At 54.3% G+C, this 66466-nt stretch overlaps 6 protein-coding genes and 1 non-coding gene across 8 annotated transcripts in view; 4 read left to right on the top strand and 3 right to left on the bottom strand.

Annotated features, from left to right (window-relative positions):
• CCNF (cyclin F) overlaps window positions 1–4652 on the top strand; it is a 12161-nt gene extending 7509 nt beyond the window's left edge. The window contains exons 10-17 of the mRNA XM_057408022.1: window positions 1–94; window positions 751–874; window positions 1223–1403; window positions 1823–1910; window positions 2458–2557; window positions 2857–2987; window positions 3167–3336; window positions 4176–4652. The exon at window positions 1–94 is cut by the window's left edge and continues 71 nt beyond it. Coding sequence (XP_057264005.1) covers window positions 1–94; window positions 751–874; window positions 1223–1403; window positions 1823–1910; window positions 2458–2557; window positions 2857–2987; window positions 3167–3336; window positions 4176–4639 — 1352 coding nt within the window. The 3' untranslated portion in view covers window positions 4640–4652. The remainder of the gene's footprint in view (window positions 95–750; window positions 875–1222; window positions 1404–1822; window positions 1911–2457; window positions 2558–2856; window positions 2988–3166; window positions 3337–4175) is intronic.
• A 1546-nt stretch (window positions 4653–6198) lies between these two features.
• On the bottom strand, window positions 6199–14968 carry VRK3 (VRK serine/threonine kinase 3). The gene is made up of 12 exons (XM_057408021.1): window positions 14832–14968; window positions 14390–14742; window positions 13031–13083; window positions 10804–10870; window positions 9988–10072; window positions 9426–9528; window positions 8977–9069; window positions 8662–8794; window positions 7838–7958; window positions 7477–7535; window positions 7027–7175; window positions 6199–6339 (listed from the first exon to the last, which is right to left on the bottom strand). Exons 1-11 carry the CDS (start codon window positions 14966–14968, stop codon window positions 7027–7029), a joined length of 1353 nt encoding a protein of 450 aa, XP_057264004.1. The 3' UTR covers window positions 6199–6339.
• Window positions 14969–25724: 10756 nt separating this feature from the next.
• ABCA3 (ATP binding cassette subfamily A member 3) lies at window positions 25725–51511 on the top strand. The gene is made up of 30 exons (XM_057408020.1): window positions 25725–25817; window positions 28785–29049; window positions 29969–30096; window positions 30199–30364; window positions 31889–32148; window positions 32855–32971; window positions 33510–33630; window positions 34191–34364; window positions 35304–35485; window positions 36658–36804; window positions 37199–37328; window positions 37986–38140; window positions 38967–39122; window positions 39459–39669; window positions 39965–40115; window positions 40643–40741; window positions 40958–41150; window positions 41961–42264; window positions 43177–43450; window positions 43988–44192; window positions 44629–44848; window positions 45096–45254; window positions 45751–45923; window positions 46210–46344; window positions 46477–46671; window positions 47602–47789; window positions 47888–48058; window positions 48466–48653; window positions 48760–48833; window positions 49793–51511. The coding sequence occupies exons 1-30, from the start codon at window positions 25764–25766 to the stop codon at window positions 49922–49924; spliced, it is 5127 nt and encodes a 1708-aa protein (XP_057264003.1). The 5' UTR covers window positions 25725–25763; the 3' UTR covers window positions 49925–51511.
• A 1361-nt stretch (window positions 51512–52872) lies between these two features.
• MCRIP2 (MAPK regulated corepressor interacting protein 2) lies at window positions 52873–56202 on the bottom strand. Of its 2 annotated transcripts, XM_057408017.1 has the most exons (5): window positions 56040–56202; window positions 55847–55928; window positions 54196–54323; window positions 53875–53976; window positions 52873–53295 (listed from the first exon to the last, which is right to left on the bottom strand). In XM_057408017.1, the coding sequence occupies exons 1-5, from the start codon at window positions 56089–56091 to the stop codon at window positions 53225–53227; spliced, it is 435 nt and encodes a 144-aa protein (XP_057264000.1). In that variant the 5' UTR covers window positions 56092–56202; the 3' UTR covers window positions 52873–53224. The 2 variants fall into 2 exon arrangements, with proteins under 2 accessions (XP_057264000.1, XP_057264001.1); XM_057408018.1 differs by lacking the exon at window positions 53875–53976.
• A 1727-nt stretch (window positions 56203–57929) lies between these two features.
• Window positions 57930–58000, top strand: TRNAG-CCC (transfer RNA glycine (anticodon CCC)). Its single transcript has one exon. It is a non-coding gene; the product is annotated as a tRNA-Gly (tRNA).
• Window positions 58001–58079: 79 nt separating this feature from the next.
• On the top strand, window positions 58080–60994 carry METTL26 (methyltransferase like 26). The gene is made up of 6 exons (XM_057408014.1): window positions 58080–58335; window positions 59692–59854; window positions 59961–60020; window positions 60406–60473; window positions 60738–60816; window positions 60893–60994. The coding sequence occupies exons 1-6, from the start codon at window positions 58139–58141 to the stop codon at window positions 60938–60940; spliced, it is 615 nt and encodes a 204-aa protein (XP_057263997.1). The 5' UTR covers window positions 58080–58138; the 3' UTR covers window positions 60941–60994.
• A 618-nt stretch (window positions 60995–61612) lies between these two features.
• Window positions 61613–64166, bottom strand: WFIKKN1 (WAP, follistatin/kazal, immunoglobulin, kunitz and netrin domain containing 1). The gene is made up of 2 exons (XM_057408011.1): window positions 63937–64166; window positions 61613–63097 (listed from the first exon to the last, which is right to left on the bottom strand). Exons 1-2 carry the CDS (start codon window positions 64114–64116, stop codon window positions 61613–61615), a joined length of 1665 nt encoding a protein of 554 aa, XP_057263994.1. The 5' UTR covers window positions 64117–64166.
• Between the last annotated feature and the right edge of the window lie 2300 nt (window positions 64167–66466).

The following is a 66466-nucleotide window of genomic DNA, read 5'->3' as shown; positions in this document are numbered from 1 at the left end:
CAGTGGGATGTGTGGATCGTTACTTGAAGATGAGACCTGTACCTCGGGCTCGACTCCAGCTTTTGGGAATAGCCTGCATGGTCATTTGCACACGGTAGGGTTCTGACTGGTGAACAGAGGCTCTTATTGTGATAATTCAAATTCATTTCTGCAGCTCAAACTTCCTCTCCCCTACTAATAATAGTGCTAGAAAGAATCTTTGTCTTTCTTCTACATTGACTGCTGCTTGAGCTGTGTTCACATACAAACACAATCACTGCAAATGAGGCACAATGTAACTCCTTGAACATGTTTTTAAATATGAAAAACTCCATAGTGGTGGAATTTTTCATATTTAAAAATATGGTCTAAATGCATTCAGTCAGCAACTGAAGTCTTTCATGCCACATTAGTATGAGTGGGTTACTCATAAGGAACAACTGCAGCAGCGATGTTGCATAGTTTAGTCTGTTGTGTTGAGATGAACCACATGTTGTAGTGTAAAATTATTCTTCTGTGATTGTTTCCTTAATATCTTGCATCTTAACCTAGAGAATGTTTCATAAATGAGGAATTCTGAACATTGTAGTAGGTGGTTCCAGCTTAAAGGTGAAATAAATTAAGAGCTGCTGTTCTTTCTTTCCTGGGAAAGTAGCTTACAAAGTTGTTTAACCCTTTGGTCATCTTGGGTGCATTTATCTGCCACAAAAAAAAATCAGTGCACAGGTTTGCACATTCACTTTCTTCTGGGGCTGACTGTTCCTACTGCAGTTTCATCAGCAAAGAGATCCTGACAATCCGGGAAGCTGTGTGGCTCACAGACAACACCTACAAATATGAAGACTTGGTCCGAATGATGGGCGAGATCATTTCTGCCCTAGAAGGAAAGATAAGGGTGAGTTTGGAAAGTGGACGGAGTATTTCACCCCCTGGGCTGCTGGTGAAGTCAGGCTATTGCAATTAGCCCTTCTCCTTATCTAAGAGGTTGGTTTTATGTGAGTGTTCTCTAACAACTGTGGAGACCATCTGTATTTCAGAGCATGCAGATACAAAACCCTCTGCCTTTCTGTAGAGATTAAAACTTAAGCCATTTATTCTTTCACTGGAGAATGTTTCAATGTCAGTGTAGTAGTTAGAAAAACAAAGTCATGATGTAATGAGAACAGCATCTCCTATAAACAACTGTTCTAAATACTCAGTGCTTGTCTTATATTCCCAACCTCTGTTCTCCTCTCTGCACTAGATACCTACCATTGTGGACTACAAAGATGTATTGTCAAACATTGTCTCACTCGAGAGAAGAACTCTTCACCTTTACAGCTTCATTTGCGAACTGTCACTCTTAAACACAAGCCTTTGTGTGTATTCTCCAGCTCAGGTGGCAGCTGCAGCGCTGCTGCTGGCTAAGATACTACACAGGCAAGGTAACAAACCTAGCCTTAAGTGGAGCTCAGCATGGAATGTCAGCCTGCTTTGTCTCTTTAGGAAGCCTTTAGGGTTTTGGGGGTTGCTTAGTCTTTAGACAATATGTCCCAATCACTTGGCTGGGGGAGGAGACCGGGTATAAGATTTCAGAATGAAGAGCTGAATTTAGTCCTGGTTTACCTCTTAATAGCTATAATGAACAAGAGTCAGACTACGCAAACTTTGTGTTTAAATGAGACTGAAGATTTCTATACTTAGGTATAACTTCAGTTTGGCAGGTAAACCTACCCTTGAAGCTAATTATGAACTATGTACAGGGATAAGCTTGTAAAGATCATGATCTTTGTCACTTAAAAACATGTCTCTGGTTACAAAACTGCTAAGCTCTGTGCAATTGTAATGTGTGTTCTCTTCCCAGCACGCCCCTGGACCAGCCAGCTGTCTGAGTGCACTGGTTTCTCCCTTGAAGACCTCCTGCCCTGTGTCCTAAGCCTCTACCAAAAGTGGTAATAATTTTGGAACTCTTTGGGAGGGCACATTTGTACTTGGATTCCAGCTCTCGTAGACATGCTGCGCCAATAGGGTCAGCCCTTCCCAGTGGCAGAGATGGCTTTGGCAAACTGCCGTGTTTCCCCTGACACAAGGCACAAAGGGGAAACGGGCCAGTTCAGGGACAGCTCTTCTATTTCTCCCATCTGGTAGTGGCTCTGGGTTTTATGCTCCTCAAGGCTTCACAGGTTTCAGCTTGCCAAACAGCTCATTTTCAGAAGACTGAAACTGGCTTATTGGGGAGCTTCAGAAGGAGTTCCAGGAGCACAAGTAGCTCGTTTTACAAGAGTACAAGGCAAATATTTTGATTATTCTCAGGAACAGAAAATGAATTAGATTCTCCTATGCTTAGAAACCAAGTGTCCTATCTAGCTGCCTAGTAGCTCTGCTGAAACACCAACTTCGTTAGCACAGAGTTGAGATGGACAGAGGGAGCTGGGAGCACTTGTTAATATTGTTTCATATAATCCATTCTAAGATTAGGGCTTTAATATTTCTTTCCAGCTTCCACGATGATGTCCCAAAGGATTATAGGCAGGTGTCCTTAACTGCAGTGAAACAACGATTTGAGGATGAGCGTTATGAAGAGATAGGCAAGGAGAAGGTGAGTGAGCTCTTGGTCTGTCTTTGCTGATGTCTGATACCCAGAGCAAAGCTACCATACAGCAGGATGTGATAAGCTGTAAATAATGGGAAGTGGGTTCTAACTTCAGACTTTTGGAGAAGATATCTAAAGTGGTAGCTTTAACCTTGATCTGTGGGACGTTAACTGCTCTGTTTGAGTACATGTGGGAAGAACTCACTGGGATAGATTTCTCTTGGAAAATAAATAGCCTCCTCCTGGCTGTTTATTCTTCATGGGAATCTCATGGTCTAATTCTTACTGGCTCTTCAATTTTTCAGATGATGAGTTACAGCCAGCTCTGTTCAGTGCTGGGTGTGAAACAGGAGGACCCAGAGCCCAATCCCTTGCATACAAATGTGGTGGAAATTCAGACTTTCCTAAGCTCTCCCTCTGGCAAGAGAACTAAAAGGCCAGTATAACTCCTCACTGTAAATGTTGCTGAAGATCAGCATGAGCTTTTCCTCCTCTGGTATCCTGAGGTTTCATTCTTAAATATGATAAATCTTTCTGCAATTACCTTATCATACTTGTGAAAAGAGACAAAAGACTTGGATTTTAATGTGTGACTTGTGGATTTCCTTGCTACAGGAGGAGGGAAGACAGCATTCAGGATGACAGAGGCAGCTTTGTGACTACACCCACAGCAGAGCTATCCACCCAGGAGGAAAGTCTTCTAGATAACTTCCTAGACTGGAGTTTAGATTCCTGCTCTGGTTATGAAGGTGATCAGGAAAGTGAAGGCGAGAGAGATGGAGATGGTGAGGGGTTTGTTCTCCTTTATAAAAGCAGATGAGAATTAAAACTGTCTTTTTATCTTTGCTTAAAACTGTTTCTCAGGCAACAGAAGCCTGAACTTTCAGCTGAAGACCAGTTGGAAAAACTCTCCCCCTTCCCCCGTGGTTATAACTGTTGAACTATTTTAGAGGTATATATCTGTTCTCTTTCTCTAGACTGCTTCAGAGTGTGATGAAGCATCTGTAGCTGCTCAGCATTTCAAAGGGAGCCTGTTTGCAGGTCCTGCTGATAGTGGACAAAATGTGATGTCCCACTGAGTTAGACATGCTGTATTATCAATCTTGCTGACTTTAGGACTGGCTGTTCATTTTCTAAACAGCTCTTGGTAGCTATCCAAACAGTCAGGAGGGGGGGGGGGAAGATTCTGTTTTAACTGGAAAGGGACTTTTCACAAGGGCAGGTAGTGATAAGACAAGGAGGAATGGCTTTAACATGAAACGAGAGAGTGAGATATGGCACTAGGAAGTTCTTCCCTCTGAGGGTGGTGAGGCACTGGCACAGGTTGCCTGGAGAAACTGTGGCTGTCCCATCCCTGGCAGTGTTTAGGGCCAGGTTGGACAGGTCTTGAAGCAACCTGGTCTATTGGAAGGTGTCCCTCACCATGGCAGAGCATTGGCACTGGATGAGCTTTAAGGTCTCTTCCAACCAAAACCATTCCATGAAATGAGGGTGAATTTAGTGCTCTACCCTCCCATGTGTAGGTAGACATTAAATTTCCACTCTCGGTTGATTGTTTTCTGCTTGAATGCCTGCTTGGTGTTGCCCAAATCAAAACTAATTTTTTTCTTTCACCATCCTGCAGTGACAAGTCCCAGTGGGATCCTGGACATGACAGTGGTTTACATGGATCCTGCAGAGCACTGCTGTCAGGACTCCAGCGATGAGGACAACCTAACTGTGGAGTGGGGTGGGCACACAGTGCCCCTGGGGGAGGCAAACCTGCTGGATGACACTCACAGCCTTTCAGCATATCTCACACCAAGAAATTCTAACCTGGAAGGGAGCTCAGGCTACTCTTCTGTCAACAGTGCCAGTCCTATGTCTTCTTTAGAAGGCAGCCTTGGAGTACCTCTGAAACCTACCTCAGCACTGTCTGCTGGCAGTGCCAGGAGCAAGGAGCCATACCTGCCTCACTACCTGGAACCATGTTTACAGTCAGCCTGTGCTAGGCCTGGCACAGGCAAGCGTGACAGAAGGCAAGTTAAGAGGAAAAATGTGGCAGAACACAGTGAAGAAAGGGTCAACTTGGGCTTCTTCAGCCTCTGATTTCCTCATGCTCTTTTCTGGAATCAGTGTTTCTGTTGTAGCCATACAGGGATGATAGTGAATAATTGTCAGTACCTCCAAAAAGAGCCCTTCCCCTCAACTTTGCTTATGTCTCTTTTGTAACCTGTAGCTCACTTCTGGGCCACTTCCTTCCTTGATAACTGCCTTTAAAGTATTCCCTGTTGTCTGATCCTCTGCAAACTAAGATCCTTCTCCACATAGGAAATGTTAAAGCTCACTTCTGTCATACCTCAACAGTTATTCCTTGGTGATAGGAATGAACTTGTCGTGTCCTTGCTTCGCTGTGAGGCCTGGTACCATAAATGAAAGGACTGGACTTTGGTTCTCAAATTATTTGCTGGAACACTATGTTTGAATTCTTCCACTTGAAAAACCTTTTTGAGGATGTGCTGCCTTTTCCTTCTGGCCAGGTACTGTCTCACTTAGCTGGTGCTTCCCTCTTCTATGTATATATCATTTGCTGCACTGATACAAGGTTTTTATGGATACAGTCAAGGTAAATGAAGGCTCACTGCAGGTCTGAGCTTCTGTTTTACCTACCTCTCCATTGCCTCTGGCTCTAGCTGCCATGTTTTCCTCCCCTAAAAAATCCTCCTTTTGTGCCTTAACGCTTTACTGCCGAGTGCTCCAGTAACGTGATCTCTGTGAACTGTTAGTCTCTGCTGCAACTGTGGTTGAACTGCTTCCTCCAGCTGCTGCCTTCCACTTCACTTTGTGTCTTGCACAGTCTTCCTTGCTGTTTCCATTAACATGTCCTCAAGGAAAGCACAACTCGCTTGAACACTAGACCCAGGCAGCAACACAGGAAGGGCAGTCAGTCTCTTACTGAAAGCCTTAATTTAGGGCTTCCTACTGGCACCTTAGCTGCAAGGGCAGCATCTGCTTCTCTTGCCAATGATAAAATCTGTGCTGGCCACCTCCACTGACCTCAGCTCAGCAAGCCTGGGCTACATCTCCTTCAGCCTGTGAACATGAGAACATCTTCCCTTGACAAACACCACTGAAATACCAAGGTACAAGACGTGCAGGAGACATCACTGAATTGAACACTGGAACTGGACTCTGCCTTTTCCTCTGGTTAGAAGTTACTGTGGCAGTCGGCAGCAGTTCAGATACACACAGTGTAGCAATTTTTTTTTTTTATAAAAAACTTTTTTAATACAGGTGGCTCCATGTCTTACTTCAGTGAGTTGTGTCACACTGCCCTGGGCCTGTGAGAACATGGGATGGGGGAAGTTGAGGTCAGAGTCTAGTTCTTGGAATTAATATCTTGCATTAAATATCATGAGCAGCTGGGAGAACACCCTGCTGCAACCACCCTCACAGCTACAGCAGCTCCAGAAAAGCCTTGACTATACCACACAACCAACACAGAGCAGCTCTGAGTGCTTGGCCACAAAGTTTATTACAAAACTATGTACTGTCACTAGTTAAAAAAGAGGTCCCTGATTTAGTTTTCTGTGCCACACTTTGCCCTTCTCGTGGCTACATCACAGTTCTTACAACAACCTACCACACAGGGGCATCTTCACATTAACTTCTTACAACAGCAGCTCAAAATTTAGCATTGGCTCACATTAAAACTGTTCTAAAATACGTGGGTAAAAGTTAAATAGCTGTAAGAAAGGCCTCACGCTGCAGAAAGCTTTCAACACTTTTGCTGTGCAATTTCTCTTGATCTGAAAAAAAAAGGAATAAAATATGAACAGCAGTTCAATTCCTTCCCAGAAGAGTAATAGAGGTGATGAGGAGCTAGCTCTGTGTGTTGGGGTTTGGTGCTTAATCTAGTGGCCTTGCTGAGGCTAAAACAAGGCCCATCTCTGTCAAAGCCTCAGTCTTGGAGGTGCCTCCTGGACAGAACAGAGCACCTGTGTCTAGAGCCATCACTTAATGCCACAGGCCTGAGGCAGTAAAACCAGAGCTAAAGCAGCTTTCTGAAAAGGAAAAGCAAAAGCTACAGCTCAGAGCCTTGGTTCTTTAAAGACAGGAATTTTAAAAGGACCAGAGTGCATCAATCTGCATTTTGTTACCACCTCCGCACCCCTGCAGATTGTTCAACCCTGCTTTGTTAACCCTGCCTGGATTCCTCCAAGGACAAGTATTTCTAGACAGAAATGGAGGAAACATGCTGTGACACAGGCGAAGCCTGACTTTTAGCACTGGGATAGGCTCTTTACTGGAAATGGTGAAGGGCCAGCACTCCCTCCACACGTCAGGAAAGAGATCTTGCAGCCTGCTCCATGCTCACCTCCCCAGGCACCCTGGGGCACATGGAGCAGGGCAGCAGCACCAAGCTGCTGCTGTGCTCACAGCAGTGCAGGGGGACAAGTGCTCCATGCTGCTGCCATCCAAACCATGGCACTTACTCAGGGCACCATTTTGATATCCACCGAGTCATAAGCTGAAGCTTTCATCTTTTCCAGTGGCTTCTTAAAGAGCTGCCGCAGGGCCTCATAGTCAGGCTTTGCCTCATACTCCAGCGCCATTACTTGCTGCAGGTAGCTCTGTAGGGCATCTGCAAGGCCAACAGCATCACTTCATGGAGCAGCACAGTAGCCCCAGCTGTCTCTACAGAGCTGCCCATATGTGCCTCTCCAGCAAGGCTCATGGATAGAGACAATAGGTAGCAGTCCTCCTTGTTTTGCTGTAAAAACAAGGGATTTGTCCACAGGAGCTCATCAGTCCGTGCAGTCATTGGTCACCACTGCCAGTGGCAGCCACTGTGGATGAGCACCCCAGCACAGAGAAGGCTCTAACTTCAGGTACCCTCAATCCTCCTTCCCCAAGTCACACTGCCAGAGAGAGCAAGCCTGTACCTGGAATGGATCTCTGCCTGTAGCACAGCTGGAGAAGGCATTTCACATCCTCTCTGTACCTGGAATGATCAGTGTAGAGAGCTGTCAGATTAGGAGCAATGGAGCAGGTGCCTAAGCAGCCTGTCTTGGGCAATAGGGACAGAAAAGAAACAAGGCTGAATTTAGATGGCCACATTCTGAATGGAGCAGAAAACAGGATCCATCAAACACCCTTTGGCCAGGCTCAGCTTCTACAGTGGGAGTTACCCACAGCCCTATAAGCGTCCTGTGCCCAAGTGATTTCTCTTCAAACACAAAACTTCCCTCCCTGCTTTCTGCTGAGCAAGAAAGTAGCAAGGGTGGGTGAGATGATTTCTCCTACTTTTCCTTCTTTTCCATCACAGTTTCTACTTTGTCCAGCTCATCAGACCAAGGCAAGAAGCCACAGATCCATTTCAGAAGACAGTAGCCCAGAGATTCCAAGTCACTTCGGCGAGATGGTCCTGATGGGAAGAAAGATTCACAACAGAGTTTGGGAGACCCAGGCTAGTGCCTCTCCCCCAAAGGACATCAGCATTTTCTGCACAACCCTGGAAGTCCATATTTGACATGCCCCCTCTGTAGGACAGGCAGTCTCCTGAAGTGGCACAAGACTAAAGAGCAGAAGAAATGCAAGAGCTTTGTTAAGATGTGCTCTGGGCTATCAATACTTCTGGAATGCTGCTAACTCACAGTCACCTCTCAGCCTCCGGTGGAAGATTTTCCCAGTCTGCACACTGGGAGAGAACAGTCACATCCCAGCCAGGAGAGGAACTGGCTAATTTAAATATCTTCCCAGCTCTCACTGCTTCAAGGTCAGAGCAGAGCCTGCTGCTAATCTCTTTTGGGCAGGGATCCAACCTGGATTGAATCAGATCCCTGCTAAGCCAGCACAAAGCTGCCCTGTTTTCTATTCCTTGCATGCCTGCAGTAGCCAAGGCTCCAGATGGAGCACCTCTTGCTGCAGTCACTGAGTGACCTGCCAAGTCCCAATGCAGCAGCCCAGAGAGAGGCAACAGTAAACAGCCTAAACAGGAGCTTGGTTCCAGGTGCATGTGAATGCCTGGAAAGCAGGAGTAACAGAAATGCCAGCAGGGAGCCCCAGCTCCAGCCATCACTGCCACAGCAACAGCTCTAGAGCTGAGCTCAGGAGAGAAACCAACTCACCTGCACCCTTGTGGCTGTCCACACTGATGAACTCTATCGTGCCCTCATGAGGGGTCCTGCTGCCCTCGCGCCAAGCCACATGCTTACCTCCTGGGCAATAACGGAAGGCAAAGCAATAGCCTGCGAGGGTCACCTAGAAGACATCAAGAAGTCCGAGTGTGTGCATGGTGTGAATTCTGCTCACAGTCCCACAACCCTGCACCACAGCACCTGCCTGTGCACTGCACAGGCTGCGCTGCACTGCCCAGCCCCAGGAAAACCTGGGTGTTGCTCTATCCTATTTCTCAAGCCCACCTGCACAGCATCGTTCCCTACCTGCATGTGGTCTGCTGGGTTCAAATAGATGTTCTCAGCTGTGATGTCCCCATGCACATACTCATTCTCATGGATGTACTCCAGGCAGTCAAGCTAGGAGCAAACAGAAGAGATGAGCATATCAGAGCTACACAGACTCCCTCAGCACCTTGCCTGTCACTGAGCTGGAGCCTCCCCAGCTTCTTGCAGCTGTGTAGAGAGGCAAACAAAGGTCCATGTCTCTCAGCCTCTAATGTTCAACTGTCAGGTCTCTCTCCTTATCCCAAATTCCTTCAAGGTGACATATCGTCCAAAAGATGCTACTCAAGTTTACTACTAGCTCAAGAGATACTACTGAGAGACCTCAACCAACCCCCCAAGTCAGCTTTACAGCACCTTTGAGAGATCCAGAAGAAAGTTATAGGTACTTTCTGGAAAAGTCTCTTAGGAAGTAGTGGTTCTCTACATACCAGCCGGACTACAATCTGAAAAGCTGCCTTCTCCCTCAGTAGGTGCAAGCCATCATTCAGGACAGACTGAAGAGTTCGCCCTAAGTCAGAGAACACCAAAAACCTACAAAAGACAAGGGTGTAGCACACAGCATCCAATCTGGAAACCCTGCCATAGCCACTTGCCAAGCCATCCCCGCTGAGTAGAGCCCCCTTCAGCTTCAATGGGTCTGGGCAAACATTTCCAAAACTTCTGGTAACAGAAGACTTCTTGAAAAGGGGAGAGAAGCTGATCAAGTGTTGCAGATATAAAGCCTGAGCTTCCCCTTCGGGTTAAACTTAAAAGGCAGGAATAAGGGGAAAGAAGTAGGAAGCAGCAAAAGCAATGACTTCACCAGCAACACAAGGACTGAAGGGAATGGGATAATGGGGCAAACCATTTGTTAATCAATGAGATAGGAGCAGTGCATAGGGTTGGGAGCCCAGGAGACAATGAGAAGAGGAATAGCAGACAGCAAGAAGAGGGAAAGTGCAAGGTGGTGGCAGTTGTGAATCAGCTGTGCCCTTCACAGAGTCAACTCACCTGTAGCTCTCTGCATGCAGTCCAAAGCCAACGCAATTGGGAATTCCCAGCAATGGCACAGAGTGCCCCTTCCTCCACTTCTCCACTAGAATGGGAGAAAGCAGGATAGAGTGCAGCAGATGCTGCCCAGCAGATCCAGCAGGAAGGAGCTCAGTCTGGGATGCCCTTTCTCCGATGGGTGCTCTGCCCTGGGCAGCTACAGCTGGATCCAATCTCACAGTGATTCTGTCCCAGAAATGTCAGCCTTATGTGTTGGGGTATCTGTGTGTCAATGCACAGTGCTGCAGAGCAAGAGTGGGACAGACAGGATGCAGGAATACCAGAGCAGACTAAGGTGTGTAGTTGCTATAGAGCAAGGAAAAATAAGAAAGACAGGAGAGACGGCTAGAGAAGATTTTTATAGTCCTCCCAGAAGTGTGGGTTTGATGTGAACTCCTCCATCACCCCAGCCCATGTTTTGTGGCTCAGGTTTCTGGGTCAATGCAGTAAATACCAGACAGGAGGTGACAGAAATGCCCATGGAAGGGGCACAGAAGAAAGAAGGAACCAAGCAGGTCAGGCTGCAGGGCTGAACAGCTACAGCGAGATCAAGACAGGGGAAGAGAGCTTCAAAATGCGAATACTGCAGTATCCAGGTACACAGGGGCTCCTGGGAGAGCAGGCTCCCAGGACTCAACTTCTCAGCTCTCTGACACAACCCAAACAGTGAATTAGTTCCTTCCAGCCTCGCCATTGGCGAGACCTGCATGACTGATGAGAAAGGGGTGGAAGTTTCCTACAAGCAGCCTCCTCCCCGCCCCTCCAAGAAGCACCAACCTGTGGCTGCCTTCGCAGCTCGCTGGAAGAAATTCTGTTCATTGTAGATCCTTCCACCTTTTACATCCTACAGGGAAGAGGAAGGAGCGTTACTACAGCCACACCCCCCTGCTATATGAGGGGGCAAGATCACTACACATCACAAGATCTTGGGCAAGATCGCTACAGGACCTTCACTACTCATTTTAAAGAGAGCAACAAAACCCCACAAAGAAAGAAATACCAGAGCAACAACAAAGCTCAGGTCTTTTGGGTCACTAATGCTGCACCCAACCACCAGAAACGCTCCGAGATCAGCACAGAACAAGGGAGCAGCCATCTGACATTGGACATTTCAGGCATTACCATTTACAACTGCTTGTGGGTTAGAACCATGTCAACAACATAGAGAGAGCTCCAGCCCCAAAGCTCAAAAAAAGGCGCAGAGGTGACCTTGTTACCCACAGCACAGATGAGGTTATTCTGTAAACAAGCAAGTCTCAGAGAGCTGTAACATTTTATTCTAGTTGCCAGAAAGGGAGAAAGTCCGTAGCTCTAAAGCTGGGCTGCGTGCTGACATCTTACATCCAGCTTTTTAAATCAGCAAGAAGTACTGCACTTTCACTACTGCTGTTACTGAGTGAACTGAAATGCGTATAGTTTACAGTCAGTATCAAAGAATCCCAGACTGGCCTGGGTTGGAAGGAACCTTAAAGCTCATCCAGTTCCAAACCCCTGCCACTGGAGGGACACCTTCCACTAGACCAGGTCGCTTCAAGCCCCGTCCAGCCTGGCCTTGAACACTGCCAGGGATGGGGCAGCCACAGCTTCTCTGGGCACCCTGTGCCAGCACCTCAGCACCCTCACAGGGAAGAGCTTCTGCCTAAGAGCTCATCTCAGTCTCCCCTCTGTCAGGTTAAAGCCATTCCCCCTTGTCCTGTCCCTACAGACCCTTGTCCAAAGCCTCTCTCCAGGTTTCTTGCAGCCCCTTTAGGCACTGGAAGGATGTGTATGTGTTTGCCTATGCACACATGTATGTATATCCAGCACACTGCAAACTAACTTAAGACAGATGCCATCACACAGGGGAGGAAGCAGCAGTTTCATATGCTAGCTGGTTTGACCCCAAATGCCCTACCCACAACCAGCTGAGGTAGCTGGATGATCAGCAGGCCCCAGACAACACAAACACCCATGTTCCAGAGGGTATTTTATTCAGCACCTTGCCTGGTGAGCAGATCTGAGCCACCAAAGCCAGGAGGCCAACTGCTCTTGTGTGCATTATCAGACTGTACATTCCTCACCAGGCAAGAGCTGGGCTGGGCCAGCAGAAGGCTACCAAGCAAAACACCGAAAGATGCCAAAGGTGCAAAACAGGGTCGTTGGGAGTTTTGTGTACGCAAGTTTCCTTCTGTAAAGCTTCACACCCACTGTTTCTTGTTTTGTGGCACTTGGCTGTCTTTTCTCATTAGCACTATTCTTTCTTCAGCTGCTAAATGTCTCAAAAGGGACGGTGACTTTTCACCAGGTCCCCCCAGAGCTGTCAGCACTCGTCCTCCCACAGACAAGCAACCCCAGGTGCCACGGCAGACAAGAAAATAGCCTCTCTGCTCTGGTTTGTGAGTTACTGAATATCAATCAATTGGATTCCACTGCAGAGCAGCCATTACTGGAAACAGCACATTTCTGGAGAGCCCAGGTTATTGGCAAGTGCCTGGAAAGCTGGCTCAGAACTCCAATTAGAATTACTGTTTGATTTGAAAACATGCTCTGGCCTTACAGAGCCTCTCAGTGCTGGTGCATCACACTACTTCAGCACAGCCAACCAATTCTAACCTCCCCATTTCCCCAGACTTCAGCAGGGCACATACACACTTGCCACAGAGGAAAAAAGTAGATCTGACATTAGTGAATTGAGAGCTCCACCTTACACCACCAGATCCAGTTTTGGAGGTTACTGAGCCTGGCAGATCAAAGAGGCAAACCTTCTCTAATTAGGGCTTGTGGGGGGTTTAATCCTCATATCTATTTTCTTCACACCTTTAGTGGAAGAGCCAAATTCTACTGAAATCCAAGCATGACACTCTCAGGAAGTTACATCCATCTCCTAAGCAAGGTGGGGCCTCTGTGTTCACCTTCTCTGAGTTCCTGGGACATTCCTCTCAGCCCTGCAGGGCAGATATGCCAGGCCCTGGACACAACACACTATGCACTTCACTATTCCTTACCCAGATGGATCAAAACTCACAAGTTTGAGGGAGTATCTTTGCTTTTGAGGACAGGCTCCAGATGCTGACTGCGCTGTGGAAGGATGGAACAGATGTGGTTACAAGAGCACAGGAAAGAGGCAGTGCAGCATCAGCTGCACCATTAAACACAGCCTGTGCAGCTGCTTCTACTTATCCTCTGCTTCTTTCACTTGGTCTTTGCAGGAGCATCCTCTGTGACAAGGTCTTCCCAGATCACTACAAGATAATCCTTACCTTGCTCCAGAAGCACAGCACCCTGACATGCTGCAAGTGCAGTTCTGCTTAAGCCACAGAAGCATCTCAGCATGGCTACAGTAGAGGGGTGCTTTGAAGATGGCATGTAAAGAACAAATCATTAGTAGAACCTCAAAGGCACCTCCAGATTCGTTTGTTGAGTATTCCCTCCAGCTCAGTTCGCGGTTTGTCAAAGATCTGCAAGAGACGCCAAAGTCTCTTCTGCTCTGCTAATCTGTTAAGACTAATATGTGGCCTTCCTCCACCAAAAGGACTTGGCACTCACTACGTGCCCTTGGGATACCTCCTCTGCTCCTGCTCTTAGACCAGGTTCTATACAGAGGTTACCTACTGCATCACCTAAAAGCTGTTTCTATAAAACCACTGTAACAGCAACAATATTTTCTCTTTTTCCAGCCTCACATCTTTATAAAGCCGTAAGTGGATGCCCAGACTTTGTTATGCAACAAGCATAAGTAATGAAAAAAAAAAATAAAGCCAAGTGTCAGGCAAAACTTACTAATGGAGAAAATCCCTCCAAGAGCAGTTTCCAACAAAGAATAAGATTGAAACCTTTCCTTTAGAAGTTTACAAGCAGACTGGAAAAAAAAAAGATCAGCGGTCACTAAGCAGCTGAGAAGCAGTCCATATGATTTAGCTGGCTTTTGGCAGCCAAAACAGGCCAAGAATCCAGAACTGGCATTTGGTCAATATTCATAGAATCCCAGGCAGGTTTGGGTTGGAAGGGACCCTGAAGTCCATCCAGTTCCAACCCTCTGCCACAGGAGGGACACCTTCCACTAGACCAGGTTGCTCCAAGCCCCATCCAGCCCGGCCTTGAACACTGCCAGGGATGGGGCAGCCACAGCTTCTCTGGGCAACCTGTGCCAGCGCCTCAGCACCCTCACAGGGAAGAACTTCTGCCTAAGAGCTCATCTCAGTCTCCCATCTTGCAGGTTAAAGCCACCCCCCCACCTCCCTTTGGCCTCTGCCTACATCATACACCAGTGCTGGCAGCAGTTCAGGTTTGAGCCTAAAAACCAGAAAGGTGAAGCAAGGCAGCAGCCGCGAGTTGCTGCGGACAGCCAGGAACCAGCCCCCCGCCCACCCCGGGCCCACAGCACCTTCGTACACCAGCCCGCAGCCGCCCCGCTCCAGGAGCCGGACTAGCTTCCACCGCCGGCCGCCCTGGTCCGTCAGGACTACATTCACTGGCAGGGGCTCCGCCGGGCCGCGCCGCAGCTTGTGGGGCGAGCGGGAGCCGGGCCAGGCCGGGGACCGTGCTGGTGCCGTCCCCGGGGAGCCCGCGGGACTCGTGGACGGCTGCGGCGGCGGCGGGGGCGATGCCGGCTCCTTCTCCTCCTCCTGCTGCTGCTGCTGCTGCTGCAGCGGCGCGTGCAGCCTCCCACCACAGGCCGGGCAGAAGCGGAACGTGGGCTCCACGCCGAACCCGCACTGCGGGCAGAACCGGCTCACCCTGCGGGACACCGGAGACAACCGTCAGCGCGCGCGCCCGCCCCGGAGGACCACCCTGTCCCCGACTCCCCCCGCCGCCGCCGCCACCACCTCACAGAGCCGCCAGCCGCCTCGCTCTGCGGCTGCCCCGACTGCGGCCTCGGCCGGCCACGGCCACGGCCACGGCCCCGACGCCCGCGGCCCGACATAACCCCACCGACTGCCGCCCAACCCGCGCTGCCGCGCATGCGCCGCTATGTGGCAGCTGCCGCGCCTGCGCCCGAGCCCGCCCAAGGGCGCTGCCCGAGGGTGTGAGCGGCTGGGGTCGATGGGGTTCAGTGAGCTGAGGGAGCCGGGCCCGGGGTTGGCAGCGGGGCCTCCTCAGGCAGGGGCTTCCGCCTGGGGTCTGACAGATTGTTCATCGCTTCAGCTACGCCCTGAAAAACAACCTTGGGAGCACCAAACTGGTTCTCAGAAGCTGATGGGTGCTGGTCAGTGGTGTAGGGCTAGGAGGAGTCACTCGGTGTTCAGCGTTTGTGTGTGTAAACTATCCCTTCTGTGCATTGTGCACCTATAAACCTCAAGCGGATGCTAAGGTATTGCCATACAGCAAGTGTCGGTGGATTTGACCTTGGCCTTCTGGTGGGTGAGACCCAGGGTTGCTTGGGGAAGGCTCCCGGATCCCATGGAGAGGGACAGAAGGGCAGCTGAGGTGTGCACAGTGGGGACCATGACTTTGTACAAGGGACAGGATAAGGGGGAATGGCTTTATCCTGACAGAAGGGAGATTGAGATGAGCTCTTAGGCAGAAGTTCTTCCATGTGAGGGTGCTGGGGCACTGGCAGAGGGTGCCCAGAGAAGCTGAAGCACAGAATCAGACTCTACAACTCAGTTATAAAGCAGGTATGCTTATTATGGTGCCGGGTGCAAGGGGGATCGCTCCTCCTAACTTGTACCCTGAGGGTTAAACAAGCAGATATTTATTACACACAAACATGAATATTCATTAGGTTCTGGAGAGTCCAACAGGGATATTACAATTAGTTTAGATACTCATTATCATAAGTCTCCTCCCTTTTGGTGCTTGCACATTGCCCTCCGATGGTCATGGGCAGGGGTCTTCAAGATGAAGCAGTCTTCCTCAGGGTGCACTTTTCACCTTTGGCACAGTTGGATGCCCTAGCAATCACAAATTAGCTGAAACCAACTGTATCTGCAAGCTTTTGATAGCTGGCAAAGATTTAGAACAATGTGACCTTTGTACAAAATTTATTGCAAGCAGAACAGGATGGGCAGACAAGGAGTATCCTAAGATAGCAGATGTTTGGGAGTCACTGTCTCCAAACTAACTGATAATTAGAAGGATGGTAAGAAATAATTCACTCATTAGAAGGATGGAAAGAAATAATTCACTCGTTAGTAAGACTACTAAATTCTGTTATCACACCACACGCTTACAACACAAACATTGTTCTCTATCTTAGACCTAAGTTAAGTTAAAAGTATTTTAACCCTATGTTTTCCAGGCGCTTGCTTTCCTTATATCAAAGCTGTGGCTGCCCCATCCCTGGCAGTGCTCAAGGCCAGGTTGGACAGGGCTTGGAGCAACCTGGTCTAGTGGAAGGTGTCCCTCCAGTGGCAGGGGGTTGGAAGTGATTGAGCTTTAAGGTCCCTTCTAACCCAAAAAAAGTCCAGGATTGTATGTTTCCATGTTCTCATGCCATTTTTTCTTCCCTCTTTCAACACATTTGCCTGGTACCAAAGCCAGGTTTAAGTTCCCAGTGTTTCCTAGACCTCTTAAAATGAGCCTGGCATTTGCCAGCTCCCTCTGGGAGCAGGGAAGTCAGGAATCTGCTTCATCCGTCCTGTCCTAACCTGTGTCAGGCAAGGCCCCACCAGCCGCGGAGGTCTCCAGCACACTTCCTGCTTCTGTTGGGGTTTCAAAATATGCTGTTGTTTATTTTTGGGGTAAGTAAATTACACTCAAAATGCATTTTCATCCGTGTGAGGGTGTTTGTGTATCGTGATGTTTTCCTGGTTTGAAACGGCAAGTGCCAGTTTTTTAAGAATTTGGGAGTCAATCATCTGAATTTTACTGTTTATCTGTGTTTTGGGTACCTCGCTCTGCTGTTAAAACACTCTCCTACAGGTTCCCCGGGGTACTGCATCAGGATCTCTCTGCTTAGAGCCTCGCGTCCACACTGGCTTCACCGTACCCCCTTGTTCTTTGCAAGTATCTTCCTCTGTATTCGATTTTCACTTCTTCCAACCAGTTTGTTTTATATAGTTCCTTCTGGCCTGCAGAGGTTTTTCACCCCTGTCTACACCAGTTTATGGCTCAGGGGATGCCTCTGCTTGTGGATCTCTAACTGGGAGCTCCAGGTGCAGCTGTTTGGGATGGTTTTGCTGTGATGCTTTCCCTCTGCCCCAGCAGCGGTTTTGTGCTCTCACAGCCAAAATGCTAAGGGAGGAGACAGCACTTTGGGGGGATTGTCCCCATCCTCTCTGGGTGGTTTACAGCAAACCCTAATGCTGTCCTCTGTTCATCCTCTTTGTTCATCCTCTTTGTTGCATGGCCCGCTCCCTGCAGATTCATGCAGTTTCCTGATGCACATATCCCCTTTACTCAGTCGAGCTGATGCCTTCCCTCCCCCTGCTCACACACCAGCCCTCCACCCGCTTCTTATTGACTCTCATCCCTGGGCTGTCCCCATCTCTGGACCCCGGGGCTTCCCAATGCCTTATCCCCATCTAAAGCAGGCTGTTTTCCTCTCCCACAGCCATCACACAGCATTTTTTTCTTGTCCTGGCAGCCCACTTTTTTAATGTCTTTTTTTTCTGACTGTTCTCCTTCCTTCATTGAAGGAACAGTTACAAGTTTACCTCTGGATGATTCCCTGCCCCACTGCTCACTCATCTCACCCACTGTCCTCAATTTAAACCCCCTCCTATGATGGTTTTCATGTAAGGGCTCTGTTTCCTTTTGCCAGGGCTCACCTTTTCTGGAGATGTTCCTTCTACCAGAGAATTTTCTCTAGTTCTTTTCTAAGCTGAAATCCAGCCCACATAGCCAGTAATCTGCCCACCCTCACTGAGCCAGCAGCACTGCCTGTCCTGGATCCAGCTCCCTCTAATGCAGTGGCTTAGGTGAGCTTTTAACTCTCCCTTGGTCTGGGAAGAGGGAAATGGCTAAACTTTTAGGACAAGATCTGTCTCCCCGTGGACTTTGTGTTCTGAGGATGTTCCATGCTGTTCTGGCAGTGGGGAATATGCAGGCAGCCGGCAATAGATCCTTATCTCCTCCCTCAGGGATTTCCTTGGTGTCAGTTATGCCTCCCTTATCTCATCCCACGCTTCCCAGCTGCCAGCAGCAAAACTTAGCAGATTTACATGCTGGCAGAGATCTATGAGCTTGACGGAGTGCCCAAAGCTGCCAGACCGTAAATATCTTAATGAATTGAGGCTCTTCCTTTGCATTTACACAACTCTTTGATCCTGAAGTGATGCTGCTTACAGGGGTGCTACAGTCCCAGGAGAGGCCTCCAACTGCAGGTTCTGTCTGTCCCTCTGCTGCTGTTGCTAGGGTGGCTCCAGTGGCTGCTCTCTGAGAACAACCCCAGAGAGATGTAGGGGTGACACCAGGGAAGGTGCTGGAGTACAGGCAGTGATCTCAGGGACAAAAGCCACACACAGGTCACAGGAGTGGAGGTGGCAGGTTTGCCCTGCCAGCACAGGGGTGATTCCTCCTTTCAGACCCTGATGAGAGAGTGGCAGGAGATCTCACAGAGAGCCCCAGTGAGCCCCCTGCCTTGCAGCCTCATACCCTGCTGCCCTTTTCTGGCATCATCCCTAGTGTCCCTGCTCCATCCTCCACCACGTCCTCTGCACACTCCCCTTCCAAGTGCCAGCTGAGCCACTGCCATGCAACTGCACCTCGTTGCAACATCTCCCATCCTCTGTTCCCAGCCATGAGGAGACTGTAAATACTTTTGACTTTTGTTGTGATCTAATTGCTGAGCTTCCTTCGGAGGCAGGCATAGAGAGGAACTGCATGAGGCAACAGGGAAGGTCACAAGGAGAACTGAGGCGGCTGCAACTGGGGAGGATCAAACCTGGGTGTGAGCAGGGGTGTGGATGGTGGCTCAGCCTGGGCTGAGATGAGGCTCTGGTGTGACACCATGGGCACCAACTGTTCCAGATCTTCCCAAGGCCCAGTCACCTGTGACTGTGCCACTGGCTGCAGGCATCATCCAAGACAGGGCCCCATGATGAGTGTTGGTACACAGATGCAGAATGAGACCTTCATCACCTCACAGCTGCAGCAGCATGCTGGTGACAGGCAAAGACGAAAAAGTGACAAGTCCAGAGCCAGACAACACTTGGTGGAAAGGCACATGCCATCCCCACACCCCATTACTCACAATCTCAGGGGCATGTGCAGCTCTGCTGATCTGGGCTGACTCCTTCATGCCTCTAAGCTCTGTAATGAGCTCTGCTGTGGTGCTGCTAAATAGATGAGTGTGAGCACGACAGCTCTGTTGTGGGCTGGTGGCTGCTCCTTGTCCCTGGCAGATGGACTTCAATGTTGAACGAGCCAGGGGAGCACAGGGACGCAGCTCCTGGCTGCAGCTCTGCAGATGGGTGCTGGGTCTGTGCATCTCACAATACAGCCTGTGGGAGATGGGACCCACATGCAGCCCAGCAAGTGGAGGCACTGCTGCATCCACCCCATCCAGAATAACAGCAGCTCCCTCCAAGCAGAGCACAGCCAATTGGGACAGACCCAGTGTGTGACTGTTACAGGACCCCGTAAGTCACCCTCTGAAGCCAAACCTCAGCTTTTGCCAGTGACAGGAGCAAAGTCAACCATGGTGGTGAACAGGGTCTCTCCTTCCCTCTCTCCCATTGACAGCAGCCCTGAGGAGAAGGACTTGGGGGTGAGGAGAAGCTCCCCATGACCCAGCAATGTGCAGTTGAGCTCAGAAACACACTCCCCCATGTGCTGGGCTGCATCCCCAGGGCATGAGCAGCAGGTTGATGGGTGGATTCTCCCCATCTGCTGCACTCTGGGGAGACCCCCCTTGCAGTCCTGCATCCAGCTCTGGGGCAACAAAACAAGAGGGACGTGGAGCTGTTGGAGTGAGTCCAGAGGAGGCCACTGAGATGCTGCGAGGGCCGGAGTAGCTCTGCTCTGGAGCCAGGCTGAGAGAGCTGGGCTGGGTCAGCCTGGAGAAGGCTCCTTAAGGGGAGACCTTAGAGCAGCTCCAGTGCCTAAAGGGGCTACAGGAAACCTGGAGAGGGGCTTTGGACAAGGGCCTGTAGGGACAGGACAAAGGGGAATGGCTTTAACCTGCAAGAGGGGAGATTGAGATGAGCTCTTAGGCAGAAGCTCTTCCCTGTGAGGGTGCTGAGGCGCTGGCACAGGTTGCCCAGAGAAGCTGTGGCTGCCCCATCCCTGGCAGTGTTCAAGGCCAGGTTGGGGCAACCTGGTCTAGTGGAAGGTGTCCCTGTCCATGGCAGTTGGTTGTAACCTGTCCTAGGCAAATATACCCCACTTCAGTGTTCCAGCAGCTTTGCTCCTCCAGCCCCTTCGCTTGCCAAGTTGTCAGCCAGCTGCAGGCTCAGACAGGGTGCACATATAAGGTGTGTAAAGCCCTGCACACTCGCATGCACCAGTGCACACACACACATGCAGAGCAATACACATGCACAGTAATGCACACAGTGATATATATACACACGTGTGCACACGTGGAGAGGGCGATGGGAATGCAGGCAGTAATACACATACACATGGTGACACACACACGTGTGCATAAACAGTGTGATACACACCCAGGGTGACACCGCACACACCAGAGTGTGACGGACACGTGTGGACACACACTGGATGATATGTGCAGGCACACAAATGGACACGCGCACACGCGGTGAAACACACGTGCACACAGACAGAAACTCACGCTCACCGCCGCCCGCACTCGACTCCCCACGCCCCGCCCCTCCCCTCCCCTCTCCTTTCTGGCCCCGCCCCTCCCCCCTTTCTGGCCCCGCCCCTGGTCCCGGGCGGCGCGTGCGCGGGGCGGGCGGGGTCGCGAGACGGAGCTGCATTCGGGGCCGTTGGGCCCGGTCTGGTGAGTGACCGGTAGGCAGACGCAGACAGACAGAAGGGGCGGGGAGCGCTAGCGGGGGGACCCGACCCGGCCCGGTCCGGCACGGCACGGCGGCAGCAGACGGTTGGCGGGAGAGGCCTCGCCTGGGGCTGCGGCAGCTCCGGGGCCCTTTGCTCGACGCCGCCCGCTGCAGAGCCGGGGCAGTGCCTCCGCTCCGGGTCCAGCCCCGAACCTGCTCCGGCCACGGGGGTGGCCCCCTGGCGTCCCGGGGCCGGCTCGCGTCTTCGGGGGGACGGCAGAGCCCAGCGGGATGGAGGAGGAGCAGTAGGAGCAGGAGGCGGCCGCCGTGTGCCCTTTCCCTTCCTGGCAGCGCCGCGCCCGGCCGCGCTCCGCCGGGGGTGCTCCCAGGGGTCTGTCTCGCCCCGGCACACGGGTGGGGGTCCCACCGCCACCGGGACACCTGCCTCGGGGGCTGCGGGCCGAGCAGAGCGGCACCGGCGCAGCCGGCTCCTGACCGGGAGCGAGCCGGTGAGCCCCGCCCTACACTGCCGCTTCCCGGCTGCTCCTGTGTCCGCTCTGAGCCATTGCAAGCGCGGTCTGAGCGCACGGAGCTCCGGGAAGTGGAGCTCCCCTGGGTGTTGTGTACCGGGACTCGCAGCATGCCTGGGTGCCTGTTTTGCTGCGGTGGTGTGTGTGAGGTGTCATGAGAAGTCCCCATCGGGCTCCAGATCTTGTTCCTTTGACAATGGTTTGTGTTGGAAGAGACCTTAAAGCTCATCCAGTTCCAAGCCCTTGCCGCGGGCCCGGACACCTTCCGCTTAGAGCAGTCTGCTCCAAGCCCCATCCAACCTGGCCTTGAACACTGCCAGGGATGGGGCAGCCACAGCTCCTCTGGGCACCCTGTGCCAGCACCTCAGCACCCTCACAGGGAAGAGCTTCTGCCTAAGAGCTCATCTCAATCTCGCTTCTGGCAGGTTAAAGCAGTTTGTGAAACAAAGGATACAACCAACTCTGATGCAGCAGCTTCTTGCCTGCTCAAGCACAGGGACTTACGGATATGATTTGGTCACCCCAGGCCATCAGTCTTGCCAAACCCTGGGACAGTGGCCGGGCACAAAACCTGCAGGTTCTGCAGACAGGAGGACCTTGCCCCAGTGGTGTCTGTGTTTACTTCTGTATTCTGGGCCCTGAAGTTCCTTCCTGTCTGGGGAAGCTCTGGGTCCTCAGTGGAGCACTGCAGGGTCCTGTGGGGTCACAGCCCCTCGCACTCTGCTGGATTGGCAGCTCTCACAAAGTTTATTGCTGTTTGCACAACCTCTCACTCACACCGTGGTGGGTGGTGGTTTATGGCCTGGTTGTGTCTGTGAACAGTGAGATGGAGGAAACCCAGCAGTGAGCTGCAGGCTGCTGGGCATCCATGGGTAGTATGGTGGCCACCAGTTCCTGTTACTGTCTGCAGGACCTGGCTCTAGGAAATGGGCTTTCTGGATGTGTGGGTGTCAGAAATCATTCGTTCTTCCCAGAAACCAAAATAAAAGCCCTTCTCCTTCTTATGCTTTTAATTCCCAGCACGGGCGCTGCAGGAGCAGAGAGGTGTTTCCAGCTCCAGTGTGCAAAGAAACCAGCAACCAGCTGCCCTCATTGTGTGCAGAATGCCACCACCCTGGCTACCGTGCGTTGTCCTCTGCCTGGCCATGGTGGTGGAGGAGTCTGGCAGGGTCAGCAGCTCAGCTCCTAGGGATAACACAGTGCCTCAGCAAGTTGGTGGGGAGGAACACTGATTTTATATTAAGAAAAAAATAAAAGGAAAGGCAACGCCTGCCATTTCCAGGCCCCGTTTCCATGGGAACGGGACATCAGAAGAGCAGAAATGCAGCGACAGCTCTAAAATAACCACACAGCTCCCAGGAGTGTGTGGCCTTTGTGCATCCCACCCAGCCCTTTCTGCTGAGGCAGCAACTTGGGAGAACCGGCTCTGGGCAGTGTGGAAGTTGGCTGGGAGGTGGGATGCTGTGGCTGTGATCCCTGCCATCCTCAGCCTGTCCTCATCTAAATCCACTGGCAGAAGAGCTCCGGTCCAGCCTGGCCCTGCTGTTATCCATCCTGGTGCTGTGCTTGGTGGGGTCTGGTGATGCTGGCATGGCAGTAAGGACTTGTGTGGCTTCCACCGTCCTGCCTGTGGGCAGGCAGGAGGGTCTCCTTCCTCGCTGGCCTCCCTGGGGATACCTGGGGTGAATCCAGTCCCATGTGTGTAGGAGACTCTACCTCCTGCTGCAGTCAGGAGCCAGGTATTTCCAGTGGGGGGAGAGGAACTGGGTTGTTCTTCCAGAAACTGGTGCTGGTCATCTCTCCCTTCCCCCGGATCTTTGTGTCTCTTGCTGGGAAAGTCAAGTCTTACCTCACAGCATTTTGTGCTGAGGTCAGGCAGGAGAGTGTCTTGGAGGGGACAACCCAACCTGCCACTGTGGAAATAGGCAAGTGCATCGTGGGGTGTCCTCCTGCAAGGTATCTCTGAGGTTGTCTTGAATGGCTCTGCACAGTCCTCTGCAGCCAAAAGCGGTCTTGGACACAGACAGGGGTTGGATGGGAACCCTACCTGAGCTGCCCATAGTCACAGGTATCTTGCAGTTGATCCAGGCAGTACTTACCAAAACCAGTTTTCCCTTTGGAGTTGAAAACCACAATCATTTGTGTGGATTCCCAGAGCCTGGAAGACCACTTTTGCCCTCACACCTTGTAAGAGTAGCCCTGTTGTAACTGAATTTCTTCCTTCTCTGACCCTCCAGTGAGTGAAAGGTCCAGGATGGTATTTCTCAGAACACTTAAAAAGCTTGGAAAAAAAATTGTTGGCAGTAACGAAGCTTTCTGACTTTGTGCAGTGTTTGTGCTGCCCAAGAGCTGCTTGACATTTTCTGTCCCAGCCCAGGTGGCAGCTGTGAGACTGGGGGGTGGCAGTTTGTATTTGAGGGTGCGGTAGGGTGGACGGCCAGGGCAGACGTGGGAGCAGGAGCTCTCTCCCATCATCTGAAAGGAAGGAAAAGTGTGATTCCCTTGATTTGCTCTGGATTCCTTGAAGTGAGTGCATAGGTAAGGTTTCTGCTCCAGGGGGGCTTCTTTGGAGGGATGTGGGATCCTGCCCTGTGTGGTGTGTGAGTGTGTGAGGTTGGGGGACCTGTCATGGGGCCTTGGGGCAGACCCAGTGCTGGAGACATGGTGCTTTGTGCTGAGCTTGAAGGTAATTAAGGTGAAGTCCAGCACAGCCACCCTCACAAAGTCCCCTTTGCTCTTTCTGCCCCACTTGCTGCCTGGGGGGTGTCTGATGTGCTTTTCTGGGCTGCAAAAGATTATCTCTTGGGCTTTTCTTCTGCCCAGAGAAGGATCCTCAGGACCTGATCTCCCTTGCTGTGGCAGGAGTATGACTTCTACGCATTCAGTGGCAAAAAGGTGGTTTTTTTTCTTCTGAGAACTCATCTGTGTTTTGGGTTGGGGATGGCAAGGTGTGTGGCAAGCCAGGAGAGCACTTATGCAGGGCTCAGGGTGTGGGGCAGGCTGGGTGGATGGATGCTTGTTACTTAGTCCGCAGACCTACATGGATTTTAGTTTGCTCTGGCTACAGCTAAATTGCTCCCAGCAATACACACGCTGCTTCTGATGTGCATTTACCAGTCACAGTCCAGGAGTGGAGGTCGGGCAAAACTTCCCCTCTCCTCTTGCTGTAGCACCCTCAACTCCCTCCTGAGGTTGCTGGGTACTGGCTGGATCCAAGGAGCTGATACCATCCAGACTGGGGCTGGAAAATGTGCCGTTGAGCATCTCCCAGGGCATAATCCCAGGCTGGTTTGTGTTGGAAGAGACCTTAAAGCTCATTCAGTTCCAACCCCCTGCCACGGGCAGGGACACCTTCCACTAGACCGAGTTGCTCCAAGCCCTGTCCAACCTGGCCTTGAATGTGTCTTTCCTTCTCTCTGCAGCAGCTTTCAGTGCTGCCAGGCTTTGGAGCACGGGCTCTCGGGAATGAACCCACCAGTGGAGGATGCAGTGGGGCTGATGGTGCTGTTGTGACCCAGGCTGGCCCCATCGCTGTGGGAAGAGGGGGGATTGCTGTGGGAAGAGGGCGGGAGGGCTGTTCAGTTGGGGCTGCCCCATGTCCTGCAGCATGGGTAGGGAGCTCTGCTCGTGCCAGGGCTGCCCCACTGTGGGGGAGCTCACTGAGAGTGGGAAATCACAGCCTGCTCCTTTAGGGGCAGCAGTGCTTCCTCAGGAAACACCACTGCCATGGAGACGCAAACGACTTGGAGGGGTGGTGGATGCTTCCCAAGAGCAGGGGGAGGCAGGTGTACCATCCTTGCGTGCTGACCTTCCCAAGTGCCTTGTGCTTCCCTTCCCTTTCTCATCCTCACTTCCTCAAGGAGAGTTCTGGGAAAGCAGTGTTTAACATTGCAAAAACAACCCTTCACGTTGTGGGACAAGGAGGCACAGCTTGAAATTTCCACCCTCCCATGATAATAGGCTGCAAGGGACTGGGTGGCCTCCTCATGCTGGTGTTTGTGAATCTGTAACCCTGTTCTCCACTGCTTAAGGAAAGCCATTCCCTGCCTGCTGCTGGGGAAGGACCCTGCTGGTCTCAGGTTGGGTTTCTGAGCTGTGGCCTCCCTCTCTTGCAGCTCGGGTCGTGTCAACGACCGGAAACGGGTTGCGTCAGTAAACCACGAGCTGTGGCTCTTATGGGTCAGTAATGACCCTTGGAGTGGAGCACAGCAGTTATTTCCATTTGGGACTGAGCCAGCTGTTGCAATGTCAGGCTGAGAACAGAGAGCTGCCCTCAGGTGGGATGTGGGATGTGGGATGCTGCCCTGCTTCACAGCTCTAACCTCTCTTGCAGGGTCCTGCAGAGCGGCGGTAGCAGCGGTGGCCCTCATCTGATGAGAGGATGGTTGTTCTCAGGCAGTTTGGGCTGCTGCTCTGGAAGAACTACATCCTGCAGGTAGGCTGGTGCCACACTCTCTGGCTACCCCTGTCATGATGAAGTGTGGGTCTTGATTATTCAGCAAACCTTTACCACAGTCTCAGGGCATCTCTTAGGGGAAAACTGGTTTATTTGTGCATGTGTTGTGACAAAAACTGATTTGTGCATGTGGTGTTGTCCTGCTTTTGTGCTGGGGTGTTATGGATAGGGCTGTGTGCTCAGTTGTCCCTGTCCCATCCTGCATTCCAGCTGTGAGTTCAGCATCCCTTCCTATGGGACAGGGTAACCCACACACCCTCCTGTGTGATAGTGGGTTTATTAAGCTATGCCATTACACAGCCTCTACTGGAGGCATTTATTGCAGCACAGCACCTCTAAACTGGGGCCCAGTTTTTTTCCCTTCCATTACTGTATACACCCTCAGAAGCAGCGTCTGGGGGTTTAGAAACATTAAACCACCATCATCCTGGGATCCAGTCCCAGCCCAGCTCTCTTCATGGCAGCTAGCTGATGATGAGGGATCTCAGGACCTCCTGACTGGCAGCGTCTCACCTGCTGCTGGATGAGGTCCTAGCACGTTTAAGCAGTGTGCAGATGCTGCAGCTCCACTGGGGCCAGGGCTGGAGTGGCTGAAGAGGTGGGATGGAGCTGGCTGCAGCCTGGCTCCACTTTTTCAATTACCCATTTTGCACATCAGCACGATGTTGCTTTAAAAATAAACAAAAGGAAGAGGGAAGGGCTGGCTGGGCTGCCTGTGCCCGGGCTTCCACAGGGCTGGGATGTGACCAAAGGCACCGGCAGCATATCTGATCTGCAGCCAGCAGCATGCTCTGGGGTGTGTGTGATGGCCAGGCCTGGAATCCCCCTTATGCAGCCCAGACACGTCCAGGGGAACCCCCCCCATCCCCTCTGCTGGTGAATAGCATCATTTTCTGGATGTGCTCTGGGGTGGGGGCACTTCTTCTGTTTTCCAAAGCCACAGTCTGACTCGGATTTACTGTGCTGGGATACAGCTTGGAGTGTTGCTCCGCTCCTCTAAAACTCCACCAAAAATCATTCTCCTGATGAATCCAGGGAGCTCCCAAGCCATCATCACCCTGGTGTGAAGATGGATTCTAGGACATGTGGCTTGATCAAAGCTGGGGTAGCCGTGGGCAAGCGGAGGTGGTGATTATGGATGAGTGTCCCCATCACCTCTGGAATACAGTGGCTTGAATGACTTCAGCCTGCACTGGTGCATGTATATTAGTCTGGAAGTTCAAGGAGCCAGGCAACCATTCTGGGGACAGCCCAGGACACTGAGAGAAGTTTAATACAACAGTAAATCAGTGGGAAGCAGCTGGTCTGCCAGACCTGCATCATAAAACCATCAGACATCTGCAAGGTTCGCTTTTAGGAGCGTGGCCTTTGCAAAGGCTGCTGTTGAGAGCCGCTGCCTCCCAGCCATGCTGCCGGGGCTGCCTTCAGCACTGGATCATCTCTGGCTGTGTCTAGAGTGGGCAGCTCCTCCTAGGGGAAGCCCAAAGAGGGGTTTTTTACTTTGGCAGTGAGTGCTGAGAGCCAGGGCAATGGAGCAGCTTCATGGCTGTGCATCCATGTGCCCCCTCTGCCCATTCACCCCACTGCTGCAGGGCGACTGCCCTGGTTGGCCTGTGCTGGTTTGTGCTTGGGGCTCCCTTCTTGCTCACTGCAGATGTTGCCCACCTCATCGTGACTGCTTCCTGCTCTTTGGCTTAGAATCATAGAATCCCAGACTGGTTTGGGTTGGATGGGATCTTAAAGCCCCAATTCCAACCCCCTGCCACAGGCAGGGACACCTTCCACTAGCCCAGGTTGCTCGAAGCCCAGTCCAGCCTGGTCTTGAACACTGCCAGGGATGGGGCAGCCACAGCTTCTCTGGGCAGCCTGTGCCAGCCCCTCACCACTCTCACAGGGTAGAGCTTCTCCTTGACGATGTCTTGTAAAGCCTCTCTTAGCTGAAGTCTTCAGAAGAGGTTAATGTTGCTGCTTCTGCTCTGGGCATGTGAGGAACTGTGAACCCCTGTGTCCTGCTGCTGAGGCATTTCCTGAGCTGTCACTGCCCCTCTGGTCAGAGATGACCCGAGCTCCCTAGGGACCAGCAGTTTTCAGTGCTAATTAGCCTGGGTTAGTGGTGGGTGATGGTAGCTAGTGGGAAGTTTGCAGGAGAAGGAGTCCTGGGGATCATGCTCCTGCCTGGCTGCCTAACTTCATTCACCAGACTTGAGTTCATTGTCCAGTTGCTTGAACCTCAATTAAAATACATAAATGAGGCACCATGTTTTGTGCTGGCGGGCCTTGGGGTGAAGGTTGAGCTGTGGGGATGTTCTCTGTGCTGCACAAGGGCAGCGATGCCTGTACATAGAGGCTCTGCCAGGTCCCATCCTGTGCTGGCACCCAGAGCCCATGTCCTGCTGCCTGCAGCCTTAAAGCTCCAGCAGAAACAACTTCACTGCCTGCAGCAGCTTTGCTGCACTCTGCTTTACCTCCCCCTGCTTGCTCATCCCAGCCTTTCATTTACTTACAGTATTTTTAGCTCCCAGCCCTGTAAGCGTTGGGCAAGGTTGCTCTGCTTTGGTGAAAGCAAACACTGCTTTGTTCCCCAGCGGTGGCTGGTCCCTCTTCTCAGGATGTGCATCACTGCAGTTGCCTGCAGGAGAAATTTAAGCAAGCACTGGGCACACTGGGGAAAGGGCAAACCACCAGCTCAGCTCATTCAGACGCAGCAGCATGGTGGGGAAAGCTCTGAAGGAGGGTGGTTTAAGATGCAGCAGTGCTTAGGGTAAGGTACACCTTGGCTGGAAAGTCCTGAAGAAATTGGAAACTGGCACAGCATCGTTCCTGGGCTCCAGAAACTCCAGGTTGTGAAATCCTAGGATGCTTCTGCTGCGTGCCATTTGCAGGCCCTGACCCTCGTTACCTTCAGTGGTTACATTATATTATTTTCTCTGTTTTTCTTCCCTGCAGAAGCGGCAGATCTTGGTGACACTCATTGAAATCTGCCTGCCGCTGCTGTTTGCCGCCATCCTGATAGCTCTCCGGCACCGGGTACACTCCATCAGCCACCCCAATGCCACCATCTACCCCACCGAGTCTGTGGATGACCTGCCCAGCTTCTTCTACTCCCGGCACCCCAGCAACCCCTGGGAGTTGGCCTATGTTCCCTCCAACAGCAGTGCTGTCAGGAGCATTGCAGAGGCGGTGGAGAGAGCTTTGCCCATAAGCATCAGAGGTGAGCAGGACCAGGGCTGCAGCATCCACCCCAGAAACTGCTGTGAAGTTTTATTCCGATCAATCCTGATCCTCTGTTCTTGGGATGCAAAGTTATTTCAGAACTTCAAGAAAATGGCTTTATTTTTCTTTCATAGAATCCCAGACTGGTTTGGTTTGGAAGGGACCTTAAAGCTCATCCAGTTCCAACCCCCTGCCACAGGCAGGGACACCTTCCACTAGACCAGGTTGCTCCAAGCCCCGTCCAGCCTGGCCTTGATCACTAAAACTGCAGGATTTTGTTTTGATTTTTGGTCACATTTTGTTGCAGTTCCCATCTAGAAAAATGTCACCCTAAAATAGTTCCAGAAAGTGGCTGTCACTTCTCTGAGAAGAAATATTTTGGGAATCTTGTTGCACAGAAAATTTTAGTGCTTCATGTTCCAAACTGAAGATAATATTGGGATTTTCTCTGAGAGAAGAGCTCTTGTGGAGGAGGAATCATCTGAACACCCTGTGATTCATACAGTAGCATCCTATATAGATCTGTGTCTGACAGCTGTGGTGTTTCCCAGCTCTGGCTGGACCACATCCCTTGTGTCCTGGACCACAGTGGTTGCATGGTCATCAGCCTGTGTTGAGTTGCCATGTTCAGTGTCTTCACTAAATGCCTGCATTTAATGGCTTTAACCTGACAGAGGGGAGACTGGGATGAGCAGAAGTTCTTCCCTGTGAGGGTGCTGAGGCACTGGCACAGGTTGCCCAGAGAAGCTGTGGCTGCCCCATCCCTGGCAGTGTTCAAGGCCAGGTTGGATGGGGCTTGGAGCAACCTGGTCTAGTGGAAGGTGTCCTGCCCATGGCAGGGGGTTGGAACTACATGAACTTCAAGGTTCATTCCAACCCACATCATTCTATGATCTCTGTCTTTTCCCCCTGTGCAGCTCAAGGCTTTGCCTCGGAGAGGGACTTTGAGGAGTATGTCAAGTTGGACAACCGCTCTGGCAGCGTGTTGGCTGCCATTGTGTTCAAGCACCACTTCCAGCAGAGCACATCCCCACTGCCCCTCCAGGTGAGTGGAGCCCAGAGGGGAGGAGGACCTGACTGGGGGACACAGTATGTGGGACACAGCACCCTGCTGCCACCTGTGACACCCCTTGTGTGCTCCTTCCAGGTCGACTATGAGCTGCGCTTCAAGTACAGCCCGAGGAATGCGCCGCGGAGTGAGCAGACGGGTCTGAACCCCAACCTGGACCGGGACTGGCACACCAGCTACCTCTTCCCGCTCTTTCAGCTGCCCGGGCCCCGGGAGGCCAAGTTTGCTGATGGCGGGACACCGGGTGAGGGCCACATCCCCTCTGGTGGGGTCTACCTCATGACCAAAGGGATGGCTGCGATTTTCTGTGCAGTGACTTGGCTCGTTGCAGAGATTCACTGAGGCTCTGAGCTTTTAAATAGAGAGTTTCATATGAAAAAATCAGTTTAATTAAGTTAATTTTAAAAATTAATTCATTTTGTTTACATATTTTAAACATTTATTTACTATATTCATTCTTTATAGCATGTATTTAAATTTTATCCTGTGACTTCTGTGACACTGTGGGTACTTCTGCTGAGCAGGATTGGATAAGAATAATTTTTACTTACATAAATTTTGTTAAATTTAAATGGTTTGAGGTTCTTTTCTGTTTATATTTTGAATGGAAAACTTCTTTCAGGGGCCAAACTGCTCAGTGTTTGTCGTGCTGCTTAAGTCCTTTAGAAATAAATAGAGCAATTTTGTGGTTTGATCATAGGTTTTTCAGGAAACCAAACCACTGACCAAGCAGGAGGTAGCAAGACATTGGCACTGGCTTAGGACTTGGTTCTTTAGAAGCTTCCTCTCAGCTGCAAAGGGGAGATTTCCCTTGGTTGGGTTTCTTCTTCCATCGTTCGATAGCGATGTCAAGAAGATTGAGAGGCTAAGAAACCAGGAGAACGGGTTTTACTCCCACAGTGTAAATAAACCTGAGCCCCAGAGTTGTTGGTTCTTCTGGTTGCAGTGTTTTACAGGACACAGTGACCAGGAGCTCAGACCAGTTCCCTCCCTACAGTGTTTGCTTAGTAAATTAGTTAATATAAAACAGTCTTCGTGATCTCAGGTTCTTAGTTTTTTCTTCTCTGTCTTGGTCATTTGAAGCAATTAACTTTCAAAATGCTCCTCTGGGACTTTGTGAGCAGAATTTGAGTTTCCATGTAGCAGAAATCCCACGTAAAATAAACCAGTTGAAAACTAGGTATCATAGAATCCCAGGATGGTTTGGGTTGGAAGGGACCTTAAAGCACATCCAGTTTCAACCCCCTGCCACAGGCAGGGACACCTTCACCTTCCACTAGACCAAATTGCTCCAAGCTCTGTCCAACCTAGCCTCTTTTTATGCACAAAACTTTCAAGGCAAATGTGTGAGTAACAGGATATATTCTTCCTCACCAAAACCTCTGTAGTATCCTGCGTTCTCTTGGATTACATTAAAAAAAAAGGGACCAACCATAAGCTCAGTGACATTGGTGGTAGTGAATGGTGGAGAATCTTCCCCCTTCCAAAGATAAATCCATGTCTGCAGGAAGGCCACTGCAGTTTGAATTGAGTTTTCCTGCCAGCTGCTTTGAATTGATGATTATGGGAGATCTAAATGGCTAATGTACATCCTTTCTGAGCCCTTCTGTGTCCACAGGAGGGTGCTGATAGTCACATTTAATTTGCTTTTCCTACAAGCTCCATCCTCTTCCCAAGCAATCCCTCTCCAATGGCTGTTTCTCTCTGCCAACGCCTCCTTCCAAACCCTGGACCCATCTATATTCCACTGTGTTGTTTTTCCATGCAGGTTACATCCGGGAAGGTTTCCTGGCGGTGCAGCATGCAGTGGACAGAGCCATCATGCAGCACCACGCCAATGCCAGCTCCACCAGCCTGCTGGAGACCATCACAGTGGTGGTGCAGCGCTTTCCCTACCCGGCATATGTTAACGACCTCTTCCTCCTGGCCATCCAGAACCAGCTCCCCCTGCTGCTCATGCTCAGCTTCACCTACACCTCGCTCAACATCGTCCGCGCTGTCGTGCATGAGAAGGAGAAGAAGTTGAAGGTAACATGAGTGGTGAGACACATGGGTGCTCCCCTGCCTTTGTTTTCCAATGGATGCTGCTTTTAAATGAGGAACAAAATCCCTATGGGATGTGGTGCCAGTGAACAGAAGGCGGGGGTGGCAGCAGATTAGCAAATCCCAAGGAGGAATGTCGTTAATCCTGCTGTCAGGACACGGCTCAGCTCTCCTTGCTGTGCAGCCAGTGCTCATTGGTGTTTCGCTTGGGCTGGAAGATGGCTTGGAGAAAGGGCAACACTTGTGGATTCAAGAGTTCAGTGTGTGGGAAGCAAATTGTTTGCCTCTTGGATGTAGAAACCCATGTGTCTGAGCTGTTTTGTGGGGGTGGCTGGAGCTCTGCTGATTGTGGTTGCAACAGCAGGGCTGAGTGTGCAGGGCTTGGCTTGCTCTGGGTGTTGGGTTGTCCTGTCCTCTGCCCTGCTGGCACAGGCTGCTATAGGTTTGAATTCAGCTCATCTATCTGGGGAGATGTTCTCCTTCACTGGTGGCCACAGGGGGTCCAGGGAGCTGAGGGACACCATGTGATGCTAAGGCTGCACAGGACCACTTTGGTGGCACCTGGAGCTGCCCCTTCCCTCGCTAGTGCTGCAGGGCAAAGCCGCACCACCCTGACTGAGGTCTCCACCTCACCTGGCAATGGCTAGGAAACCTGGGTGCAGCCCTGGGTGACAGCATGACCTCCCCACAGGAGTACATGCACATGATGGGCCTCAGCAACTGGTTGCACTGGAGCGCCTGGTTCCTCATGTTCTTCCTCTTTCTCCTGGTGTCTGTGTTTTTCGTCACCATGCTCTTCTGTGTCAAGGTGAGTGTCCTTCCCCAGGCCAGAAGCTCTGTGCTGGCACAGGCACAGGGATGGGAAGGCTCGTCTCCAATGGGTTGAACTGGTTTTGTGTCTTTGTGGAGGCTGGAGTTGGCCTTTTCCAGAGCTGGGTGGGCAGCACCATGACCCCACAGCTCCCTTTCACAGCAAAGGGAACCTCTCCTGGCAGGAGTTGGGGGTTGGGACCCCCACTAGAGAGGCCAAGCATTTCATGCACAGCCAACCACCCTGCTCCCATCCTGCGTGCCCTTGCAGGGACTCGAGCTCTCGTCTTTCCTACCCGCACCATGAGAGGCAGGAGGTGGCTGCCTGGATGCTGAGCAAGATGTCCCCTGCCTCTGAGACCCCATGTCACATGGAGGCAACCTGCATTTCCTCCTCCTGGAGTGCTCTAGGAGGGCCTGCGCATTCTCACCTGTCTCTGTTTGTCTTTAACCCATGGGGGACATCAGGTCTCAGGTGCTCACACATGCAGCCATGGGAAGCTTTAGCCTGGAGTGTAACCAGGTTTTCTTGGTAGGTGAGTGAACAGGGAGCAGTGCTCACCAACAGCGACCCCATGCTGGTGTTCACCTTCCTCGCCATCTTCTCCATTTCCTCTATCTCCTTCAACTTCATGGTGAGCACGTTCTTCTCTAGAGGTGAGTCCCTCTGCAGCTGCCTCCTGTGTTGCTGACCTGTTGGGCTGGGGGAGCAGTATGGGCCTCGGGGTGTAAAATCTTTGGTTAATTTTGGTTGGGAGGCAGCTTTCGAGGTGATCAGTCCATCCTGGGACCACTGGGTCCAGAGTTACATGACATTGCACAGGGCTCTGTGTAGGAGAACTTGCTATGACATGTGGCAGGGGGGACCTTTCTTCCCTTTTTTGGATGTATTTTCCCCACAGCGCATGGAAAGGGATGTGTGTCCTGTTGCTTCCCAATCCAGGCAGGCTCATGCATTAGGGCCTCATCTGGTTGTCTTGGTCCCAGGTCACTCTGGTCTGGTGGGGACAGGGTGCTTCTGCAGTGGCCTACCAGGGGTGGGTTCTCTTGCTTCTCATGCCTTGACCTGGGACATGGGCATGTCCTTGTCCTGTCCCCATGTAACCACGTTTCAAACAAAAGGCTTGGATCTCCCTGAAGGGAAAGCTGATGAGAAGTATTTGGTGGCATCACCAAGTTACTGATGTTTTCCTTCCTGCTTTTCCCTGTGCTGGCAGCAAATGTTGCGGCTGCTGCTGGTGGCTTCCTCTACTTCTTCTCCTACATCCCTTACTTCTTCATCTCACCCCGCTACGACTTGATGTCCCACAGCCAGAAGCTGGCATCCTGCCTCATCTCCAACGTGGCCATGGCCATGGGGGCACAGCTTATAGGCATGTTTGAAGGAAAAGGTGAGCAAAGGCTTCCCCTCCCTTGGGAGAGAAGCCAGCCCTTTGGGTTGGATTGTCTTGTATGTGGTGTGAAGGGTGTAAAGAAGTCATCATAGAATCCCAGGCTGGTTTGAGTTGGAAGGTGCCTTAAAGCTCATCCAGTTCGAACTCTCTGCCACAGGCAGGGACACCTTCAATGAGACCAGGTTGCTCCAAGCCCCATCCAGCCTGGCTTTGAACACTGCCAGGGATGGGGCAGCCACAGCTTCTCTGGGCAACCTGTGCCAGTGCCTCAGCACCCTCACAGGGAAGAACTTTTGCTTAAGAGCTCATTTCAGTCTTCTCTGTCTCAGTTTAAAACCATTCCCCCTTGGCCTCTCAGTAGTCAGGGTCACAGAGTTAGAGGAGAAGCATTTTCCTGCCCCTCACAAGAGCCATGTCCCTCAAGACCCATGCCCATGGCAGTCTGGGCTTTGCAAAATGCCATCATCACTTTAATTATCAAACAAATTCTGTTCTGGTCTAGGGAATGGGGATCTGTTGCATTTCCTCCTTCCCAATACATATCTTTATTTTCTGTGTTACTAGAATTTGATGTTGGCTCCAGCAGAGTCCATGATTTTGCAAAATGATGGCAGTAAAAAGGCAGCTGTGGTGATGGAGGGGCTGGAGATTGCATCTTCCCTGGGTGATTGCAGAAAACGTGATGAAAGAAGCATGATGGGGTGGAGAGTCTTGTGATCATAGAATCATGGAAGATGGGGATCATCATAAGATATCTCATAAAGATGTCAGTGTGCTTTCTGCTGCATCTTTTCCATCTATACAAGGGATTGTAGAACTGTGCACATCCTTCTTGCTCTTGACCAGGGAATTAGGACAGGGGATGTTTGACAGTCTTGCAGAGCACTTTGTCCTTTTGGGAATGCAGAGGTAGGCAGTGTCCCATGTGCCTTGCAGGAACTGGCATTCAGTGGAGGGACCTCATGAAACCCGTCAGTGTGGATGACAACTTCACCTTGGCCCAAGTGCTGGGGATGCTGCTCCTGGATTCAGTGCTTTATGGCCTGGTGGCCTGGTACGTGGAGGCTGTCTTCCCAGGGCAGTATGGTGTGCCCCAGCCATGGTACTTCTTCTTGACGGTGAGCATTGCTTAAGACCCCTTCCAGTGGGCTTCATGGGCATTGCTCGGGGATGGACCCTGCTTCTTGCTAAAGTGCAAGCGTGACCTCCAAAGTCAAGGGGTCTGCAATGTAGCCGCAGTAAAGGCTGAAGCAGCTGGATTTTTTTACTGAATACGAAGTTTTTATTGGCTTTAAATTCTTGTCCCAGCACTTCTTGGTGTGCAGGATGTTGTTAAACAGCTCCATGCCCAAGTGAAGGCATTGGAGAGAGGAGCCCCAGGAGTGAGCAACCGGATCCAGTCATTTGAAATTCCTGGAGCGCTACTGTCCAGACGGACCTGAATGATCTGTGTCCTGCTGCCAGCCCCTCCATGCTGTACTGGGAAGGATGGGTGACAGCTGTCACCCCATCAGCTGAGCTGCCCTCGCTCTGCCAAGTCAAATGCTTGGCATCATGTTCAGCGGCTGTGGTGGTTACTGCAGCTCAGCTGGTGGCACAGAATTCCTTAAGCCACAGTGATGCCATTGATTTTGGTCCTGTGTATAGATCCCTTGTCATTGGATCGGAACATTTTTCCTCCCCTCCTCTCAATTCCTTATGCCAGCATGGTTTCATGCTACCATCCCACTCCCTCTTGCAGCTAGACCAGGTTATGGAGCTCCACTGTCTGCCAAAAGCCACAGCAGGATGTTGGGTTTGCATCCAGGAGCTGTTGAATCGTTATTTCCACAGGGATTTGAGCTCCCAAACACTTATCTTCATTCCTAGAGAGCCAGGGCAAAAAAGGCTGTAATTGCAGCAGCTGGACCCCAGGCTTTTTGTATGTATTTGGAGGGGATGATCCCCCCTTGCATGGGCTCTTCTGGGCAGGCTGCTTTCTCAGTTTTGCTTCTCATAGAAGGTTGACCTTTTCCGTGGGAATGTACATGGGGAAAAGCTGCCTGTGTAATCACAGGCAATCCTGCTGTAAGGGAGAAGCAAGGGAAGGCAGCAGGGCAGAGGGAGCAGTATCATACTCTGTCTAACCTGCCTGCTGAAGATGTGCTGGTTGGCAATTCCCAGGCCAAGGAGGTGGTCTGGGAGGTCCCTGGGAGGCATCTGCATGGGAGGAAAAGGATGGCCAAGGCTGGGGAGAAGAGATGGTCTGAGCCTGTGCCTGAGTTTCTTTCTCTCTACCTTCTTCCACCAGCCCTCGTACTGGTGTGGGCGCCCCAGGACTGTGGTTGGAAAAGAGAAGGAGGAGGAGGAGGACCCCGAAAAAGCTCTGAAGAGCCAGTACATTGAGGAGGAGCCTGCCGACCTCGTGTCAGGAATCAAAATAAAGCACCTTTCCAAGGTACTGACTGCCCAGCACAGCACTAACACATCGTGACATTGGTTTTGTAAAACCCACTGCCTGCAGGCAGCTTCTTCATCATTTCCCTGCCCTCTTTGCCTAGGGCTCTGCTCCTTGGCTGCTCTGAGGCAGGTAAGGCTCTTCACCAGAGCTGGCTGCATTTCGGGGTGGGCTGAAGTACTGGATATTTACAGGTGTATTGAACATCTGTATTTAGCCTGACATGTTTGACATATTTGACATCTGTATTTAACCTGTTGACATCTGAATTTAACCTGAGTGAGACCTGTTGTCTAATGCCAGCAGCATGTGAGCATCATGGGCTTTGCCTGCTGGGTGGACCAGAGGGGACAGGTCTGAGAACAGCGTCAACTCATTACTGTGATCTCCTCAGGTCTTCAGAGTGGGAAACAAGATGAAAGAGGCAGTCAAGGACTTAACAGTGAATATGTATGAAGGGCAGATCACCGTCTTGTTGGGACACAATGGTGCTGGGAAAACCACCACTCTGTCCATGCTCACAGGTAGGAGCCACTTCCTGCTGTGGGGCTGGAACATGGCAGGGAACATGCTGATGGCTTGATTTGCAAAGGGGAGATGAACCCCATCTCTGAAGTTGGAGAGGGGGTTTTCCGTTCCCTGGAGTGCCTTTGGTTCACTGAGCTGTTGGCCAGGGCTGCTGGGGTAGTGAGAGGCAGGTCACTGCCTGGGGCAGTGGAGGGAGGGTGGGAGTCCTTGCTCAGCCCTCCATGAGAGTGGGGTCAGCCAGTGAGGACACTGACAGCCAGTCTCTGTGTTGGAGAGCCCTGAGAAGAGGAAGGACCCACTGTAGGATGGGTCTCTGTAGGCTTCCTCCTGGGAATGTCCTATGAGAACAGAAAAGGGAGAACCATCAAAGTCACCATACCCACCAGATAGGCTGCTCAGAGCTCAGCAGGTTAAGAATGACAAAGTCCAGTTCTTGGCCTGTGTCTGTTCTGGCAGCACTGCCAGCTCCACCTCCCCTCTATGAGGATGTTTCTCACCCGCGTATGGATGAGATGCCGCCCACCCTGTGTGGCAAGAGAAGGCTGCTGTGCCTGAGCTTAAGCAAGAGACTGGCTTGCTCCAGCTTCTGGCAAAAAGCTTGGCAGGGGATGCTCAGCAGGACCCTCACGTTTCCTTGTGTCTGCTCCCCCCAGGGCTGCACTCTCCAACGGGTGGGCAGGCATACATCAATGGCTATGAGATCTCCCAGGACATGATACTAATCCGCCGCAGCCTGGGCCTGTGTCCCCAGCACGATGTCCTCTTTGACAACATGACGGTGGAAGAGCACCTCCACTTCTACGCAGGGGTGAGCACGGGGGAGACAGCCCTTGGAACACTCTGCAGTCACCTGTGACTTCATGAGGCTGGGAAAGCGTGATGAGATTCATCAAGTGCACCCAAAAGAGGCCACAAAAATGATCAGAGGGTGTAACACCTCTGCTCTGGAGAGAGGCTGGGAGAGCTGGGCTTTTTCAGCCTGGAGAAGAGAAAGCTCCTTAAGGGGAGACTGTAGAGCAGCTCCAGTGCCTAAAGGGGCTACAAGAAACAAGGAGAGGGGCTTTGGACAAGTGCCTGTAGGGACAGGACAAGGGGGAATGGCTTTAACCTGACAGAAGGGAGACTTAGATGAGCTCTTAAGCAGAAGTTCTTCCCTGTGAGGGTGCTGAGGCGCTGGCACAGGGTGCCCAGAGAAGCTGTGGCTGCCCCATCCCTAGCAGTGTTCAAGGCCAGGTTGGATGGAGTTTGGAGCAGCCTGGTTTAGTGGAAGGTGTCCGTGCCCATGGCAGGGGGTTGGAACTGGATGAGCTTGAAGGTCCCTTCCAACCCAAACCATTCTCTGATTCTATCAAAAGCAGAACAGCCCTTGCCTCCTCTTTCCACCTCATCTGCGGGTAGGAGCTCCTTGCTTCGCTGATTGAGGAGTGGAGGGTCACAGGCAGCATGGCTCTGTGGAAACCACCACGTGAACTGTGCCAACTCCTTCAGGGTTGGGCAGGAATCCATCTCTCTGCTTCCCCACTTTCCTGCCTGGCAGCATGGTGGGGTTTAGCTGCTGCTGGCTGATGTGGTGGGAAGGGTCTTTGCCAGCTTCACTGTACCCTGCCTTAACCCTCCCTTCCCCTGTCTGGCAGCTGAAGGGGTACCCACCCTCCAAGTGCCCTGAGGAGATCAATCACATCCTGAGGATCCTCAGCCTGGAGGACAAGCGCCACTCCCTGACCAAGGCACTCTCTGGTGGGATGAAGCGCAAGCTCTCCATTGGCATCGCCCTCATCGGGGACTCCAAGGCAAGCATCTTCCATGGGGCTGACCTCAAACCTTCCTCCCTGGGGCCAGTGTACGTCCTTCTCGTGTCTCTGAGGTTGTTTCTCACCCTTGGTGAGCCAGTGGGAGATGCTGGGACAGTGAGGAAGGGGCAGGAGCACCTTCATAGAGGAGACAGCTCTGAGGACAACACCTTGAGGCTGTGTTGCAGCTCTGCTGCCTGGAAGCTGCTCCTCCAAGCAGAAGCATCACATGCGTGCTGTGAGGTCAAGGCTCCTTATGGGCCCTGGCATTGCCCCTTCCTGCACTGCTGTGCCTCTTCCACCCCTTTCTGACCAGCACCCACCTCCTGTGCGCAGGTGGTAATGCTGGATGAGCCGACATCAGGGATGGACCCAGCCTCTCGTAGGGCCACATGGGACCTTCTGCAGCAGCAGAGGAGCAACCGCACCATCCTGCTGACCACCCACTTCATGGATGAGGCTGACCTGCTGGGGGACCGCATCGCTATCATGGCCAAGGGCGAGCTCCAGTGCTGTGGTTCCTCACTCTTCCTTAAGCGTAAATATGGTAAGGGAGGAGCCAGCAGGATGTGCTTGAGGTCTTCTCTGTGCCAAGAATGAGCAGGAGGTGGATACAGGGCAGGGAGGGGGACCCACTGCTCCTTGTCTATGGCTGCTTGCTACCCATCGTGGTGTTCTGTCTCTTCTGAGGCCCATCCCCATGTTTGCTCTTGCATCATGTCCATAGCCCAGGCAAAACCATCAGTGCACTGCGGTGTCTCAGCTTCCCTCTGCTCCAGCACCGCAGGGCCAGGCTGGGCTGTGATTTACCTTCCTGTCCCTTCTCTTGTGCCTCTGTCCAGGGGCAGGATATCACATGGTAATGGTGAAGGAGCCCTACTGTAACCTGGGGGAGATCTCTCGTCTCATCTGTCAGTACGTGCCCAATGCCACTATGGAGAGCAATGCCGGGGCAGAGCTTTCCTTCATCCTGCCCAAGGAGAGCACACACAGGTAACAGCATCATCCCCTGCTTGTCTTCATCTTGGGTCCCCTCTTCTAGATGATCTCCAGAGGTCCTTTACAACGCTAATGGTTCTGTGATCTGTGCACACTGGTGCACACACTGTCCTCGTGGGGTTGCTGAAAAGGGGAGCTGCTCTTCGCATCAGTGCTGGTCTTGGGAAATGGGGTTTGGTTCCTCCCTTGTGTCTGCTGGTGTGTTGCTCTTGTGCCCCCGTGGCCACCATGTCACTGCCCATGCACTGGGTTTTGATAGCTGATGATGGCTGTGGTGTGGATCAGACTGGTTTAGCTCCAGAATCAGATCTATGGATAGCTGAGGCTGCCTGTGGCAAGAAAGAGCAGAAGATAGAGCCCAGAAGCTGCTCTCAGGGAGAGTGGGGTGTTTAGTGCTGCAGGTATCCCCAGAGCTGGCTGCAGGACTCAAACCAGCTGCAGGACTGATGCCCAGAGGGTCTTAGCCTCGGAGTGCCTCCTCTCATAAGCATCAGCATCTAACACCTTGCTTCTCTGTCCAGGTTTGAGGCCCTGTTCACAGAGCTGGAGCAGAGGCGGGAGGAGCTGGGCATCGCCAGCTACGGCGCCTCTGTCACCACCATGGAGGAAGTCTTCCTGAGGTAGGCAGGGGGAGGCTGGCCCTGGTGGGGTGTCATCTGGTGGTGACCAGTCCCCATGTGCTTCAGTGACCTCAGTGTCCTACACAGCTCCCTGGGGCACACGTTGGGTTTTGTGTCTTGGGTTTGTCTTCCCCAGCTTGATCAAGAGCAAGGATCAAGAACAACTTGAACCTGTCTGGGTCTGTATTTCATCACCCACTTTCCCTCCTGGCACAGGGTGGGGAAGCTTGTGGACTCTAGCATGGATATCCAGGCTATCCAGCTGCCTGCTCTCCAGTACCAGCACGAGAGACGCTCCAACGACTGGGCCATAGATGACTCCAGCAGCCTGAGTGGCATGACAGACATGACGGATGACAGTGGGGCTCTCATTACTGAGGACTGCTCCAGCATCAAGCTCAACACCGGGGTGAGTGCTGTGAATACAGGTGCAACAGGAACAGGGATAGGGCATGGGAAGGGGGGCTTTGGAGCAGGGTTACCCAGTGGAGCCTCCCCCATGTTTGGTCTTGTGCGTAGTTTGAAAGATTGAATTGGAAGGTCAAATTAGAATCTGCATCTTTAGGGCAAATTATTTTTAGGGTTGTTGGCATTGCTCAGTACCATCCTCTTCATCTTGAGGTCTACAGAGATGCTGTTGATGGTGTCCCAGGTGACCTACAGTGGTTTTTGCTCCATCACTTGCGATTTCCAGCAGGGAGATGAGAATAACCATCTCCCTTCCCTTGCTAGGCTGTGTTTCAGATCCCTGGCAGCTCTTCACTGCCCACTGCCTGTGTGCTTGTGATGAATTTCCTCACACTTCTTCAGGGCATGTCCCAGAGGTAGGAGAGAAAGATGTTTATGGGTTTAAAGAGCAAAGAAGGTGCTTGCAGTGGCGGGTTTCTCCCAAGCACCTCAGCTGGTTGTGTGGGCAAGCAGCTGTGTTGCACTAATCCTGTCGTGAACCTCAAGCACTGAGAGGTGGAGGAAGGTAAATGTCATGGCTGAGGCTGCTTTTAACACCTGAGATCTCAAAGTGACTGCATCCCATTGGGAAGCCATGGAGTTTGATGGTCAAGCAGTTGCCTTGCTCCTGTCTTTGCAGGCTCGGATGGAGAGCAGGCTCTGCTGTGGGCTCATGGGCTACGTGCAGGTGGTTGTGGGGTCATTTCCTCCATCAGGTGCGTGGGGTGATGCGTCTGGTGGGGCTCACTTAACCTGACTTCTCCTCCCCCAGTTCTACCTGTGCTGCCAACAGTTCTACGCCATGTTCATGAAACGAGCCATGTACAGCTGGCGCAACTGGAAGATGGTGGCAGCGCAGTTCCTCGTGCCTCTGATCTTCACTGCCTTTGCCCTCGTGGTGGCCAAAACCTTCCCAGGGCCCAGGGACTCATCCCTGCTCCGGCTGACGCTGGAGCCCTATGGCCAGACCATCGTGCCTTTCAGCATCCCGGCCACCGCAGCTCTGCCACAGAAGTTGGCTGAGCAGTATGTGGACCTTCTGGATGCCCAGCGCCAGTCACCGCTGGAGGTGCTGGGTGAGGAGGGATCAGGGTGCACCCGTGGAATGGGCGATGCCTGGGGTGATGTGCAAGAACCATGCACTTCTCTTGGAGGGCCCTTGCTGTGGGTGGCTTAGGTCAAAGTGCAGCATATATCTGACCTGTCTCCTTGCATGGGAGAATCCACAGAACCATTGAGTGGTTTGGGTTGTAAGGGACCTTAATGCTTATCCAGTACCAACCCCCTGCCACAGGCAGGGACACCTTCCACCAGACCAGGTTGCTCCAAGCCCCATCCAGCCTGGCCTTGAACACTGCCAGGGATGGGGCAGCCACAGCTTCTCCATCAGCCTGTGCCAGTGCCTCAGCACCCTCACAGGGAAGAACTTCTGCCTAAGAGCTCATCTAAGTGGGCATATAGATAAGTATGAAGTTATCTGACATGACTAGAACTAGTTCTTGCAGAAAAATTCATGTTTCAAAGAGCTTGCAAGGTCTCCTGTCACATTTCCAATCACTGAAAATGTTCAATTTAGAATAGACTCATTAAATTAACTGAAACAAATAACTGGTAGCCCCTGAAATTAGAGCTCAAGAAGTGCTCCAAACAGATGTTACCAGGTGAAAGAACTGCAGAAATACTCAGTTTGAACAGAATTCAAAGTCATCCTCAGTATCTCGGCCCCCTGCAACAGACATCAGACGGTGGACAAGTTAGAATATTTCTGTTATGCCAAAATTGAGGATAAAGTTTCAGGAACTCTGAGAAACTTTAGTCCCACAGTTGGCAGGACCCCTCCTCACGTGAGCAGAGCTGTGTTTTCCGTAACCCTGTGTTCATGGCCATCACTGGGGCTAGGGTGGGGCACCAGGGTTGGGGCTGCATGGGGTCTTTTCCAGTTGTCCACAGTGGTGGATCCTGCTCACAAGAGCTGTGGTGTCTGGCAGGTGGCCTGGAGGAGTACCTCATCTCAAGAGCCTCTGAGGAAGGGGGAGCCTTCAATGAGCACTACATTGCAGCCGCCTCCTTCGAAGGAGCTGGGAACCGCACGGTGGTCACTGCGCTCTTCAACAACCAGGCATATCACTCCCCTGCCACAGCCCTGATGCTGGCTGACAATGCTGTCTTCAGGGTGCTGGCGGGCCCCAATGCCTCCATCACAGTCACTAACTACCCACAGCCCCGCAACATCACCGAGAAGGCCAAAGACCAGCTCATGGAGTATGTCTGATGGCACAGTGCTTGCTTTCCTGCTCGGGATCTTATCTTCCATGGGGGAAGCTTGGCTTGGTTATGTGTCAGTGGAGAAGCCAGGCTGGATCTTCTCATACCCAAACATAGCTGTGATTTATACTCTGGAGGTCAGGAGGGCAAAATTGTAGCTGACTTACCTGCCTGGCCCCATGCACATAGCTCAGGGTTTGGGTATTCACCTCCAGATACTGGTTGGGATTGGTTTTCCCTGAGTGCTCAAATCAGAGGGGACAGTATGGCCCTCTGCATCCAGGGTCTCTGAACCTCACCTGTACCTGAGGGGACACGTGTGGGACCCCGCAGATGCAGGGTGAAGGTTTGTGGTGTACTGGGTGGGCTGTGTGCAGGAGATGCTTATCTTACTGAGGAGCACTTCTATTGTGGGATGTTCTGCATGCTGGGTTAGCATAGCTTCCATAAGGAGCATGGCTTGGGTGTGCTGTCCCTGTGTAGCCTCAGTTTGTCAAGTTGTCTCTGTCCTTACCTGCCCCACTGCTGTCCCAGAGGCCAGACTGGGTTTGCTATCGCCATCAACCTGCTGTACGGCATGGCCTCGCTCGCCAGCACCTTCGCCCTGCTGCTGGTCAGCGAGCGCGCCATCAAGGCCAAGCACGTCCAGTTCGTCAGTGGCGTCTACGTGGTCAACTTCTGGCTTTCTGCCCTGCTCTGGGACATCATCAACTTCCTCATCCCTTGTGCTCTGATGCTGGTGAGTCAGCCCTGCCACCCTCCTGTCCTCTCCTTGGGTGGGAGCTCTGGGTGCTGCTCTTCTGGGAGGGCTGGGATGTGTAGCGGTGCAGGGAAAAGGATGAGGCCATTGGCATTGCCTCAGTTAATAGACCAGCAAGAAAGCTGTTTGGCCAGTTGACTGCAGCCTCTGGCACCTGGACACTTGGGTGTGGGCACTAGAAAACCTCAGGTACATGGGAGCATGGAAAAGAATTCCCCAGATCTGCTCTTCTGCATCCCAGTCTGAGAAAGGAGATTTCTGTCTGGGGCAAGCATGGGCTGCTTTTGGGAGCCATCTAGGGAGGATTATCTGGGTCAGTGCAGTGTTGCTGTTAACCTTGCTGCCTGGGCTGTCGAGACAAGAAAACATCAGTTGTGAAGACAAATGTGCATCTCCTCACATCGCTGTGCCCCAGGTGATATTCCAAGCCTTTGATGTGCAAGCCTTCACCCAAGACAGCCACCTCGTTGATGTGATGTTGATCTTCCTCCTTTATGGCTGGGCCATCATCCCCCTCATGTACCTCCTCAGCTTCTTCTTCTCAGTGGCAGCCACGGCCTACACCCGCCTCACCATCTTCAACATCCTCTCGGGCACGGCCACCTTCCTTGCAGTCACCATCATGAGCATCCCAGGTGGGTCACTGTCCTCCATGCCTGCTCAGCAGTGCACTGTGCCATCACCAAGAAGATCCAGCCCCCAAGGGGATTTTCACCCAAGGACTGTCCCCACACTAGCAAAAAAAATGCCCTATGACAGTCCATTATCACCCATTAAACATGACAAAATGGGTTGATTTTCCTTCTGAATTTGGAAGTATCAGGGTCTTTCTCTAAAACCAGCTAACTCTAATCTGTTAATCCTTCTGTGTTCTCTTTTCAGAGCTGGGCCTGGTGGACCTTTCCAAAACTCTGGATAAAGTCTTTCTTGTCTTACCCAATTACTGCTTGGGCCAATGCATCAGTGACTTCTACCAGAACTATGAGTTCATTCAGTTTTGTACCTCCTCTGTTGAAGCTATCTTCATCTGCAAAGCATTCAGTGAGTCTCTGTGTTGGTCCTCACCTGCCCATTCCACCGTAGCCACACCAGGGGGTCTCTGTGGGGTGGATGGTGGAGCTGGGCAGTGTCATGGGGCCTCTACCCCAACATGAGCAGTAGCTCCAGGTACCATTTTAATGCAAAAACTGGGCGGCGTTTGACACTTGCAGGTGATCCAATTATGGAATCTTTTCCTTAGTAGTGATTTGAAGGAGATGGAGGCTAGGAAAAGTCTCATAGACAAGTAAAGAAATCCCTGTCACAGGAATTACTTGATCTCTGTGTGCCCCCACTGGGCATCTTCTGCTAGACCCCCTCCAGACCTGAATCCTCTGGTGGGAAGCGTTGGAAAGAGCTGTGGGCAGGGAGCCCAGTGTGGGCTGGGATGGACACGAACCCAGCAAAGCTTTGGGCTCACAGCATTCTCTGGAGCTTATTTGTCCCTTTCCGGAGTGTGGCTTGCTCAGAGTGTTGATTCTGTTCCACCCCTGCTCAGATATCAGTTATCAGATGAACTACTTTTCCTGGGAGACGCCTGGGATTGGACGATACCTGACCTCCTTGACCATCCAGGGTTTCTCCTTCCTCTTTCTCCTTTTCCTCATTGAGACAAACCTTCTCTGGAGACTGAGAACTTTGGTCTGTGGTATCTGCAGGCGGCGGAAATGGGTGAGCTGAAGTGGTGGGAGGGAGAAGTAAGGTGCCCACCAAACCAAGCCCACGAGTCCCTGTGAGCTGGTGACAGGCCCTCCAAATCATCTTCATAGGGAGCATCCTTGGAACAGGATGCCTGGGGGGAGTAATCCTGTTGAGGGTATGGGCTGGCAAAGGGATTGAGGCATCCTGAGAGCGGGCTGATCCTATCCTATTGGATGGATCCTTTCTGGGTTGGGGGCACTGGAGGAACCTGTTTGTCCCACAGCAGCCAAGAGTGTTTTTGATCCCTGGTGTTTAGGTGGCACTCCTGAACAGGGTGTCTGTGCTGCCAGAGGACCGGGACGTGGCAGATGAGAGGAAGAAGGTTTTGGAGTCGCCACCAGAACTTCTGTCATCTCTCAGCAGCCCTCTGGTCATCAAAGAGCTTACCAAGGTGAATAGAGCATGGCCCTTCCTGAGCATCCTGCTGCTCACTGAACCATGGTCCTCGTGCAGCTGGTAAAGCCACCTCTAGCCTTGCGGTCTGGTAATGACAGGCTTGGCCTGTGTTTTGGCGCCCCCCCAGGTCTACGACAGCCGGGAGTCCCTGCTAGCGGTGGACAGGATCTCCTTGGCGGTCAGCAAAGGGGAATGCTTTGGCCTTCTGGGCTTCAATGGAGCAGGCAAAACCACCACTTTCAAGATGCTGACTGGTGATGAGAGCATCACGTCGGGTGACGCTTTTGTGGATGGCCACAGCATCCTAGCCAACATCAAGAAGGTATTGAGAGCTGCAGGGCTGGAGGGTGGATTACAGTCCGGGGGCTGGGCTGCGCCACCTTGCGTCTGAGGAGGACATGGTTGCAGTTGCTAGGGGTCGAAGTAATATCCCCGGAATGTGGAGTCCTTATCTGGCCATGTGGAAGCAATCTCCTCTCCCCCAGGGTGATAGATGTTAAGCAGATGGAAGCCAAACCTTTCAAGGGTGGTGAATCCTTCATCAAAGGGTTTAGCTCTGTAGCTGGAAATGTCAAAAATGAGTTAGTCTCAGTTGTATGATGGTCTCTCTAAAACAAGAGGGTCAGACCTTTCCAGAACCCTACTGGAGGTCTCCGTGCTTGGAATTGCCCACCCCTTTGGGAAAAAGGAAAAGATGAGCAGGGATCAGGCTTTCAGTTCAATCCCTGGGTGCCTTTAGCGCTGTCAGCCCCAGATGATGTCAGGCAAGGATAACATGGGTGGTCTGCCCTGAAAGCATGGCCCTGCTTGCCTCCTCCCCAGGGACTCTGCGTTCCCTTGGGCCCTTGTCCCCAGAGGACACCAGAGTATGGGGAAGGTTACAGACCCTCCAGTGCTTTCCTTCTCCTGAGATTAACCTGAAATGGCCCCTCAGACCGAGTAACCAGCTTGGGAAATGCAGTGTGAAACCACCCAGTTGCTGTCACAGAATCATTAGGATTGGAAGGGACCTTTGGAGATCATCTGGTCCAACCCCCAGGCATGTCCAGAGGCATGCTGCGTGTGTCCATCCCTACCAGACCAACTGCTGCAGTGAAGGGGAAATTTCTCTCTTTTTTTTCACTTGAAGCTGCAGCTCAGTGAGCAGAGGGGCAGCAAAGCCACGTGGGTGCCAAGGCGCCTCCTGGCTTGGAGACTTCCTTGCAGGGACCTGTCTGTGAGCTGATCCCCACTGTCTTCCTCTTGCCCCAAGGTGCAGCAGCGGATCGGCTACTGCCCGCAGTTCGATGCGCTCCTGGAGCACATGACGGGCCGCGAGACACTGAGCATGTACGCGCGGCTGCGGGGCATCCCCGAGCGCTACATCGGCAGCTGCGTGGAGAACATGCTGAGGGGGCTGCTGCTGGAGCCACATGCTGACAAGCTCGTGAGGACCTACAGGTGAGAGGAGTCATGGAGGCCCCCCCCACCCCTCCTTTTGTGGCTCTCCCCATGCTCATACCGATGGTCTCTGTCCCTGTTCCCCTCTCCTTCAACAGTGGTGGTAACAAGCGGAAGCTGAGTGCTGGCATTGCACTCATCGGTGGTCCCCCTGTGATCTTCCTGGATGAGCCCTCCACAGGCATGGACCCTGTGGCGCGGCGTTTGCTCTGGGATGCGGTGACACGGACGCGGGAGTGTGGCAAATCAATCATCTTCACCTCCCACAGGTGACTTGTCCTGGCGAGGTTTAGCATGAGAGATTAAAAGGTGGTCAGGAGTGTGGTGTGGTCCAAGGGATAGTACCCATCCAGAGCTTGGTAGGTGAGCAGTGGCTGCAGTAGGATAGCTGGCTTTACACAGATCTCCGTCTTCAAAAAGCCCAGAGAGAAGGGAATCCACCTCCAGCCTCTTTCAAGAATCTTAACAGAGTCACAGGCTGGTTTGGGTTGGAAGGCACCATAAAGCTCGTGCAGTTCCAGCCCCGTGCCACAGGAAGGGATACCTTCCACTAAACCAGGTTGCTCCTAGCCCTGTACAGCCTGGCCTTGAACGCTGACAGGGATGGTGCAGCCATTTTCCTCTGCTCTGTCTCAGTGCTTCTGTCTCACTGAACAAGTCCTCTTCTGTCCTGCAGCATGGAAGAGTGTGAGGCTCTCTGCACACGGCTGGCCATCATGGTGAACGGGCAGTTCAAGTGCCTGGGCAGCCCCCAGCACCTGAAAAGCAAGTTTGGCAGTGGCTACACATTGCTGGCCAAAACACGGAGTGAGGAGGAGGGCGAGCTGCTGGCCTTCAAGGCCTTTGTGGAGAAGACTTTCTCAGGTACGATGAGCTGCTGGAGCAGTTGCACTCCAAGGAAGGGCAGGATGCTCGTCATGAGCTTCAGCATTTTCTTAACTCAGAGCCTCTCCTGGCTCATCTCTCCCAGGCAGTGTCCTGAAACATGAGCACCAGGGCATGGTACATTACCACTTGACCAACAAGAACCTCAGCTGGGCACAGGTAAGGGGATGCTGGAGTCCATCCCACCCTTTGCAGGAGGCTGGAGGAGCAGCCCAGTTTCTGCCCCTTTGCATGCTCTTCATGCTTTGCTTTCACACTCCCTTTTCTTCCAGAGCCTCTCCCTGTCTAAAATCCAGGTGATTTACGCAGACAAGTTAAAAAGTGTATTTTATCCTTCTGTTTTTTATTGCTGTGTGAGCTCACAGGATGCACAATGGCTGCTGAGCTGGGACCACTCCGTCCCACCCCTCCCAAACTGACTGCCCTTGACTGTAGCCCTCCAGAAGGAAAGCAGGGTCTCCCTGAGGCAAAAGCTGATTTTGCCTTTGTTTGTACGTAGAATCCCAGGCTGGTTTGGATGGGAAGGGACCTTCACACTCATCCAGTCCCAACCCCCTGCCATGGGCAGGGACACCTTCCACTAGAGCAGGTTGCTCCAAGCCCCGTCCAACCTGGCCTTGAACACTGCCAGGGATGGGGCAGCCACAGCTTCTCTGGGCACCCTGTGCCAGCGCCTCAGCACCCTCACAGGGAAGAGCTTCTGCCTAAGAGCTCATCTCAATCTCCCCTCTGTCAGGTTAAAGCCATTCCCCCTTGTCCTGTCCCTACAGGCCCTTGTCCAAAGCCCCTCTCTAGGTTTCTTGTAGCCCCTTTAGGCACTGGGAGCTGCTCCTTAAGGAGCCTTCTCTTCTCCAGGCTAAACACCCCCAGCTGTCTGAACCCCAACTCTCATATATACGTATATATGTATGTATATATACACCATATATTTTTTAATGGGGTCAGGTACTCTGCTAAACAACCCATCTCCCGGCTTCCCACTGCCCTCCTGCCAGGAAAGGTGTCACTTTGCCCAGGTTTCCTTGGAGAAAAAAGCTTCCTCTGCTTTCCTAGTTGCAGCCAGCAGGGTTGTCCTGCGGCCAAGGTACCTGCAGTAACAGCTGTGCTATCCCTTGCAGGTATTTGGGGCCTTGGAGAAAGCCAAAGAAAAGTATCACTTGGAAGACTATTCCGTGAGCCAGATATCCCTGGAGCAAGTCTTCATGAGCTTCACTCGCTTCCAGCACTACACAGAGGACAGAGGGAAATGAGCAGAAGCCCCCACTGTTGCCCTTCATCACGGACTGGCCCTGCTGCCTATACATAGTATATATAGAGACAGTAATTTATATATCAGCGTGTCTTAAATACTGTATAAATGTATGAAACCTTTCACCTGGGGCGGGAGGATGGGGCCGTCCCTTCTGCCGTGGGGAACATGTGTGGTGTGTGTGCCACGCATGCCACTGCAGGTCCGTGTGTGCGTGTGCATGTGACACTTCCACTCTCCAGTGTTCCTTCCCTTCTATACAGCAAAAACAAAGAGCCCAACAAGCAAGGGGAAGTCTGGATGGGTGGAGATGGGTGTTGGGGATTGGGTTGGCAGAGGAGGAGCGGGATGTGTTCCCCAGGGCGCCTCTGCCCTGCCCAACGCTCACACCCATCAGGGCGCTGCTTCGTGGTCTTGGCCCGCATGTTGGTGTGTATCGTTAGGTGGTTTGCTTGTGGTTTAACAGAGCCTGTCAAATAGCTTAGATCCAGGTTGCTGGGTTCATTAGGATGCACTGTGGTTGCCCTTAGAAGCACTTTGTGTCTGGCTGGCGTGGAGAAGGCAAGCCTCCTATCTGTCCATCTGTCCCCACAGAGGAGGCTCCGCTTTCTTTAACCTCTTAGGAAATGCCATCCCCTCCTGCCTGCTTGCCCAGGGGTGGAAGCAAGCGTGTCCTGAGGAGCTGGCACCGTCCCAAATGGTGCAGGGTGAACTGGCTGTGTTCACGGAGCCATGGGACACGTCCATGGAGCGGTGCCCAGAGCTCGGCTCCTTGGTACAGCACGTGATGGGTCTGGCTGCCAGTGCTCAGGCTGAAGGCAGTTCTGGGTGAGAGGTGTTGCAGGGCTCCTAGGAATGCTGTTGGGCTCTCATTATTGTATCCGTGGAAGGGTTCAACCAGCAGCACTGTTCTGTGCAGCTGCAGGACTGGCATTGAAGGCCAGCGATGCTCTCCCTGTGCCCATGTCCGTCCTGCTGTGCTCTCCCATTGCACCCCACACAGCTCCCATGTCCCCATCCTATGTCACCCCTCCCCATCCGCATTCCCTGTGCACCACAGCAGGCTGCTCCAGCAGCAGACAGGGAGTGAAGGCACTGTCCTGCCTAGCCTGGCTGTGGGGATGCTGCTGGACACAGTGCGTAAGGCACCAGCACTGCCCAGCCCTGCCTGCACCAGATTGGAGGCAGCAACTGTGAACTGGGATTTCTTTTTGGCATTTCCCAGTGGTTTGGGTGCTTTTTGTTTGGTTTGTTTTAAATCTGTATTGGTTCTTGTCTGTCTTTAACTAGTCCCTGAGTCACCCAGGGGCAGTCCCTTCATGGCCAGCTGCTCCGCAGTCAATGCAGAGCTATTTGCACTATAGTAATACACACACTTGCACATAACTAAAGGAATTAATATTTATGGAGAGGGGTGCTGATTCCCTTCCAGTGATTGATTGCATTGTCAGGGGTTGGGTGATATTTTGGGGTTGGGTTTTTGTTTTGTTCCTGTGACTGACTCATTCCTTCCTGTTTTTTTCCCCTTTGCCTAATGTCATTCAAAATGATGGTGCATCATGTTACTAAGAATTTCCCTGGATCTTAACTGTGTGTGGTTTTATTAGTAAGCAGCCAGGAGGTGAACGGCATCCCTGGAATACTTCAGAGCCCATTGGAGTTGCTGGCCTGGAGGGTTTGCTCCCCGGGAGCATCCCTGCAGGCAGTGGAGCCAGCGATGCTGGGAAAACCCCCATGACTGGTGTACAAGGAAAGGGAGGAGGGATGCTTCCTGGGGGAGGGTGCCTGGTGTCACCAGGGAGATGCTAGGACTCCCAGTAGCTTATTTTTTGGGAGAGAAGATGTGGCAGGCTGCCTCAATGCCTCAAGGACTTCACCTGGGGTGGGGAGCAGAGGGAAAAGAGGGACTGCATGGGGTGAGATGCCAAATTGTCACAGGGTGGCAACAGGCACCACAGCCAAGACCTCCCCCCAACGATATTCCGCTGGGATACTGGTGCCCCCCTGTAAGGTTTAGTCCTGTGACAGGTGACAGCCCCACAGTGCCCATGAATGCCATGGCAGAGCCAGGGGAGAGGAGACAGTGACAAGGGTAGCATCCACTGGTTCCAGCCTACCAGTCCTGACCTAAACGAAGAGAGTCTTAACAAAGAAGTGTTCCTCTGTCACACAGTGCTGTAACAACCCTAAGAGCTGCTGCTGTGCATGGTACTGCTTACCCCACTTCAGTTCCAGCTGCAGCACAGGGCCCAGGCAGCTGCTGCTCCCCTCTTGGCTGCAGCGTGGTCATTATTCCCATCACAGGGATAATAAAGGGTTTTATTTCTTCCAGTGGGTGTTTCCTGGCCTCCTTTGGAGTCCACAAGCAGCTCCAGTCCTGGTGGGCTCTATCTGTGCTGGCCTCCTGCTTGCTGCCTTCTGCAGGGGGACAGGGGGATGTCCTCCAAAACCTCACTGTGCACAGCTCATCCAGCCTTGAAAAGCCCATGGGCTAAGGGAGTCTTGTGTGCCAGGCACTGCTGGGAGCAGAAGTAGGGCTCCCCATCACTTCCAGCACAGGCAGCCACAGCCCTCTCACTGTGGGAATGGAGAAGAGCTTGAGCTCAGAACACAAGATGGCTTTTGTTACAGAATTCCAGACAGATTTGGGTCAGAAGGGACCTTAAAGCTCATCCAGTCCCAACCCCCTGCCATGCGCAGGGACACCTTCCACTAGACCAAGTTGCTCCAAGCCCCGTCCAACCTGGCCTTGAACACTGCCAGGGATGGGGTAGCCACAGCTTCTCTGGGCACCCTGTGCCAGCGCCTCAGCACCCTCACAGGGAAGAGCTTCTGCCTAAGAGCTCATCCTTATATGTAAAGAACATCTGTACTTATATGTCAAGAACTTCTTTCTTATATTGTATGTGCTTCACCGTCTCCTCCCCATCCCACAAGCACTTCTCCATGGGCAGTTTCAGTGCTTTATTGTCTGGCAGTCCTGCTACAGCACCCCACTGTCCTCCCCATGGCTCCAGCCACAGGGGGGGATCTGCTCCCTCATCCCCAGCGTGGCACCATAGTGTCCCTGGGAGCTGGAGGCTGCAGGAGCTGCAACAGTCTGAGAACTGGCACTTGAGGCATCCTGGCCGGGGCCGCATGCTGCTGCTCCGCAGCGGGCGCAGGGATGGGGCATGGCTCTGGTCTGGTCCTGCTGGTCATTTGATTTCGGTCATCCTTTAAAAACGTGGTTCTAAAATGGCACCAGTTCTGGGCTCCAAGCTGATGCTCCCTCAGGACACCACCAAACCTTTCTTCCCTTTTAGGAGCAGCTTTCTATCTTGGCCAGAAATTGCTGTGCCCACCACTCCTCCAGGTCAATGGGAACAAAGTCTGAAAGAGAAGAGGGAGAAGGGGGAGCAGAGCAGCTGGAGCAGGGAACAGGGCTTCACAGGCTCCCCCCAAGCCATCCCATTTGCCACTGAACAAAAGAAATGGCACCCCAGTATCTCCCCCACCCCTGTGCCCTGTCCCCAGAGGCCAAGCTGGGTTCATGGGGACATCTCAGCCACTGCAGGAGCCCTCGGGCTGCATTCACAGTCCTTGCTCCTGGATCATGTTCCTATCCCCACAACTGTCCTGCTCAGCATCGGGGGAGGCAGGTCCCCATGGTGGGACCTGGGGGCTTCTCTCCAGCATAATGTTGAACCCACCTCTGTGGCTGGAGAAGGCATGATTTCCAGAAGTCATCAACCAGGCATCCTGCTTGCTTGAACACCCCCACCATAGCGCTGGGGGCAGTTCTGCCCACCACCACTCCCAAAACCAGGCTCAGCAGCACAGACCCAACCCAGCCCTTCTGGGGATCCTCCTCCCACCACAGCCCTGCTCAGGTACCCAGCTGAGCCCACCCCAGCTCATTGCACCCCTGATGCACCTCCCCTCTGAGGGCTGTAGCTGCTTCCCACTTACTTTTGAGTCCAGGGTTGGGGTTTTTCTCTACGTACTGCACGGGGCCACAGGTGCTCTCCCCACTCCGGCTGCTGTCCAGCTGCTGCTCTACCTGCTGCCAGGCTGGATGCAGGAACAGCCAGCAGAGGGTTGGGGATGGGCATTGCCCAGGAGGAGGGGTGGGAAGTGGTCAGAGGGGTGCAGGTACCCAGGCTGGGGACCCCCTCCCTGCCTCAGAGGTCCCCAGCAGCATGAGGCTGCTCAGGAAGGACCCCACATGCTTCAGCCCCCTTGGGATGTGACAGTGAGCAGGTCCAGCCCCCGGGGACCCTCTGCCCTCACCTTCATAGACAAAGCGGACATTCTCCTCATGGGCCAGCGTGTAGCACTCTTCAGGGGCCAAGACCTGCTGCGGCAGCACCTGCGGCCTCTTGCCATTCACTCTGTTGAAGACGAGTTTCTGGGCTGGGCTGTGGAAGGGAACAAGGTGGAGATGAGGGGGCACCCACCATGGCCTGGAGGAAGGACAGGGGCTGCCCCACTCAGTCTTGTCCCCAAAGGAAGGGACTGAGAAGGAGCCAGGCCCAAGGGAGAGGAGGTTCCTACATGGGGAGGGGTGTGAGGGGGATCCCCATGGAAGAGCACAGGCTGCCCATCTCCCACCCACCCTCCAGCCTTAGCACAAAACGGGGTCCCCAAAATAAGGAATATGCCACCAAAAATGCTGAAATAACCAGGAAAATGGAAGTGAAATCCAGGCACCAGGCAGGGGATGCACATTGGTGTCATCCTCACAGACCAAGCACCCAGGCCGGCTGTAGCAGCCCCAGAACCCAGCATGTTCCCAAGGTGCCCCCGGACTGGGATGAAGCCCTTTGCCAGCTGGGAGCAGGTCAGGCTTCCCTGGAGCTGGGCACCTGAAACAGCCCCAGCCTGGAAACAGCAAACCCAGGCAGAAGGAAAGGAAAAGCTCAGGATGAGACTATGGGCAAGTTGGATGCAGAACTTGAGTGTTTTGGCTTTTCTGCCCAGCTTCAGGACAGGACATGTCTGCAACAGCTGTGTTTCTCATGGGACAAAGTCTAAGGGGCCCAGAGAGTGCAGGCGCATTATGATTTGCAGGGCAGGCGAGACCCAGAACGGGCAGACCCTGCCAGGTCTGCAGGAGGGCCGGGGACAGGACACCCCCCAGACCCTGGCTGGGGGCCACCGGGCAGCAGCCAGGAGCCTGCACACCCAACTAACATAAGGGTGTAAGGCTGGAGCCATGCTGATTAGGTAGAAGGTCCAGGGTGGAGGGGGGCAGCCTGGACAGGGAGGGGACAGCCTGGACGGGGGCTTTTCTTTTCCATTCCTTGAGGCTAGGGGAAACAGGCAGAGCCATGCAGGCCCCAGAGCCCTGCCCGATGGAACAGCACTCTGGAAAAAAGCTCCTTAAGGAAAGGAACCTTCGCCCCTCCGTCCGTTTCAGACCCTCCCACCAGGTATTCCTGCTAAAGGCCGCGAGCCTCAACCAAAAAGCTATTTCCCTCCCTCAGGGCCAGGAGACACCTTACCCTGGGCTACCAAGGGGACATAGGACAACCCACAAACGCTGCCCAGGGCCACCACGGGGACATGTGACAACACATAAACGCTGCCCAGGGCCACGGGACAACTCACGAACGCTGCCCAGGGCCACCACTGCCCCCGTGGTCCCCGTGGCCACCACTTCAGCTCCGGGTACGCGGCAGCCCCACACCGGGCCCGGCGGTGCCGTCCCCAGCAACCGGGCACTGGGACCCTCCGTCCCAGCCCCATCCCTGTGCGCACCGGCTCCGGTGTCCCCCCCCCGACCCATCGCACACCACGAGCGCGCCGTGCCCGCGATCTCGGCAGCGCTGTCCCCGACGTCCCGTTCCGTCGTGCGGGCACCGGCCGCGCCCCCCCCCCCCACGGTGCGGGAGGCCCGGTAACCTTTCCCCAAGGTCACGGCGGCTGCGGCGGGGCTCACCTGGCCGGGGGCCAGGCCCCGGGCTGCAGCCGGCCCCGCAGCTCGGCCCCTTTGCTGCTCTCCACCGCCTGCTGCGTCGGACCTGCGGGCGGCGGCGGGACTCAGAGCGGCGCCGGGGCGGCGGGGCGCGGAGCGGGACGGATCCCGCGTACACGCCGCCGCCCGCCCCGGTGCCGCCCGCTGCCCGCGGTACCTGTGCGGCGCTGCGTGGCCAGCTTGCTGGGGCCGCGCGTCAGCGTGTACATCCTGCGGGCCCGCACGGCCCCGCACCGGCCCCGCCTGAGCGCCGCGTGCCCCCCGCCGGGCCTTTAACGGGCCGGGCCCGGGCGGCCGCGACACGCCCCCGCCCTTAAAGGGCCCGCGCGGGACGGGAAGGGCTGGGGAAGGGGGCGGGAAGTGGGAGGGACCCGGGGGGAGGTGCTGGAGCGAGGACACGGGAGCAGGCACATGGGGGGGGGGCACAGCAGGGACACAGAGGGAGCGTACGGGGGGAGGGACACGGCGGGGTCACACAGCGTGCACAAGCGAGAATTGTGTAGGGACATAGGGGACACACGTGGGAGGTGTGTGGGGGCACGGGGGACGCATGGGTGGGGGGACAGACACGTGGGGGCACAGGTGGGAGGTGTGGGGGACATTGGGGATACATGGGAGATACACGGGGGGGCATACGTGGGTGGCACACATAGGAGGTGTGGGGGGACACAGGGACACATGAGGGACTCATGGGGGCATATGTGAAAGGTGTGGGGACACACATGGGGGGCACACGTGGAGTTGGGGGGGACATATGGGGGTCATATGTGGGATGTGTTATGGGAGACACATGGGGGCCACACGTGGAATGTAGAAACACAGGGGACAGCGGGGGCACATGGGAGGTGGGGGGGTACATGGGGGGCACATAAGGGACATAGATGTGATGTGGGGTCACACAGAGGACGTGTGCAGGACACACAGAGGGAACACGCAGGAGGTGGGGACACGTGTGACACACAGGACAGGCACACATGGGACACGGGGACACACAGGAGACATGCATGGGACACACAGAGGGGACACGTGGGACATGTGGGAGACATGCACAGGACACACAGGGTTCAAGTAGGAGAGGGGACACAGGCAACGCGTGGGACACAAGATGGCACACGCAGGGGGCACAGGAGTGACAGGAACACAGGGAGCACGTGCATGGGGACACCTGGGAGACAGAGCCATGGGACACAAAGGGACACACATAGGAGTCACTTCTGCGACACACAGGAGCCAGGCTGGGGACAGTGAGGGGGTGTAGAGGCAGGGGCTGAGGTGCCCCCACGTTGGGGACAGCACTGTGACCATCTGCGGAGCCCCGGGACCCGCAGGGGACACTGGGCTGGGCAGCCATGTCCTGGCCACTGTGGTGACCTTTGGAGCGGGGAAAGCACCTCGAGGTGTCCCCACATGGCAGGAGGTGCAGCCCCAGGATGTGACCCCCTGGCCACCCCCAGCATCACCCCTCAGAGTTGTGGGGGGACATGGGTGGCATCCCAGGTTTTGGGGTCAGGATGGGTGACAAACTCACTGGCATGCTCTGGCTTTGCTCCAGTGTCAGTGAAGCCATCCCACAAGGTTGAGCTTGGCCTTTTGGCCCTGCCAGGGTAGGAGGGTGCTCGGCCCCCCAAAAGAGCATTCAGCGGGGCGCTGGGCACCCATGGGTGTACCCACAGCTATCACCCCCCGCTTGACTTCCTCAAACTCACTATCAGCCGGGGGGGAGGAAGCTGTGCTTCAGTTTCCCCACCTGCACCCTGATCGGGAGGGTTTTGAGGCACCCATGGTGTGTACCCACGAGCCCTGAACACAGCTCCTCGGGCTGCGGCTGCTTCCTGCCCAGCGTCCACCAGCTGTGCAGGTCCTGGCAGGGGGGGCTCCTCTGTTCCCAAGCACCCCCACTTCTCTGGGGTGCCCACGCAAAGCCGGTCTTCGTTAAGCGGGGTGGGAACAGAGTGGAAGCCCATGACGGAGACACAGCAACAGCCTCAGCCCACACCACTCCTTTGAGAGAAGGTTAAGTAGCATTGGGGTAGAGCCGTCTGCAGCAGCGCCGCTGGTGTAGTGGTATCATGCAAGATTCCCATTCTTGCGACCCGGGTTCGATTCCCGGGCGGCGCAGAACTTTTTCCGGCCCTTTTAATTTTTTTTTTTTTTTTTTTTCACTAATTATGATGTATTTCTCACCCGCCGGTAGGGGCGGTCCCGCGGGGGCTCCTGGGAGCTGTAGTCCCAGCGCCTTATCCAGCGCCCGTGGCCATGCAAGCGCCGGCGGCTGCGGAGCGCAACAAGGGCCCGATCCTGGCTGTGCTGCGGCAGTACGCGGGGTGCGGCCCCTGCGAGGTGCGGGTGCTGGAGGTCGGGGCGGGCGCGGGGCTCCACGCAGCGCACTTCGCCCAGGCGCTGCCCCACACCCGCTGGCAGCCCTCGGACGTCGACCCGCGGGCGCTGCGCAGGTGGGCGGGGGTATGGCGGGCTGGGGAGGGCCATGGGTGGCTCTGGGCAGACGGTAGGGGCTATGGGGGGTCATGGGGGGCACATCCTGCATCCCTTTACCCGACCCTCCCGCCCGTGCCCCCACTGCCGGGCTCTCCCCCTCCACGCGCTTTTTATTCCCGGAAAGCGCCGATATCCAAGCCTCGGATGACCCGGGCTCCACAGCTAAATGCTTATTTTATTCCAGAAAAGACTCAATACAGAACCCTCAGCCAGCCCCGGTTCCCCTGCTTAATTTTTTTCACAGGAAAACCGCAATATTCAACTCTTGGACAGCCCCAGCTCCCCTGCTTGACGCAGGAAAACCACCACACTCAACTCATGGTCAGCCCTGGCTCCCCAAGTCAACACTTGCTATGTATTGCCAGAAAATCCCCAATATCCAATTCCCAAGCAGCTCAGGCTGCCCAGCTTTGCACTTTATTTTTCAAAGACAACCCTAGTTTTTCCCTCTCCACCAGCCCAATCCCACTACGGAATCATCCCTGCCTGCCAGTTGCCCACTGTGCTTTGTTACGCGTAACGCTCCATGGTGATTCCAGGCTGGATGCCTGGGACACTGGCAGCAGCTCCCACCCCGCTCCGGGTCACACTGGCCGTGTTGGGCCCTGCTTATTTGCTCTGTGTGTGTCCAGCCGCAGCCAAATGCCCATTCCAGGCATTGCAGCGCCAGGCTCAGAAGGCCTCGGTTTCCATTCAGGAAATAAACCTACTGGGGAGGAATCCCCCCCATAAGAAAATGAGCGCAGTGAGGGGGTGCCAGACGCTGAGCCTGTCCATGGGGCTGTGTCCAGTATCCTTCCCACCACCACCTCTCAAACAGTGGTTAAAAATTACCCTCCATGAGGTTGTGGTTCCCTGCTCCAGCTGGGAGTGGAGACCCGGGTGGTGAGTGGGCCAGAAAGGGTATAAATCACTGCAAATCACACAGCGCAGGTGCAGCGCACCTTGCGCGTGCAGGCAGAGTGCGGGCAGCCTGAGCACGTGGGTGCAGGCAGCGCATGCAGGCAGCAGGGAGGACAGCGTGTGCTAGCTGCCTTGCTGGAGGGGGACTGCGGTTATTTAGGCACTGGGATCTCTCAGTCCCTGTTCCACCATTTGTCTGGCTACTGCCAGTTCTCCAGATGCCTGTTGGGAAGCAGAGACCCCCTTGTCCTGTATAGAGCCCCCCACCAGGCTGCACTGCAAACACAACCTTATTATTTGCTGTCAGAGACTCCCCCTGGGGGATGCTGCGAGCAGCCAGCATGGGCAGGTTTTCCACTCAGCGCAGGGGGTGCCTCGGCTGGAGTTGATGTGGGGTTTGGTGCCCGCAGCATCGCTGCCTACGCCGAGGCCATGCAGGTGCCCAACGTGCTGCCCCCCATCCTGCTGGACGTCTCGCAGGGCTGGGAGACCTGGGGGGGTACCCAACCCGCCAGCCTCGACCTCCTGGTCAGCATCAACATGATGCACATCGCGGAGCTGGCCTGCACTGAGGTGAGCAGTGGGGCAGGGCTGCAACCCTAACATGTCCCTGGCTCTGGGGGTCCCATGGGGTGTCCCCAGGCACCTGACCCCTGGTTCCCACCTCTCTCTTCACCAGGGCCTGTTCAAAGGTGCTGGGGTGCTGCTGAAGACCGGAGGTGTGCTCTTCACCTACGGGGTGGGTGCTGCTCAGCTGAGCATCCTGGTGCAGGAGCATCCTGCTGGGTGTGGGGTGGCAATGAGTGTGCTGGGGAGGGTGGATAGGAGGGCAGCTGCAGGTATGGTGACTAATGGGGGGTGTTGGGTTTGGGGAGTCTCAGCTTTTTGGGGCACATACTGCTCCCAGGATGGGAGGGATCCTGTCCTCCCTCACCCCAACAAAAACAGGGGCGGGGGTGCCCATGGTTTGTGAAGAGACACAGTGTGAGTGATGGGGCGCATGGTCCCTCTTGGGTAGCGTCTCCTCCCTTGGCATGGTGGCGTCAGCAGCCCAGGGGCTGGGAGTTGCTCAGGGGGGACACACGGTGGCTCCTGCCTGCAGCTCCAGCTTTGTGTCCTGGCAGCCCTACGCCGTGGATGGCCGGATCAGCCCCCAGAGCAACGTGGACTTTGACCGCAGCCTGCGGCAGAGGTAGGGGAGGGTGCTGGGCAGGGGCCAGGGCTGCTGGTGGCTCATCCTGCCTGTGCTGCCCATGTTGCCCATGCTGTCTGTCCTGCCCATCCTGCCCATGCTGCCAGCAGCCATAGGAGCTCATTCCCTGCATGGTCCTTCAAGACAACACCTAAAGAAGTGGCTGGGAGGAGCCCTCTCCACCTGAGTGCACTGCTGGGAGATGGGGCAGCTCCCAGGGTGTGATATGTCCATCTGTCTGACCCACACCTCCCTCCCCATCAGCAACCCCGCCTGGGGTCTTCGGGACACAGCACTGCTGCGGCACTTGGCCGAGGCCAACGGGCTACACCTTGAGAGGATGGTAAGAGCTGGGGTGTGCAGGGTGGGGGGGTCCCTATGCCAGTGGGGACCCCCTGACCCCGGCTCCGTGCTTCCAGGTGGATATGCCGGCCAACAACAAGAGTCTCATCTTCCGCAAGCTGTAACCTGCCTGTGACACCTCCCGGCACAGACACCCCCCATTGATACCCCTCAAAGGGGTCACATCGCGACAATGGGCTCAGCTGAGGGGGCTCCCTTTGCAATGGGGTGCCCCAGAGAAGCTACCGTGGCTGCCATGGGGGGCAGAGGCACTGGGGGGGAGCAGCACCTCGGCCATGGGGTAGAACTTGCTCGGTGGTGGGGTGACCCATCCCTCTTCCCATCCCCTCCCCAGGATTGTGATGCTGCTCCCCACAATAAACACCAAGGCTTCACCCCCCCTCCCCACCAATGCTTGCAGCACTGGCACTGGGGGAATCCCCAGTCCCCCTCAAGCACCAACCAATGGAAGGGATCACGTCCTGCATGGGGAGCACCCTGGGGTGCTGCACTGCCCCTAGAGGCTTTGGTGCAGTGGGAAGCTTTTTATGAGGGGGGTCCCTGGCAGATCTCCCACCCCTCTGCAGCCCAGCCCACTCCTTTATTGCTGCTGGCTGGGCTGGAGGGTACATGGGGGGCATGTGGCAGATAAATAACAGGGGAGGTGGGAGCTGGGGCTCAGCATGGGGTTGTGGGGAGCTGTGTGGTGGTGGTAACCCCAGGATACAAGCACTGGTGTGGGGCTCTCCCTCCACAGTGAGTCTGCAGCCCCCATATCAGCATGTCCCGGCTCTGCCCTAGTCCTGGAAGCGGTTGAGGAGGTCGCAGGTTTTCTTCTCCATCAGCTCGTAGATCTTCTTCACCCGCTTGTCGTTGGCCGCCCGCACGTAGCTGCTGGGGTCCAGCGTGGCCATGCCGTCGTGCACCTCACCCATGATGATGAGCGGCCCGTCCTCCGCCGTCATGTTGGGGCAGGGGCAGCTCCAGTCCATGTCGGTCAAGGTCACCTCCAGGTACTTGATGTTGAAGAACTTGAGGCCCATCTTCTCATCCTTGAGGACATCCTCGAGGGCGAAGCGCGCGATACCGGAGTCCTGGTCCTCCACGACCTCCATCAGGCGTCCCACGATGGCGAAGTCGCTGCGGCAGAGGCTCAGCACCATCTTGCTTTTCAGGCGGCAGGCCTTGCACTGCAGGCTCTTGGGGAAGGGGCAGGTGTCCTCGCAGCTCTCCTTGCTCTCGAAGTTGTTGGTGTTGCCCTCGCAGCCGCCGTACACAAAGGAGTGGCACTGCTTCAGCAGGGGGTTGTACGCCCAGCGTGGCTCCCAGTGCTGGCAGGGGCCCTGCACCACGGGCAGCAGGCAGGTGGGGCGGGCACTGCCCAGGCAGGCGGCCCGGCACTCCTCATACGTCTCAAAATGGTTCCTGTTTGCCCCGCAGCCTCCGTAGCGGAAGGTGAGGCAGGAGCCCTGCTTGGCGTCGAAGTGCCAGCGCACGTCCAGCGCCTCGCAGCGCCGCCGGTCTGGCTCCTTCAGGCACTCGGCGCTGGGGAAGGGCTGGGGGCTGCTGGCCGGTGCCATGGTCCCCGGCTCCCGCCTCAGCACCGACAGTGGGAAGTCGGCGCGGAGCAGCCCAGCAGTGTTGCGGGCCGTACACGTGTAGATGCCGGCGTCCTCGTGGCGGGCGTTGTAGATGACGAGCTGGCCGATGTTGGTGACCACCACGTTGCCGTACATCTGGTCCGGCCGCATGATGAAGTTCTCCTCCCTCTCGCTCTGCTTCTCCCAGGTGATGTCAGGGCGCGGGCGCCCGCTCACGTCACAGCGGAAGCTGACAGTGCCTCCGGCGCGCACCGACTGGTGGAAGGGGTTGCTGTAGAGAGCAGGGGGCACTGGCACCTCGGGGCCGGTGCCTGGCGTGGGGTTAGCTGTCGTCTCCTGCGGCACAGGGCTGGTGTCGGGCCAGGTGAAGATGTGCTTGCAGGGCACGGTGGTGAGGCGGGTGCCGCGCAGGCACGCCTCGGCATCCATGTAGCACTTGTTGTAGTAGGTGAGGCCGTCGGAGGCGCAGGTGAAGTTGGGCTCCTTCTCGCAGCGGTCCTTGCACTTGCACACGGGCTGCCCGTCCCAGATGTCGCAGTCGGAGCCCTGCTGCGCGCACACAAAGCTCTCACATGAGGCTGCAGGTGCCGGCGCGGGTGCGCTGCCATCGGCAAAGCGGGCAGCCACGCAGCTCCGCAGCCCGCACACGTTGGTGCAGCACTTCTCAAACTCTTTGCAGTCCTGGCCAGGGGAAAAGAGGGGGGAAAGAGGTGATGGGGGGATGATGTGCAGGTCACTACCTTGCCATGGGAGCTGCTCCCACCCCCTGTGGGGCTTTTGGGTGGGTAGTGACCCCACGAAGCCCTGTGCACCCTCAGTACTGCCAGCCCTCACCAGCATGGCTACACTGGCCATGGCCTACCCACCGCCCCCCCCCCCCCCCCCCAGACTCACCAAGGGTGCTGAGGAGTGCACTGCAATGATATTGGTCCTCCCTGACTCCCCTCCCCCCTCCCCCCCCCCCCAGCACACAGCATCTCACCCCTCTCTTTTGCTAGCTGAGGGGAGGCAGAACTCATTACACAGATGAATTGAAAATGGGTCTCCCACTGTGTAGGAGCACTAAGTAAGGTGGAGGTGCTGATGTGTCTGCTCAGCCTTATGGAGCCTGGAGCTCTCCAGGATGGACAGCCTTATCCATGGGTGGGCTCCTGACCACAGGGATAAAAGTGGGAGGTGCAGGGCTGTCCACTGTCTGATGGGGGTCCCTGTCCCAACACAATATGGTTCCCCCATCCCAGCCCTTTGGCTGGGTGGGACCATCCTGGGGGTGCATGGTGGGGGTGCTTTGGCTACAGGAGACATGGGGGGGGGGGGGGGGGGCACGAGCAGCTTCTTTGCCTGCTGAGGAGGCAGGGGAGCAGCTCCTCAGCACCCCGATGCCAACTCACAGCAGGGGGTTGGAGGGGGGGTAAAACTGATGCTGGGCTGAGCCTGTTGCACAGGAACAAGCCCCATGCACAGGACCCGCACCCAAAGTGAGTCCCTGGGGTCCCCCACGTCCCCCCGCGCCTGCTCACCTGGTCCTCCCGGCACTCACGCTCGCATGTGCTCTGCGCGTCCACCCACAGGTTGGGGTTGAGCTGGTTGGGGCAGACCCCTGGGTGCCGCATCCTGGCTGGCTGCAGACTCAGCCCCGCCACCAGCGCGGGCAGGAGCAGCGCGATGCCCACTGGGACCAGATTCCCACTTGGAAGCATCTTGGCCACCCCACGCCGCCGGCCTGGCTCGCTGGTGAGAAATCACGGTCAGGATGGAGGGGATGAGGGGGAAGGAGGGGGGACAAAGAGAAAGAGGAGGAGGAGAGGACCAAACCTCTGCTCTTCAGGGCCTGCTGGACCACCAGCGATGCTGCCGGCCACCTCCATCCATTGCTGCAGCTCAGCTTGCGGGTGCCAGGGACACGGTGGCAGCGGTGTTCCTGGTCCTTCTTCCCTCAGTGAGAGGGTATCAGTCCATCCTGGCTCCCCGGCGGCTCAGCGGGGCGAGTGGGGTGGAAGGGGAGGACGGGAAGGTTGTAATCTGAATCCCCTCCCTTCCCAGTGATGTTTCTGGGTGTTTGGAATGGGAAAGGCGCTGACCTCAGCCTCTAACCCCGGCGAGCCCAGTGATCGGCTGGGCAAACACGGCAGGGGGAGATCAAAGGCAGAATGCAGAAAGTCTCCAAAGAGGGAGAGTGGAAGGAGGGGGGACACACACACAAAACCCACCCAGCCCATGGAGCTGAATTCCTGCAGGATGAGAGAGCAGCCAGAGCCTCTGGTCCACTCATCCAGGGCTGCCAGCAGGGAGACCTGCAGAGCCCACACTGACCGGGGAGCCCCTCACCCCGCTCCTGGCCTCTTGGCATTGTGGGTGGATGCAGCCTTGAGCCCGGGAGTGGGAGCTGGGGCTGGCACTGGCATGTGTCTGCCCTGCTCATCCGTGATCACCATGTGGCACCCCTCAAGCGCTGGGCACAGCATCCAGCTCTCCTGGCAGCACGGTGGGTGTCCACCAGCACCCAGTGCTCCCTCCACACCGATTGAGGGCCAGGCTGTCTCTCCAGAGCTGGAAGCCAGCCCCATGGGATGGCTCCTCACGCTGCATCCCAGCTGCAATCGCCTCGTGGAGCACGTTCTGCAGCCAGCCCTGAGCTGGCCCTGACTCCCCAGTCAGATTCCCGTGATCCCTGGTGGGACTGACTTGCAGCAGGAACACTTCACAGTGTTCTGGGAGTATTAATTCTTCCCTCAGCTGCTGCGAAGCAGCAAACCCACCCGAGGGAGTTTTGCCCTGGGGTCTCCAGCCCCCGCTCCGCAGCACTGCAAACTTGGGGGCAGGTGGTGTAAGGGACAAAGGGAGAAGCCGAACTCAAACCCACCTGCACCCCAGTGGTCCTTGTGCATGCAGTGTTCAGTGCCAACCCAGTCCTTGGGGAAGTTCCTGGGGGAAGCCCTGTTGCACTGGAGCAGGCATTCTGGGGGGCTCTCAGGATCCACCATGCTGCTCTGTGCTTGGGCTCCCCAGGGACCTCAGATCTTGGAACATGGCAGCAGCTTGCCATGACCACGCACAGAGAGCTGGAGTATGTCCCATGGTTCATGGTTTCAAGGCCAAGCAGCCACCCAAGGGTCTGGCTGGCTCTGGGTGCAGAGCGGAGGTTACACTGCCCCAGGGTGCTCATGGGGGAGCTGCTGAGATGTTTTGCAAACAGGGAATTGCATCCGGTCAGCCTGACCCTGCCTGCTCCATCCAGGCAATCGCAGACATTGAGACTTGCAGCCCACAGACCCACTCACTCTGGCAGGGTGCAGGCTGCAACAGCACCTCGCTCCCCAGAGATGCACCTGAGCACTGGGGTGCCCAAGGGTGCTGGAGCAGGAGGGAAGGGGGAAAGGAAAACCTGGAGCCCAGCTTTCACCCACCCCTATCTGGGGTCCCTGTGGTTACAACATGGTCTAAGAAGATGTCGGTGCTGTGGTTTGGGTCAGTTCCTGCCACAGAGGTCCCTCTCTGGAACTGTGGGAGCAGCTCCTGGGGTGTGGCCCATGTCCCACACCAGAGTCCAAGACACCTCGTCTCTGTGTCACTGAGATCAGAAGCAGCCAGAGGGATGCTGCATGGTTGGAAATGCAGCTCCCAATGACTCAAGACCCTCACCCACGCCTGGGGACCCAGCAGAAGATGAAAGAAAACCTCATCCCTGGCAGTGTTCAAGGCCAGGTTGGACAAGGCTTGGAGCAACCTGGTCTAGTGGAAGGTGTCCCTGCCCATGGCAGGGGGGTGGAACTGCATGAGCTTTAACCTCCCTTGCAACCCAGACCAGGCTGGGATTCTGTGACTCAAAAGTGACTCTCACCACTCTGGCCAAGCCCAGGACAATTCCACCATCTGAAGGAGCTAAAACTTCAGCCTCTCCCAAACTTCATCTCTGCACCCAAGCTCCCACTGCAGCCCAAACAGGGAACTCCTGGAGTCACTTCCAAAGATCCCAGACACAAATGCAAGGTTTACATCTCATCTCCTCCCTCCAAGCGAGGGGAGGACAGGAACCGGCTCAGCATCCTG

This window comes from Pezoporus wallicus, unplaced genomic scaffold (genome assembly GCF_028554395.1).
Source record: "Pezoporus wallicus isolate ANWC-B61680 ecotype Strahan unplaced genomic scaffold, APGP_CSIRO_Pwel_v1 contig_4012, whole genome shotgun sequence".
Lineage (NCBI taxonomy): Eukaryota > Metazoa > Chordata > Aves > Psittaciformes > Psittacidae > Pezoporus > Pezoporus wallicus.
This window is presented reverse-complemented; position numbering and strand designations above follow the sequence as displayed.

Excerpts from the sequence above, each read along its gene's own strand:
- VRK3 (XM_057408021.1), bottom strand. The coding sequence starts at position 14,968 with ATGCGCGGCAGCGCGGGTTGGGCGGCAGTCGGTGGGGTTATGTCGGGC. Across the intron at positions 14,743-14,831 it reads GCGGCTGGCGGCTCTGTGAG|GGTGAGCCGGTTCTGCCCGC; the intron begins GTGGTGGCGGCG and ends GGTGTCCCGCAG. Across the intron at positions 7,536-7,837 it reads GTGATGGAAAAGAAGGAAAA|GTACAGAGAGGATGTGAAAT; the intron begins GTAGGAGAAATC and ends TGATCATTCCAG.
- WFIKKN1 (XM_057408011.1), bottom strand. The coding sequence starts at position 64,116 with ATGCTTCCAAGTGGGAATCTGGTCCCAGTGGGCATCGCGCTGCTCCTG. Across the intron at positions 63,098-63,936 it reads GTGAGTGCCGGGAGGACCAG|GACTGCAAAGAGTTTGAGAA; the intron begins GTGAGCAGGCGC and ends TCCCCTGGCCAG.
- ABCA3 (XM_057408020.1), top strand. The coding sequence starts at position 25,764 with ATGGTTGTTCTCAGGCAGTTTGGGCTGCTGCTCTGGAAGAACTACATC. Across the intron at positions 34,365-35,303 it reads AGGCATGTTTGAAGGAAAAG|GAACTGGCATTCAGTGGAGG; the intron begins GTGAGCAAAGGC and ends TGTGCCTTGCAG. Across the intron at positions 40,116-40,642 it reads CCCAAGGAGAGCACACACAG|GTTTGAGGCCCTGTTCACAG; the intron begins GTAACAGCATCA and ends TTCTCTGTCCAG.
- MCRIP2 (XM_057408017.1), bottom strand. The coding sequence starts at position 56,091 with ATGTACACGCTGACGCGCGGCCCCAGCAAGCTGGCCACGCAGCGCCGC. Across the intron at positions 53,977-54,195 it reads TGTCCGCTTTGTCTATGAAG|CCTGGCAGCAGGTAGAGCAG; the intron begins GTGAGGGCAGAG and ends TCCTGCATCCAG. Across the intron at positions 53,296-53,874 it reads CCCCAACCCTGGACTCAAAA|ACTTTGTTCCCATTGACCTG; the intron begins GTAAGTGGGAAG and ends CTTCTCTTTCAG.
- METTL26 (XM_057408014.1), top strand. The coding sequence starts at position 58,139 with ATGCAAGCGCCGGCGGCTGCGGAGCGCAACAAGGGCCCGATCCTGGCT. Across the intron at positions 60,021-60,405 it reads GTGTGCTCTTCACCTACGGG|CCCTACGCCGTGGATGGCCG; the intron begins GTGGGTGCTGCT and ends GTGTCCTGGCAG. Across the intron at positions 60,474-60,737 it reads GACCGCAGCCTGCGGCAGAG|CAACCCCGCCTGGGGTCTTC; the intron begins GTAGGGGAGGGT and ends CCTCCCCATCAG.